The sequence below is a fragment of the Manis pentadactyla genome, unplaced genomic scaffold (genome assembly GCF_030020395.1).
Source record: "Manis pentadactyla isolate mManPen7 unplaced genomic scaffold, mManPen7.hap1 scaffold_34, whole genome shotgun sequence".
NCBI lineage: Eukaryota > Metazoa > Chordata > Mammalia > Pholidota > Manidae > Manis > Manis pentadactyla.
Window position 1 is genome coordinate 676,568 of NW_026644726.1, and position 72,089 is coordinate 748,656.

The window sequence follows — 72,089 nt, forward strand, 5'->3', positions numbered from 1 at the left end:
TCATTCTTCTTTTGTTTGTAGTTTAGCTATGTTATTCACCATTCAACACCTGGTTAAGAACAATAGCTTTGTGTCAATCGATATGTATCTGTATCTATCTATCTAATGGTCTGTCTGACTATGTATGTATGTATGTATGTATCTATGTATCTATCTATCTATCTATCTTCCTATCATCTATCTGTGATGTCTATCATCTATCAATCTATGTACCTATCTATCTATCTTTCATCTGTCATCTGTGTACCTAACTATCTATGAATCAATCATCTTTTTCTCTGCCCATCTATCCTTCTGTACAGAACAGTTAACAATATAGCCTATGTCTCTTCCCTACATTATGCTTCCAGAAATCTTGCAAGGTAACTAAGCCATAAGGAGAGCACTGTGTTCACCGATACACTTTCAGGTAGAGTCAGCCGCGTGTGCTTACAAAACCAGCAAATGGAGGTGAAAGGACTTGAACTCGTATCTTTGTCCTCTGTCCTCTTATACTTCCTGCTCGCTTGTTGACTTTATTTAGCCACATTCAGTGAGTAAGTGATCCCTGAAGACCACAAGTATACTTCGTCTGGTCCGGTTGTCGAAAAAAGTGTACTTGGTTCTTTGCACACCACCATGTTTGAGGGACATCGGCGTGATCACTGATGATAGGTGCAGGGACAAATATAAAGGAACACCTATTTCTGGACAGGAGCAGTTGGGAACAAAGAGTGTGTTGTGGAGTGTAGTGTTTATTTGAGGGTCCAAACTTCCCTCCTTAGGTGGTTATTACTTTTTTACATTCGTGAACATCATAAAAAGCAATGATTTTAAAAGCCCAGAAGCATATTATTACAGTAATTCATTTGTTGAGGTGAGAGGAAATGGAAAAGAACTTGCTGCACCACTAAATCTATGCCTGAGCACTGCTGAAATCAAACAAAAAGAATTCACGGTTGCTAGATAGGGCTATTTTCTACTGACTCTCTCTGGGGACTCAAACAGAATTCATTTGTTTGTTTGTTTCTTATTTTCACTTGTATAGGTAATCAGTCCCCGCCCTTTCAGCTTGTAGTTTGTCTGTGTCCTTGGATCTCAAGTGAGCCTCCAGTAAGGAGCACGTAGGAGGTCTTCAGTTTTCATCAGTTCTTCTAACACTGGGTCTTTTGATTGGAGCACTCAAAGCCTGTAGTTTTATTCTGATATTTGAGAGCTGTGCTCTTACTGCACTTTGAAATTCTTTTTGTTCTCATTAATATACAATCACATGCAGAACATTATGTTTTCCAGTCTACACCCTTCACCAAGTCCCCGGCAAAAGCCAGTTACAGTCGCTGTCCGTCAGCGTGTACTAAGATGCTATAGAATGACTACATGTCTTCTCTGTATTATGCAGCCGTACAAATGACCCCCCAAGTTACACACTATACATGCTAATCCTAATGCCCCCATTCTTTTTCCACGCCATTATTACTCTCTTCCCACAAACCCTACCCAGTCCCTTTCTTTTTGGTAACTGTTAGTCCACTCTCGGGTTCTGTGAGTCTGCTGCTGTCTTTTCCTTCAGTTTTTCTTTGTTATCATACTCCACACATGAGTGAAATCATTTGGTACATGTATTTCTCCTCCTTGAATATTTGACTGAGCATAATACCCTCTAGCTCCATCCACGTTATTGCAAATGATAGGATTTGTTTTCTTCTTATGGCTGCCTACTGCACTTTTTAAACTGGATTTCATTCTTCTTTTTTGTTTGTAGTTTCGCAATGTGCTTTCACCATTTCTCTCCTGGTTATGAGCAGTAGCTTTGTGTTAATCGATATATACCTATGTCTATCTATATGTCTGTCTATCTATTTATCAATCAATCAATCAATCATCTTTTGTCTGCCCATCTGTCCTTGTGTACAGAACAGTTAACCATATATCCTATATCACTTTCCTTCACTAGGCTTCCAAAAATCCTGCAAAGTATCTAGGCTGTAGAGAGAGCACTGGGTTCACCGAGACACTTGCAGGTCGAGTCGGCCGCATGTACCTACAAAACCAGGAATTAGTTTTGCCGGGACTTGAACCCGTGTCTCTATCCTCTGTCTTCTTTCATCTCCTTCTAACTTAATGTCTGTATTTAGCTACATTCTTTTACTAAGTGCTCCCTGAAGACCACAAGTATCATTCCTCTGGGCCTTTTGTCGTGACAAAAGTAAACTTGTTCTTTGCTCACCACCATGTTTGAAGGACATCAGCGTGATCACCACCGATAGGACGGAGGGTCAAATAAAAAGGAACACCAATTTCTAGACAGGAGCAGTTGGGAGCTAAGAGTGTATTGTGGGGTGACGTGTTTATTTGAGTGTCCAAACTTCCCTCTTTAGGTAGTTACTAGATCTTACCATGCGTGAACATCATAAAACCCAATGAATTCAAAGTCCCAGACGCTTATTATTACAGCAACTCAGTTGTTGAGGTGAGAGAAAATGAGAAGTATGTTGCTGCACAACTAAATCAATGGCTGGGAACGGCTGAAACCAAACAAAAAGAATTCACGGAGGCCAGATAGGGCTATTTTCTTCTGACTGTCCCAGGGGACTCACACAGAATCCATTTGTTTGATTGTTTGATTTTCAGTTTCACTCTTGTAGGGTACGTGTCCACACACCTTCGGCTTGTAGTTTGTCTGTGTCCTTGGATCTCAAGTGAGTCTTCTGTAAGTAAGCACGTAGGTGTCTTGAGTTTTCATCCCTTCTTTTAACCCTGTGTCTTTTGTTTGCTGCACTCAGTGCCTGACCTTTTATTCTGATGATTCAGAGCTGTGCACTTATTGCACTAAAAGAATTTTTTTTATCAATAAGCTAAAATCACTTGAAGAACATTATGTTTACTATGCTCCACCCTTCACCAAGTACCCCTGAAAAACCTCTTCAGTCGCTGTCGATCTGCATAGTTGGATGCTGTGGACCCCATCACCATGTCCCTCCCCACAGACCCCGTTACAGTCGCTGTCCATCAGTGAGTAGTAAGTTGCTATATGATCTCTACTAGCCTTCTCTCTGTTGTACAGCACTCCCCATGCCCCCTGGACCCCAAGCATTATACATGCTAAAACTAATGCCCCATTCTTTCTCCTCACACTTATCCCTCCTTTCAGACGCACCCTGCCCAGTCCTTTTCCCTTTGGTAACTTTTAGTCAACAATCGGGTTCTGTGAGTCTGCTGCTGTTTTTTTCCTTCAGTTTTTCTTTGTTGTTATACTCCACACATGAGTGAAAACACTTGGTTCTTGTCTTTCTCCGCATGGCCTATTTCTCTGAACATACTACCGTCTAGCTCCATCCAGGTCATTTAAAATGGTAGGATTTGTTTTCTTCTTAAGGCTGCTTACTGCTCTTTTTAAACTGGATTTCATTCTTCCTTTTTGTTTGTAGTTTAGCTATGTTTTTCACCATTCAACTCCTGGTTATGAACAATAGCTTTGTGTCAATCGACATGTATCTGTATCTATCTATCTAATGGTCTGTCTGTCTATCTATGTTTCTATGTATGTATGTATGTATGTATGTATCTATGTATATATCTAGCTATCTATCTTCCTATCATCTATCTATGATGTCTATCATCTATCAATCTATGTACCTATCTATCTTTCATCTGTCATCTGTGTACCTATCTATCTATGAATCAATCATCTTTTTGTCTGCCCATCTATCCTTCTGTACAGAACAGTTAACAACATAGCCTTTGTCTCTTCCCTACATTATGCTTCCAGAAATCTAGCAAGTTAACTAAGCCATAAGGAGAGCACTCTGTTCACCGATACACTTTCAGGTAGAGTCAGCCGCGTGTGCTTACAAAACCAGTAAATGGAGGTGAAATAACATGAACCTGTATCTCTGTCCTCTGTCCTCTTATACTTCCTGCTCGCTTGGTGACTTTATTTAGCCACATTCAGTGAGTAAGTGATCCCTGAAGACCACAAGTATCCTTCGTCTGGTCCGGTTGTCGAAAGAAAAGTGTACTTTGTTCTTTGCACACCACCATGTTTGAGGGACATCGGCGTGATCACTGCTGATAGGTGCAGGGACAAATATAAAGGAACACCTATTTCTGGACAGGAGCAGTTGGGAACAAAGAGTGTGTTGTGGAGTGAAGTGTTTATTAGAGGGTCCAAACTTCCCTCCTTAGGTGGTTATTACTTCTTTACATTCGTGAACATCATAAAAAGCAATGATTTTAAAAGCCCAGACGCATATTATTACAGCAATGCATTTGTTGAGGTGAGAGGAAATGAGAAGGAACTTGCTGCACCACTAAATCTATGCCTGAGCACTGCTGAAACCAAACAAAAAGAATTCACGGTGGCTAGATAGGGCTATTTCCTACTGACTCTCTCTGGGGTCCAAAACAGAATCCATTTCTTTCTTTGTTTCTCAGTTTCACTTGTGTAGGGTACCTGTCCCCGCCCCTTCAGCTTGTAGTTTGTCTGTGTCCTTGGATCTCAAGTGAGTCTCCAGTAAGGGAGCACGTAGGAGGTCTTGAGTTTTCATCAGTTCTTCTAACACTGGGTCTTTTGATTGGAGCACTCAAAGCCTGTACTTTTATTCTGATATTTGAGAGCTGTGCTCTTACTGCACTTTGAAATTCTTTTTGTTCTCATTAATATACAATCACATGCAGAACATTATGTTTTCCAGTCTACACCCTTCACCAAGTCCCCGGCACAAGCCAGTTACATTCGCTGTCCACCAGCGTGTACTAAGATGCTGTAGAATCACTACATGTCTTCTCTGTGTTATGCAGCCGTACAAATGACCCCCCAAGTTACACACTATACATGCTAATCCTAATGCCCCCATTCTTTTTCCCCTAGGCTGTAGAGAGGGCACTTTGTTCACCGAGACACTTGCAGGTCGAGTCGGCCGCGTGTACCTACAAAACCAGGAAATGGTTGTGCCGGACTTGAACCCGTGTCTCTATCCTCTGTCCTCTTTCATCTCCTTATAACTTACTGTCTGTATTTAGCAACATTCTTTGTCTAAGTGCTCCCTTAAGACCACAAGTATCATTCCTCTGGGCCTGTTGTCGCGAGAAAAGTAAACTTGTTCTTTGCTCACCAATATGTTTGAACGACATCAGCGTGATCACCGCCGATAGAACGGAGGGTCAAATAAAAAGGAACACCAATTTCTAGACAGGAGCATTTGGGAGCTAAGAGTGTATTGTGAGGTGACGTGTTTATTTGAGTGTCCAAACTTCCCACTTAGGTAGTTATTAGATCTTCCCATTCGTGAACATCATAAAACCCACTGATTTCAAAGTCACAGACGCTTATTATTAGAGCAACTCAGTTGTTGAGGTGAGAGAAAAAGGGAAGTATGTTGCTGCACCACTAAATCAATGGCTGGGAACGGCTGAAACCAAACAAAAAGAATTCACTGAGGCCAGATAGGGCTATTTTCTTCTGACTGTCCCAGGGGACTCACACAGAATCCATTTGTTTGATTTTTTGATTTTCAGTTTCACTCGTGTAGGGTACTTGTCCACACACCTTCGGCTTGTAGTTTGTCTGTGTCCTTGGATCTCAAGTGAGACTTCTGTAAGTAAGCACGTAGGTGTCTTGAGTTTTCATCCCTTCTTTTAACCCTGTGTCTTTTGGTTGCTGCACTCAGTGCCTGACCTTTTATTCTGATGATTCAGAGCTCTGAACTTATTGCACTTAAAGATATTTTTTTATCAATAAGCTAAAATCACTTGAAGAACATTATGTTTACTATGCTCCCCCCTTCACCAAGTACCCCTGAAAAACCTCTTCAATCACTGTCAATCTGCGTAGTTGGATGCTGTAGACCCCATCACCATGTCCCTCCCAACAGACCCCGTTACAGTCGCTGTCCATCAGTGAATAGTAAGTTGCTATATGATCTCTACTAGCCTTCTCTATGTTGTACAGCACTCCCCATGCCCCCTCGACCCCAAGCATTATACATGCTAAAACTAATGCCCCATTCTTTCTCCTCACACTTATCCCTCCCTTCAGACCCACGCTGCCCAGTCCTTTTCCCTATGGTAACTTTTAGTCAACTCTCGGGTTCTGTGAGTCTGCTGCTGTTTTTTTTCCTTCAGTTTTTCTTTGTTGTTATACTCCACACATGAGTGAAAACACTTGGTTCTTATCTTTCTCCGCCTGGCCTATTTCTCTGAACATACTACCGTCTAGCTCCATCCAGGTCATTTAAAATGGTAGGATTTGTTTTCTTCTTAAGGCTGCTTACTGCACTTTTAAAACTGGATTTCATTCTTCCTTTTTGTTTGTAGTTTAGCTATGTTATTCACCATTCAACTCCAGGTTATGAACAATATCTTTGAGTCAATCGATATGTATCTGTATCTATCTATCTAATGGTCTGTCTGTCTATCTATGTTTCTATGTATGTATGTATGTATGTATATATGTATCTATCTAGCTATCTATCTTCCTATCATCTATCTATGATGTCTATCATCTATCAATCTATGTACCTATTTATCTTTCATCTGTCATCTGTGTACCTATCTATCTATGAATCATTCATCTTTTTGTCTGCCCATCTATCCTTCTGTACAGAACAGTTAACAACATAGCCTTTGTCTCTTCCCTACATTATGCTTCCAGAAATCTTGCAAGGTAACTAAGCCATAAGGAGAGCACTGTGTTCTCCGATACACTTTCAGGTAGAGTCAACCGCGTGTGCTTACAAAACCAGTAAATGGAGGTGAAAGGACTTGAACCTGTATCTCTGTCCTCTGTCCTCTTATACTTCCTGCTCGCTTGGTGACTTTATTTAGCCACATTCAGTGAGTAAGTGATCCCTGAAAACCACAAGTATCCTTCGTCTGGTCCGGTTGTCGAAAGAAAAGTGTACTTGGTTCTTTGCACACCACCATGTTTGATGGACATCGGCGTGATCACTGATGATAGGTGCAGGGACAAATATAAAGGAACACCTATTTCTGGACAGGAGCAGTTGGGAACAAAGAGTGTGTTGTGGAGTGAAGTGTTTATTTGAGTGTCCAAACTTCCCTCCTTAGGTGGTTATTACTTCTTTACATTCGTGAACATCATAAAAAGCAATGATTTTAAAAGCCCAGACGCATATTATTACAGCAATTCATTTGTTGAGGTGAGAGAAAATGAGAAGAAACTTGCTGCACCACTAAATCTATGCCTGAGCACTGCTGAAATCAAACAAAAAGAATTCACAGTGGCTAGATAGGGCTATTTTCTACTGACTCTCTCTGGGGTCCAAAACAGAATCCATTTCTTTCTTTGTTTCTCAGTTTCACTTGTGTAGGGTACCTGTCCCCGCCCCTTCAGCTTGTAGTTTGTCTGTGTCCTTGGATCTCAAATGAGTCTCCAGTAAGGGAGCACGTAGGAGGTCTTGAGTTTTCATCAGTTCTTCTAACACTATGTCTTTTGATTGGAGCACTCAAAGCCTGTAGTTTTATTCTGATATTTGAGAGCTGTGCTCTTACTGCACTTTGAAATTCTTTTTGTTCTCATTAATATACAATCACATGCAGAACATTATGTTTTCCAGTCTACACCCTTCACCAAGTCCCCGGCAAAAGCCAGTTACAGTCGCTGTCCGTCAGCGTGTACTAAGATGCTGTAGAATCACTACATGTCTTCTCTGTGTTATGCAGCCGTACAAATGACCCCCCAAGTTAAACACTATACATGCTAATCCTAATGCCCCCATTCTTTTTCCCCACCCTGATTACTCCCTTCCCACAAACCCAACCCAGTCCCTTTCTCTTTGGTAACTGTTAGTCCACTCTCGGGTTGTGTGAGTCTGCTGCTGTCTTTTCATTCAGTTTTACTTTGTTGTCGTACTCCACACATGAGTGAAATCATTTGGTACATGTATTTCTCCGCCTGGCCTATTTGACTGAGCATAATACCCTCTAGCTCCATCCACGTTATTGCAAATGATAGGATTTGTTTTCTTCTATTTCTGCCTTCTGCAGTTTTTAAACTGGATTTCATTCTTCTTTTCTGTTTGTAGTTTCGCTATATGCTTTCACCATTGCTCTCCTGGTTATGAGCAGTAGCTTTGTGTTAATCGATAAGTACCTATATCTATCTATCTGTCTGTCTATCTATTTATCAATCAATCAATCAATCAATCATCTTTTTGTCTGCCCATCTGTCCTTGTGTACAGAACAGTTAACCATATATCCTATATCACTTTCGTACACTATGCTTCCAAAAATCCTGCAAAGTATCTAGGCTGTAGAGAGACCACTGGGTTCACCGAGACACTTGCAGGTCGAGTCGGCCGCGTGTACCTACAAAACCAGGAAATGGTTGTGCCGGGACTTGAACCCGTGTCTCTATCCTCTGTCCTCTTCATCTCCTTCTAACTTACTGTCTGTATTTAGCCACATTCTTTGACTAAGTGCTCCCTGAAAACCACAAGTATCATTCCTCTGCGCCTGTTGTCGCGGAAAAGTAAACTTGTTCTTTGCTCACCACCATGTTTGAAGGACATCAGCGTGATCAACGCCGACAGGACGGAGGGTCAAATAAAAAGGAACACCAATTTCTAGACACTAGCAGTTGGGAGCTAAGAGTGTATTGTGGGGTGATGTGTTTATTTGAGTGTCCAAACATCCCTCTTTAGGTAGTTATTAGATCTTCACATTCGTGAACATCATAAAACCCACTGATTTCAAAGGCCCAGATGCTTATTATTACAGCAACTCAGTTGTAGAGGTGAGAGAAAATGAGAAGTATGTTGCTGCACCATTAAATCAATGGCTGGGAACGGCTGAAACCAAACAAAAAGAATTCACGGAGGCCAGATAGGGCTATTTTCTTCTGACTGTCCCAGGGGACTCAAACAGAATCCATTTGTTTGATTGTTTGTTTTTCAGTTTCACTCGTGTAGAGTACTTGTCCACACACCTTCGGCTTGTAGTTTGTCTGTGTCCTTGGATCTCAAGTGAGTCTCCTGTAAGTAAGCACGTAGGTGTCTTGAGTTTTCATCCCTTCTTTTAACCCTGTGTCTTTTGTTTGCTGCACTCAGTGCCTGACCTTTTATTCTGATGATTCAGAGCTGTGCACTTATTGCACTTAAAGAATTTTTTTTATCATTAAGCTAAAATCACTTGAAGAACATTATGTTTACTATGCTCCCCCCTTCACCAAGTACCCCTGAAAAACCTCTTCAGTCGCTGTCGATCTGCGTAGTTGGATGCTGTAGACCCCTTCACCATGTCCCTCCCAACGGACCCCGTTACAGTCGCTGTCCATCAGTGAGTATTAAGATGCTATATGATCTCTACTAGCCTTCTCTGTGTCGTACAGCACTCCCCATGCCCTCTCGACCCCAGGCCTTATACATTCTAAAACTAATGCCCCCATTCTTTCTCCTCAAACTTATCCCTCCCTTCAGAACCACCCTGCCCAGACCTTTTCCCTTTGGTAACTTTTAGAAAACTCTCGGGTTCTGTGAGTCTGCTGCTGTTTTTTTCCTTCAGTTTTTCTTTGTTGTTATACTCCACACATGAGTGAAAACACTTGGTACTTGTCTTTCTCCGCCTGGCCTATTTCTCTGAACATACTACCGTCTAGCTCAATCCAGGACATTGCAAATGGCCGGATTTGTTTTCTTCTTAAGGCTGCTTACTGCACTTTTTAAAATGGATTTCATTCTTCCTTTTTGTTTGTAGTTTAGCTATGTTATTGACCATTCAACTCCTGGTTATGAACAATAGCTTTGTGTCAATCGATATGTATCTGTATCTATCTATCTAATCGTCTGTCTGTCTATATATGTATGTATGTATGTATGTATGTATGTATGTATGTATCTATCTATCTATCTATCTATCTATCTATCTATCTTCCTATCATCTATCTATGATGTCTATCATCTATCAATCTATGTACCTATCTATCTATCTTTCATCTGTCATCTGTGTACCTATCTATCTATGAATCAATCATCTTTTTGTCTTCCCATCTATCCTTCTGTACAGAACACTTAACAACATAGCCTATGTCTCTTCCCTACACTATGCTTCCAGAAATCTTGCATGGTAACTAAGCCATAAGGTGAGCACTGTGTTCAACGATACACTTTCATGTAGAGTCAGCCACGTGTGCTTACAAAACCAGTAAATGGAGGTGAAAGGACTTGAACCTGTTTCTCTGTCCTCTGTCTTCTTATACTTCCTGCTCGTTTGGTGACTTTATTTAGCCACATTCAGTGAGTAAGTGATCCCTGAAGACCACAAGTATCCTTCGTCTGGTCTGGTGGTCAAAAGAAAAGTGTACTTGGTACTTTGCACACCTCCATGTTTGAGGGACATCAGCGGGATCACTGCTGATAGGTGCAGGGACAAATATAAAGGAACACCTATTTCTGGACAGGAGCAGTAGGGAACAAAGAGTGTGTTGTCGAGTGAAGTGTTTATTTGAGTGTCCAAACTTCCCTCCTTAGGTGGTTATTACTTCTTTACATTCGTGAACATCATAAAAAGCAATGATTATAAATGCCCAGACGCATATTATTACAGCAATTCATTTGTTGAGGTGAGAGGAAATGAGAAGGAACTTGCTGCACCACTAAATCTATGCCTGAGCACTGCTGAAATCAAACAAAAGAATTCACGGTGACTAGATAGGGCTATTTTCTACTGACTCTCTCTGGGGACTCAAACAGAATTCATTTGTTTGTTTGTTTCTTATTTTCATTTGTATAGGTAATCTGTCCCCGCCCGTTCAGCTTGTAGTTTGTCTGTGTCCTTGGATCTCAAGTGAGTCTCCAGTAAGGGAGCACGTAGGAGGTCTTGAGTTTTCATCAGTTCTTCTAACACTGGGTCTTTTGATTGGAGCACTCAAAGCCTGTACTTTTATTCTGATATTTGAGAGCTGTGTTCTTACTGCACTTTGAAATACTTTTTGTTCTCATTAATATACAATCACATGCAGAACATTATGTATTCCAGTCTACACCCTTCACCAAGTCCCCGGCAAAAGCCAGTTACAGTCGCTGTCCGTCAGCGTGTTCTAAGATGCTGTAGAATCACTACATATTTTCTCTCTGATATGCAGCCGTACAAATGAACCCCCAAGTTACACACTATACATGCTAATCCTAATGCCCCCATTCTTTTTCCCCGCCCTTATTACTCCCTTCCCACAAACCCTCCCCAGGCGCTTTCTCTTTGATAACTGTTAGTCCACTCTCGGGTTCTGTGAGTCTGCTGCTGTCTTTTCCTTCAGTTTTTCTTTGTTATCATACTCCACACATGAGTGAAATCATTTGGTACATGTATTTCTCCTCCTTGAATATTTGACTGAGCATAATACCCTCTAGCTCCATCCACGTTATTGCAAATGATAGGATTTGTTTTCTTTTATGGCTGCCTGCTGCACTTTTTAAACTGGATTTCATTCTTCTTTTTTGTTTGTAGTTTCGCTATGTGCTTTCACCATTGCTCTCCTGGTTATGAGCAGTAGCTTTGTGTTTATCGATATGTACCTATATCTATCTATCTGTCTGTCTATCTATTTATCAATCAATCAATCAATCAATCATCTTTTTTCTGCCCATCTGTCCTTGTGTACAGAACAGTTAACCATATATCCTATATCACTTTCGTACACTATGCTTCCAAAAATCCTGCAAAGTATCTAGGCTGTAGAGAGACCACTGGGTTCACCGAGACACTTGCAGGTCGAGTCGGCCGCGTGTACCTACAAAACCAGGAAATGGTTGTGCCGGGACTTGAACCCGTGTCTCTATCCTCTGTCCTCTTCATCTCCTTCTAACTTACTGTCTGTATTTAGCCACATTCTTTGACTAAGTGCTCCCTGAAATCCACAAGTATCATTCCTCTGCGCCTGTTGTCGCGGAAAAGTAAACTTGTTCTTTGCTCACCACCATGTTTGAAGGACATCAGCGTGATCAACGCCGACAGGACGGAGGGTCAAATAAAAAGGAACACCAATTTCTAGACACTAGCAGTTGGGAGCTAAGAGTGTATTGTGGGGTGATGTGTTTATTTGAGTGTCCAAACATCCCTCTTTAGGTAGTTATTAGATCTTCACATTCGTGAACATCATAAAACCCACTGATTTCAAAGGCCCAGATGCTTATTATTACAGCAACTCAGTTGTAGAGGTGAGAGAAAATGAGAAGTATGTTGCTGCACCATTAAATCAATGGCTGGGAACGGCTGAAACCAAACAAAAAGAATTCACGGAGGCCAGATAGGGCTATTTTCTTCTGACTGTCCCAGGGGACTCAAACAGAATCCATTTGTTTGATTGTTTGTTTTTCAGTTTCACTCGTGTAGAGTACTTGTCCACACACCTTCGGCTTGTAGTTTGTCTGTGTCCTTGGATCTCAAGTGAGTCTCCTGTAAGTAAGCACGTAGGTGTCTTGAGTTTTCATCCCTTCTTTTAACCCTGTGTCTTTTGTTTGCTGCACTCAGTGCCTGACCTTTTATTCTGATGATTCAGAGCTGTGCACTTATTGCACTTAAAGAATTTTTTTTATCATTAAGCTAAAATCACTTGAAGAACATTATGTTTACTATGCTCCCCCCTTCACCAAGTACCCCTGAAAAACCTCTTCAGTCGCTGTCGATCTGCGTAGTTGGATGCTGTAGACCCCTTCACCATGTCCCTCCCAACAGACCCCGTTACAGTCGCTGTCCATCAGTGAGTATTAAGATGCTATATGATCTCTACTAGCCTTCTCTGTGTCGTACAGCACTCCCCATGCCCTCTCGACCCCAGGCCTTATACATTCTAAAACTAATGCCCCCATTCTTTCTCCTCAAACTTATCCCTCCCTTCAGAACCACCCTGCCCAGACCTTTTCCCTTTGGTAACTTTTAGAAAACTCTCGGGTTCTGTGAGTCTGCTGCTGTTTTTTTCCTTCAGTTTTTCTTTGTTGTTATACTCCACACATGAGTGAAAACACTTGGTACTTGTCTTTCTCCGCCTGGCCTATTTCTCTGAACATACTACCGTCTAGCTTAATCCAGGACATTGCAAATGGCCGGATTTGTTTTCTTCTTAAGGCTGCTTACTGCACTTTTTAAAATGGATTTCATTCTTCCTTTTTGTTTGTAGTTTAGCTATGTTATTGACCATTCAACTCCTGGTTATGAACAATAGCTTTGTGTCAATCGATATGTATCTGTATCTATCTATCTAATCGTCTGTCTGTCTATATATGTATGTATGTATGTATGTATGTATGTATGTATGTATCTATCTATCTATCTATCTATCTATCTATCTATCTTCCTATCATCTATCTATGATGTCTATCATCTATCAATCTATGTACCTATCTATCTATCTTTCATCTGTCATCTGTGTACCTATCTATCTATGAATCAATCATCTTTTTGTCTTCCCATCTATCCTTCTGTACAGAACACTTAACAACATAGCCTATGTCTCTTCCCTACACTATGCTTCCAGAAATCTTGCATGGTAACTAAGCCATAAGGTGAGCACTGTGTTCAACGATACACTTTCATGTAGAGTCAGCCACGTGTGCTTACAAAACCAGTAAATGGAGGTGAAAGGACTTGAACCTGTTTCTCTGTCCTCTGTCTTCTTATACTTCCTGCTCGTTTGGTGACTTTATTTAGCCACATTCAGTGAGTAAGTGATCCCTGAAGACCACAAGTATCCTTCGTCTGGTCTGGTGGTCAAAAGAAAAGTGTACTTGGTACTTTGCACACCTCCATGTTTGAGGGACATCAGCGGGATCACTGCTGATAGGTGCAGGGACAAATATAAAGGAACACCTATTTCTGGACAGGAGCAGTAGGGAACAAAGAGTGTGTTGTCGAGTGAAGTGTTTATTTGAGTGTCCAAACTTCCCTCCTTAGGTGGTTATTACTTCTTTACATTCGTGAACATCATAAAAAGCAATGATTATAAATGCCCAGACGCATATTATTACAGCAATTCATTTGTTGAGGTGAGAGGAAATGAGAAGGAACTTGCTGCACCACTAAATCTATGCCTGAGCACTGCTGAAATCAAACAAAAGAATTCACGGTGACTAGATAGGGCTATTTTCTACTGACTCTCTCTGGGGACTCAAACAGAATTCATTTGTTTGTTTGTTTCTTATTTTCATTTGTATAGGTAATCTGTCCCCGCCCGTTCAGCTTGTAGTTTGTCTGTGTCCTTGGATCTCAAGTGAGTCTCCAGTAAGGGAGCACGTAGGAGGTCTTGAGTTTTCATCAGTTCTTCTAACACTGGGTCTTTTGATTGGAGCACTCAAAGCCTGTACTTTTATTCTGATATTTGAGAGCTGTGTTCTTACTGCACTTTGAAATACTTTTTGTTCTCATTAATATACAATCACATGCAGAACATTATGTATTCCAGTCTACACCCTTCACCAAGTCCCCGGCAAAAGCCAGTTACAGTCGCTGTCCGTCAGCGTGTTCTAAGATGCTGTAGAATCACTACATATTTTCTCTCTGATATGCAGCCGTACAAATGAACCCCCAAGTTACACACTATACATGCTAATCCTAATGCCCCCATTCTTTTTCCCCGCCCTTATTACTCCCTTCCCACAAACCCTCCCCAGGCGCTTTCTCTTTGATAACTGTTAGTCCACTCTCGGGTTCTGTGAGTCTGCTGCTGTCTTTTCCTTCAGTTTTTCTTTGTTATCATACTCCACACATGAGTGAAATCATTTGGTACATGTATTTCTCCTCCTTGAATATTTGACTGAGCATAATACCCTCTAGCTCCATCCACGTTATTGCAAATGATAGGATTTGTTTTCTTTTATGGCTGCCTGCTGCACTTTTTAAACTGGATTTCATTCTTCTTTTTTGTTTGTAGTTTCGCTATGTGCTTTCACCATTGCCCTCCTGGTTATGAGCAGTAGCTTTGTGTTTATCGATATGTACCTATATCTATCTATCTGTCTGTCTATCTATTTATCAATCAATCAATCAATCAATCATCTTTTTTCTGCCCATCTGTCCTTGTGTACAGAACAGTTAACCATATATCCTATATCACTTTCGTACACTATGCTTCCAAAAATCCTGCAAAGTATCTAGGCTGTAGAGAGACCACTGGGTTCACCGAGACACTTGCAGGTCGAGTCGGCCGCGTGTACCTACAAAACCAGGAAATGGTTGTGCCGGGACTTGAACCCGTGTCTCTATCCTCTGTCCTCTTCATCTCCTTCTAACTTACTGTCTGTATTTAGCCACATTCTTTGACTAAGTGCTCCCTGAAAACCACAAGTATCATTCCTCTGCGCCTGTTGTCGCGGAAAAGTAAACTTGTTCTTTGCTCACCACCATGTTTGAAGGACATCAGCGTGATCAACGCTGACAGGACGGAGGGTCAAATAAAAAGGAACACCAATTTCTAGACACTAGCAGTTGGGAGCTAAGAGTGTATTGTGGGGTGATGTGTTTATTTGAGTGTCCAAACTTCCCTCTTTAGGTAGTTATTAGATCTTCTCATTCGTGAACATCATAAAACCCACTGATTTCAAAGGCCCAGATGCTTATTATTACAGCAACTCAGTTGTAGAGGTGAGAGAAAATGAGAAGTATGTTGCTGCACCATTAAATCAATGGCTGGGAACGGCTGAAACTAAACAAAAAGAATTCACGGAGGCCAGATAGGGCTATTTTCTTCTGACTGTCCCAGGGGACTCAAACAGAATCCATTTGTTTGATTGTTTGTTTTTCAGTTTCACTCGTGTAGAGTACTTGTCCACACACCTTCGGCTTGTAGTTTGTCTGTGTCCTTGGATCTCAAGTGAGTCTCCTGTAAGTAAGCACGTAGGTGTCTTGAGTTTTCATCCCTTCTTTAATCCCTGTGTCTTTTGTTTGCAGCACTCAGTGCCTGACCTTTTATTCTGATGATTCAGAGCTGTGCACTTATTGCACTTAAAGAATATTTTTTATCATTAATCTACAATCACGTGAAGAACATTATGTTTACTATGCTCCACCCTTCACCAAGTCCCCCCGAAAACCTCTTCAGTCACTGTCGATCAGCGTAGTTGGATGCTGTAGACCCCTTCACCATGTCCCCCCCAAAAGTCCCCGTTACAGTCACGGTCCATCAGTGAGTGGTAAGATGCTATATGATCTCTACTAGTCTTCTCTGGGTTGTACAGTACTCCCCATGCACACCGGACCCCGCGCCTTATACATGCTAAACTTAATGCCCCCATTCTTTCTCCCCACACTTATCCCTCTCTTCAGACTCACCCTGCCCAGTCCTTTTTCCTTTGGTTACTTTTAGTCAACTGTCGGGTTCTTTGAGTCTGCTGCTGTTTTTTTACTTCAGTTTTTCTTTGTTGTTATACTCCACACATGAGTGAAATCACTTGGTACTTGCCTTTATCCGCCTGCCCTATTTTTCTGAACATCCTACCGTCTTGCTCCATCCACGTCATTGCAAATTGTAGTATTTGCTTTCTTCTTAAGGCTGCTTACTGCACTTTTTAAACTGGATTTCATTCTTCCTTTTTGTTTGTAGTTTAGCTATGTTATTCACCATTCAACTCCTGGTTATGAACAATAGCTTTGTGTCAATCGACATGTATCTGTATCTATCTATCTAAAGGTCTGTCTGTCTATCTATGTATCTATGTATGTATATATCTATGTATCTATGTGTCTATATATGTATCTATCTATCTATCTTCCTATCATCTATCTATGATGTCTATCATCTATCAATCTATGTACCTATCTATCTATCTTTCATCTGTCATCTGTGTACCTATCTATCTATGAATCAATCATCTTTTTGTCTTCCCATCTATCCTTCTGTACAGAACAGTTAACAACATAGCGTATGTCTCTTCCCTACACTATGCTTCCAGAAATCTTGCATGGTAACTAAGCCATAAGGTGAGCACTGTGTTCACCGATACACTTTCATGTAGAGTCAGCCGCGTGTGCTTACAAAACCAGTAAATGGAGGTGAAAGGACTTGAACCTGTATCTCTGTCCTCTGTCCTCTTATACTTCCTGCTCGTTTGGTGACTTTATTTAGCCACATTCAGTGAGTAAGTGATCCCTGAAGACCACAAGTATCCTTCGTCTGGTCCGGTGGTCGAAAGAAAAGTGTACTTGGTACTTTGCACACCGCCATGTTTGAGGGACATCGGCGGGATCACTGCTGATAGGTGCAGGGACAAATATAAAGGAACACCTATTTCTGGACAGGAGCAGTTGGGAACAAAGAGTGTGTTGTCGAGTGAAGTGTTTATTTGAGTGTCCAAACTTCCCTCCTTAGGTGGTTATTACTTCTTTACATTCGTGAACATCATAAAAAGCAATGATTATAAATGCCCAGATGCATATTATTACAGCAATTCATTTGTTGAGGTGAGAGGAAACGAGAAAGAACTTGCTGCACCACTAAATCTATGCCTGAGCACTGCTGAAATCAAACAAAAGAATTCACGGTGGCTAGATAGGGCTATTTTCTACTGACACTCTCTGGGGACTCAAACAGAATTCATTTGTTTGTTTGTTTGTTATTTTCACTTGTATAGGTAATCTGTCCCCGCCCCTTCAGCTTGTAGTTTGTCTGTGTCCTTGGATCTCAAGTGAGTCTCCAGTAAGGGAGCACGTAGTAGGTCTTGAGTTTTCATCAGTACTTCTAACACTGGATCTTTTGATTGGAGCACTCAAAGCCTGTACTTTTATTCTGATATTTGAGAGCTGTGCTCTTACTGCACTTTGAAATTCTTTTTGTTCTCATTAATATACAATCACATGCAGAACATTATGTATTCCAGTCTACACCCTTCACCAAGTCCCCGGCAAAAGCCAGTTACAGTCGCTGTCCGTCAGCGTGTTCTAAGATGCTGTAGAATCACTACATATTTTCTCTGTGATTGCAGACGTACAAATGAACCCCCATGTTACACACTATACATGCTAATCCTAATGCCCCCATTCTTTTTCCCCGCCCTTATTACTCCCTTCCCACAAACCCTCCCCAGGCGCTTTCTCTTTGATAACTGTTAGTCCACTCTCGGGTTCTGTGAGTCTGCTGCTGTCTTTTCCTTCAGTTTTTCTTCGTTATCATACTACACACATGAGTGAAATCATTTGGTACATGTATTTCTCCTCCTTGAATATTTGACTGAGCATAATACCCTCTAGCTCCATCCACGTTATTGCAAATGATAGGATTTGTTTTCTTCTTATAGCTGCCTGCTGCACTTTTTAAACTGGATTTCATTCTTCTTTTTTGTTTGTAGTTTCGCTATGTGCTTTCACCATTGCTCTCCTGGTTATGAGCAGTAGCTTTGTGTTAATCGATATGTACCTATATCTATCTATCTGTCTGTCTATCTATTTATCAATCAATCAATCAATCAATCATCTTTTTGTCTGCCCATCTGCCCTTGTGTACAGAACAGTTAACCATATATCCTATATCACTTTCGTACACTATGCTTCCAAAAATCCTGCAAAGTATCTAGGCTGTAGAGAGACCACTGGGTTCACCGAGACACTTGCAGGTCGAGTCGGCCGCGTGTACCTACAAAACCAGGAAATGGTTGTGCCGGGACTTGAACCCGTGTCTCTATCCTCTGTCCTCTTCATCTCCTTCTAACTTACTGTCTGTATTTAGCCACATTCTTTGACTAAGTGCTCCCTGAAGACCACAAGTATCATTCCTCTGCGCCTGTTGTCGCGGAAAAGTAAACTTGTTCTTTGCTCACCACCATGTTTGAGGGACATCAGCGTGATCAACGCCGACAGGACGGAGGGTCAAATAAAAAGGAACACCAATTTCTAGACACTAGCAGTTGGGAGCTAAGAGTGTATTGTGGGGTGACGTGTTTATTTGAGTGTCCAAACTTCCCTCTTTAGGTAGTTATTAGATCTTCACATTCGTGAACATCATAAAACCCACTGATTTCAAAGGCCCAGATGCTTATTATTACAGCAACTCAGTTGTAGAGGTGAGAGAAAATGAGAAGTATGTTGCTGCACCACTAAATCAATGGCTGGGAACGGCTGAAACCAAACAAAAGAATTCACGGTGGCCAGATAGGGCTATTTTCTTCTGACTGTCCCAGGGGACTCAAACAGAATCCATTTGTTTGATTGTTTGTTTTTCAGTTTCACTCGTGTAGAGTACTTGTCCACACACCTTCGGCTTGTAGTTTGTCTGTGTCCTTGGATCTCAAGTGAGTCTCCTGTAAGTAAGCACGTAGGTGTCTTGAGTTTTCATCCCTTCTTTTAACCCTGTGTCTTTTGTTTGCTGCACTCAGTGCCTGACCTTTTATTCTGATGATTCAGAGCTGTGCACTTATTGCACTTAAAGAATTTTTTTTATCATTAAGCTAAAATCACTTGAAGAACATTATGTTTACTATGCTCCCCCCTTCACCAAGTACCCCTGAAAAACCTCTTCAGTCGCTGTCGATCTGCGTAGTTGGATGCTGTAGACCCCTTCACCATGTCCCTCCCAACAGACCCCGTTACAGTCGCTGTCCATCAGTGAGTATTAAGATGCTATATGATCTCTACTAGCCTTCTCTGTGTCGTACAGCACTCCCCATGCCCCCTCGACCCCAAGCATTATACATTCTAAAACTAATGCCCCCATTCTTTCTCCTCAAACTTATCCCTCCCTTCAGAAACATCCTGCCCAGTCCTTTTCCCTTTGGTAACTTTTAGTCAACTCTCGGGTTCTGTGAGTCTGCTGCTGTTTTTTTCCTTCAGTTTTTCTTTGTTGTTATACTCCACACATGAGTGAAAACACTTGGTACTTGTCTTTCTCCACCTGGCCTATTTCTCTGAACATACTACCGTCTATCTCCATCCAGGACATTGCAAATGGCCGGATTTGTTTTCTTCTTAAGGCTACTTAATGCAATTTTTTAAATGGATTTCATTCTTCCTTTTTGTTTGTAGTTTAGCTATGTTATTCACCATTCAACTCCTGGTTATGAACAATAGCTTTGTGTCAATCGATATGTATCTGTATCTATCTATCTAATCGTCTGTCTGTCTATATATGTATGTATGTATGTATGTATGTATGTATGTATGTATGTATCTATATATCTATCTATCTTCCTATCATCTATCTATGATGTCTATCATCTATCAATCTATGTACCTATCTATCTATCTTTCATCTGTCATCTGTGTACCTATCTATCTATGAATCAATCATCTTTTTGTCTTCCCATCTATCCTTCTGTACAGAACAGTTAACAACATAGCGTATGTCTCTTCCCTACACTATGCTTCCAGAAATCTTGCATGGTAACTAAGCCATAAGGTGAGCACTGTGTTCACCGATACACTTTCATGTAGAGTCAGCCGCGTGTGCTTACAAAACCAGTAAATGGAGGTGAAAGGACTTGAACCTGTATCTCTGTCCTCTGTCCTCTTATACTTCCTGCTCGTTTGGTGACTTTATTTAGCCACATTCAGTGAGTAAGTGATCCCTGAAGACCACAAGTATCCTTCGTCTGGTCCGGTGGTCGAAAGAAAAGTGTACTTGGTACTTTGCACACCGCCATGTTTGAGGGACATCGGCGGGATCACTGCTGATAGGTGCAGGGACAAATAAAAAAGGAACACCTATTTCTGGACAGGAGCAGTTGGGAACAAAGAGTGTGTTGTGGAGTGAAGTGTTTATTTGAGTGTCCAAACTTCCCTCCTTAGGTGGTTATTACTTCTTTACATTCGTGAACATCATAAAAAGCAATGATTATAAATGCCCAGACGCATATTATTACAGCAATTCATTTGTTGAGGTGAGAGGAAATGAGAAGGAACTTGCTGCACCACTAAATCTATGCCTGAGCACTGCTGAAATCAAACAAAAGAATTCACGGTGGCTAGATAGGGCTATTTTCTACTGACTCTCTCTGGGGACTCAAACAGAATTCATTTGTTTGTTTCTTATTTTCACTTGTATAGGTAATCTGTCCCCGCCCCTACAGCTTGTAGTTTGTCTGTGTCCTTGGATCTCAAGTGAATCTCCAGTAAGTGAGCACGTAGGAGGTCTTGAGTTTTCATCAGTACTTCTAACACTGGGTCTTTTGATTGGAGCACTCAAAGCCTGTACTTTTATTCTGATATTTGAGAGCTGTGCTCTTACTGCACTTTGAAATTCTTTTTGTTCTCATTAATATACAATCACATGCAGAACATTATGTATTCCAGTCTACACCCTTCACCAAGTCCCCGGCAAAAGCCAGTTACAGTCGCTGTCCGTCAGCGTGTTCTAAGATGCTGTAGAATCACTACATATTTTCTCTCTGATATGCAGCAGTACAAATGAACCCCCAAGTTACACACTATACATGCTAATCCTAATGCCCCCATTCTTTTTCCCCGCCCTTATTACTCCCTTCCCACAAACCCTCCCCAGGCGCTTTCTCTTTGATAACTGTTAGTCCACTCTCGGGTTCTGTGAGTCTGCTGCTGTCTTTTCCTTCAGTTTTTCTTTGTTATCATACTCCACACATGAGTGAAATCATTTGGTACATGTATTTCTCCTCCTTGAATATTTGACTGAGCATAATACCCTCTAGCTCCATCCACGTTATTGCAAATGATAGGATTTGTTTTCTTTTATGGCTGCCTGCTGCACTTTTTAAACTGGATTTCATTCTTCTTTTTTGTTTGTAGTTTCGCTATGTGCTTTCACCATTGCTCTCCTGGTTATGAGCAGTAGCTTTGTGTTAATCGATATGTACCTATATCTATCTATCTGTCTGTCTATCTATTTATCAATCAATCAATCAATCAATCATCTTTTTGTCTGCCCATCTGTCCTTGTGTACAGAACAGTTAACCATATATCCTATATCACTTTCGTACACTATGCTTCCAAAAATCCTGCAAAGTATCTAGGCTGTAGAGAGACCACTGGGTTCACCGAGACACTTGCAGGTCGAGTCGGCCGCGTGTACCTACAAAACCAGGAAATGGTTGTGCCGGGACTTGAACCCGTGTCTCTATCCTCTGTCCTCTTCATCTCCTTCTAACTTACTGTCTGTATTTAGCCACATTCTTTGACTAAGTGCTCCCTGAAGACCACAAGTATCATTCCTCTGCGCCTGTTGTCGCGGAAAAGTAAACTTGTTCTTTGCTCACCACCATGTTTGAGGGACATCAGCGTGATCAACGCCGACAGGACGGAGGGTCAAATAAAAAGGAACACCAATTTCTAGACACTAGCAGTTGGGAGCTAAGAGTGTATTGTGGGGTGACGTGTTTATTTGAGTGTCCAAACTTCCCTCTTTAGGTAGTTATTAGATCTTCACATTCGTGAACATCATAAAACCCACTGATTTCAAAGGCCCAGATGCTTATTATTACAGCAACTCAGTTGTAGAGGTGAGAGAAAATGAGAAGTATGTTGCTGCACCACTAAATCAATGGCTGGGAACGGCTGAAACCAAACAAAAGAATTCACGGTGGCCAGATAGGGCTATTTTCTTCTGACTGTCCCAGGGGACTCAAACAGAATCCATTTGTTTGATTGTTTGTTTTTCAGTTTCACTCGTGTAGAGTACTTGTCCACACACCTTCGGCTTGTAGTTTGTCTGTGTCCTTGGATCTCAAGTGAGTCTCCTGTAAGTAAGCACGTAGGTGTCTTGAGTTTTCATCCCTTCTTTTAACCCTGTGTCTTTTGTTTGCTGCACTCAGTGCCTGACCTTTTATTCTGATGATTCAGAGCTGTGCACTTATTGCACTTAAAGAATTTTTTTTATCATTAAGCTAAAATCACTTGAAGAACATTATGTTTACTATGCTCCCCCCTTCACCAAGTACCCCTGAAAAACCTCTTCAGTCGCTGTCGATCTGCGTAGTTGGATGCTGTAGACCCCTTCACCATGTCCCTCCCAACAGACCCCGTTACAGTCGCTGTCCATCAGTGAGTATTAAGATGCTATATGATCTCTACTAGCCTTCTCTGTGTCGTACAGCACTCCCCATGCCCCCTCGACCCCAAGCATTATACATTCTAAAACTAATGCCCCCATTCTTTCTCCTCAAACTTATCCCTCCCTTCAGAAACATCCTGCCCAGTCCTTTTCCCTTTGGTAACTTTTAGTCAACTCTCGGGTTCTGTGAGTCTGCTGCTGTTTTTTTCCTTCAGTTTTTCTTTGTTGTTATACTCCACACATGAGTGAAAACACTTGGTACTTGTCTTTCTCCACCTGGCCTATTTCTCTGAACATACTACCGTCTAGCTCCATCCAGGACATTGCAAATGGCAGGATTTGTTTTCTTCTTAAGGCTACTTAATGCAATTTTTTAAATGGATTTCATTCTTCCTTTTTGTTTGTAGTTTAGCTATGTTATTCACCATTCAACTCCTGGTTATGAACAATAGCTTTGTGTCAATCGATATGTATCTGTATCTATCTATCTAATCGTCTGTCTGTCTATATATGTATGTATGTATGTATGTATGTATGTATGTATGTATGTATGTATCTATATATCTATCTATCTTCCTATCATCTATCTATGATGTCTATCATCTATCAATCTATGTACCTATCTATCTATCTTTCATCTGTCATCTGTGTACCTATCTATCTATGAATCAATCATCTTTTTGTCTTCCCATCTATCCTTCTGTACAGAACAGTTAACAACATAGCGTATGTCTCTTCCCTACACTATGCTTCCAGAAATCTTGCATGGTAACTAAGCCATAAGGTGAGCACTGTGTTCACCGATACACTTTCATGTAGAGTCAGCCGCGTGTGCTTACAAAACCAGTAAATGGAGGTGAAAGGACTTGAACCTGTATCTCTGTCCTCTGTCCTCTTATACTTCCTGCTCGTTTGGTGACTTTATTTAGCCACATTCAGTGAGTAAGTGATCCCTGAAGACCACAAGTATCCTTCGTCTGGTCCGGTGGTCGAAAGAAAAGTGTACTTGGTACTTTGCACACCGCCATGTTTGAGGGACATCGGCGGGATCACTGCTGATAGGTGCAGGGACAAATAAAAAAGGAACACCTATTTCTGGACAGGAGCAGTTGGGAACAAAGAGTGTGTTGTGGAGTGAAGTGTTTATTTGAGTGTCCAAACTTCCCTCCTTAGGTGGTTATTACTTCTTTACATTCGTGAACATCATAAAAAGCAATGATTATAAATGCCCAGACGCATATTATTACAGCAATTCATTTGTTGAGGTGAGAGGAAATGAGAAGGAACTTGCTGCACCACTAAATCTATGCCTGAGCACTGCTGAAATCAAACAAAAGAATTCACGGTGGCTAGATAGGGCTATTTTCTACTGACTCTCTCTGGGGACTCAAACAGAATTCATTTGTTTGTTTCTTATTTTCACTTGTATAGGTAATCTGTCCCCGCCCCTACAGCTTGTAGTTTGTCTGTGTCCTTGGATCTCAAGTGAATCTCCAGTAAGTGAGCACGTAGGAGGTCTTGAGTTTTCATCAGTACTTCTAACACTGGGTCTTTTGATTGGAGCACTCAAAGCCTGTACTTTTATTCTGATATTTGAGAGCTGTGCTCTTACTGCACTTTGAAATTCTTTTTGTTCTCATTAATATACAATCACATGCAGAACATTATGTATTCCAGTCTACACCCTTCACCAAGTCCCCGGCAAAAGCCAGTTACAGTCGCTGTCCGTCAGCGTGTTCTAAGATGCTGTAGAATCACTACATATTTTCTCTCTGATATGCAGCAGTACAAATGAACCCCCAAGTTACACACTATACATGCTAATCCTAATGCCCCCATTCTTTTTCCCCGCCCTTATTACTCCCTTCCCACAAACCCTCCCCAGGCGCTTTCTCTTTGATAACTGTTAGTCCACTCTCGGGTTCTGTGAGTCTGCTGCTGTCTTTTCCTTCAGTTTTTCTTTGTTATCATACTCCACACATGAGTGAAATCATTTGGTACATGTATTTCTCCTCCTTGAATATTTGACTGAGCATAATACCCTCTAGCTCCATCCACGTTATTGCAAATGATAGGATTTGTTTTCTTTTATGGCTGCCTGCTGCACTTTTTAAACTGGATTTCATTCTTCTTTTTTGTTTGTAGTTTCGCTATGTGCTTTCACCATTGCTCTCCTGGTTATGAGCAGTAGCTTTGTGTTAATCGATATGTACCTATATCTATCTATCTGTCTGTCTATCTATTTATCAATCAATCAATCAATCAATCATCTTTTTTCTGCCCATCTGTCCTTGTGTACAGAACAGTTAACCATATATCCTATATCACTTTCGTACACTATGCTTCCAAAAATCCTGCAAAGTATCTAGGCTGTAGAGAGACCACTGGGTTCACCGAGACACTTGCAGGTCGAGTCGGCCGCGTGTACCTACAAAACCAGGAAATGGTTGTGCCGGGACTTGAACCCGTGTCTCTATCCTCTGTCCTCTTCATCTCCTTCTAACTTACTGTCTGTATTTAGCCACATTCTTTGACTAAGTGCTCCCTGAAAACCACAAGTATCATTCCTCTGCGCCTGTTGTCGCGGAAAAGTAAACTTGTTCTTTGCTCACCACCATGTTTGAAGGACATCAGCGTGATCAACGCCGACAGGACGGAGGGTCAAATAAAAAGGAACACCAATTTCTAGACACTAGCAGTTGGGAGCTAAGAGTGTATTGTGGGGTGATGTGTTTATTTGAGTGTTCAAACTTCCCTCTTTAGGTAGTTATTAGATCTTCTCATTCGTGAACATCATAAAACCCACTGATTTCAAAGGCCCAGATGCTTATTATTACAGCAACTCAGTTGTAGAGGTGAGAGAAAATGAGAAGTATGTTGCTGCACCATTAAATCAATGGCTGGGAACGGCTGAAACCAAACAAAAAGAATTCACGGTGGCCAGATAGGGCTATTTTCTTCTGACTGTCCCAGGGGACTCAAACAGAATCCATTTGTTTGATTGTTTGTTTTTCAGTTTCACTCGTGTAGAGTACTTGTCCACACACCTTCGGCTTGTAGTTTGTCTGTGTCCTTGGATCTCAAGTGAGTCTCCTGTAAGTAAGCACGTAGGTGTCTTGAGTTTTCATCCCTTCTTTTAACCCAGTGTCTTTTGTTTGCTGCACTCAGTGCCTGACCTTTTATTCTGATGATTCAGAGCTGTGCACTTATTGCACTTAAAGAATTTTTTTTATCATTAAGCTAAAATCACTTGAAGAACCTTATGTTTACTATGCTCCCCCCTTCACCAAGTACCCCTGAAAAACCTCTTCAGTCGCTGTCGATCTGCGTAGTTGGATGCTGTAGACCCCTTCACCATGTCCCTCCCAACAGACCCCGTTACAGTCGCTGTCCATCAGTGAGTATTAAGATGCTATATGATCTCTACTAGCCTTCTCTGTGTCGTACAGCACTCCCCATGCCCCCTCGACCCCAAGCATTATACATTCTAAAACTAATGCCCCCATTCTTTCTCCTCAAACTTATCCCTCCCTTCAGAACCATCCTGCCCAGTCCTTTTCCCTTTGGTAACTTTAAGCCAACTCTCGGGTTCTGTGAGTCTGCTGCTGTTTTTTTCCTTCAGTTTTTCTTTGCTGTTATACTCCACACATGAGTGAAAACACTTGGTACTTGTCTTTCTCCGCCTGGCCTATTTCTCTGAACATACTACCGTCTAGCTCCATCCAGGACATTGCAAATGGCCGGATTTGTTTTCTTCTTAAGGCTGCTTATTGCACTTTTTAAAATGGATTTCATTCTTCCTTTTTGTTTGTAGTTTAGCTATGTTATTCACCATTCAACTCCTGGTTATGAACAATAGCTTTGTGTCAATCGATATGTATCTGTATCTATCTATCTAATCGTCTGTCTGTCTATATATGTATGTATGTATGTATGTATGTATGTATGTATCTATCTATCTATCTATCTATCTATCTTCCTATCATCTATCTATGATGTCTATCATCTATCAATCTATGTACCTATCTATCTATCTTTCATCTGTCATCTGTGTACCTATCTATCTATGAATCAATCATCTTTTTGTCTTCCCATCTATCCTTCTGTACAGAACAGTTAACAACATAGCGTATGTCTCTTCCCTACACTATGCTTCCAGAAATCTTGCATGGTAACTAAGCCATAAGGTGAGCACTGTGTTCACCGATACACTTTCATGTAGAGTCAGCCGCGTGTGCTTACAAAACCAGTAAATGGAGGTGAAAGGACTTGAACCTGTATCTCTGTCCTCTGTCCTCTTATACTTCCTGCTCGTTTGGTGACTTTATTTAGCCACATTCAGTGAGTAAGTGATCCCTGAAGACCACAAGTATCCTTCGTCTGGTCCGGTGGTCGAAAGAAAAGTGTACTTGGTACTTTGCACACCGCCATGTTTGAGGGACATCGGCGGGATCACTGCTGATAGGTGCAGGGACAAATATAAAGGAACACCTATTTCTGGACAGGAGCAGTTGGGAACAAAGAGTGTGTTGTCGAGTGAAGTGTTTATTTGAGTGTCCAAACTTCCCTCCTTAGGTGGTTATTACTTCTTTACATTCGTGAATATCATAAAAAGCAATGATTATAAATGCCCAGATGCATATTATTACAGCAATTCATTTGTTGAGGTGAGAGGAAACGAGAAAGAACTTGCTGCACCACTAAATCTATGCCTGAGCACTGCTGAAATCAAACAAAAGAATTCACGGTGGCTAGATAGGGCTATTTTCTACTGACACTCTCTGGGGACTCAAACAGAATTCATTTGTTTGTTTGTTTGTTATTTTCACTTGTATAGGTAATCTGTCCCCGCCCCTTCAGCTTGTAGTTTGTCTGTGTCCTTGGATCTCAAGTGAGTCTCCAGTAAGGGAGCACGTAGTAGGTCTTGAGTTTTCATCAGTACTTCTAACACTGGATCTTTTGATTGGAGCACTCAAAGCCTGTACTTTTATTCTGATATTTGAGAGCTGTGCTCTTACTGCACTTTGAAATTCTTTTTGTTCTCATTAATATACAATCACATGCAGAACATTAGGTATTCCAGTCTACACCCTTCACCAAGTCCCCGGCAAAAGCCAGTTACAGTCGCTGTCCGTCAGCGTGTTCTAAGATGCTGTAGAATCACTACATATTTTCTCTCTGATATGCAGCAGTACAAATGAACCCCCAAGTTACACACTATACATGCTAATCCTAATGCCCCCATTCTTTTTCCCCGCCCTTATTACTCCCTTCCCACAAACCCTCCCCAGGCGCTTTCTCTTTGATAACTGTTAGTCCACTCTCGGGTTCTGTGAGTCTGCTGCTGTCTTTTCCTTCAGTTTTTCTTTGTTATCATACTCCACACATGAGTGAAATCATTTGGTACATGTATTTCTCCTCCTTGAATATTTGACTGAGCATAATACCCTCTAGCTCCATCCACGTTATTGCAAATGATAGGATTTGTTTTCTTCTTATAGCTGCCTGCTGCACTTTTTAAACTGGATTTCATTCTTCTTTTTTGTTTGTAGTTTCGCTATGTGCTTTCACCATTGCTCTCCTGGTTATGAGCAGTAGCTTTGTGTTAATCGATATGTACCTATATCTATCTATCTGTCTGTCTATCTATTTATCAATCAATCAATCAATCAATCATCTTTTTGTCTGCCCATCTGTCCTTGTGTACAGAACAGTTAACCATATATCCTATATCACTTTCGTACACTATGCTTCCAAAAATCCTGCAAAGTATCTAGGCTGTAGAGAGACCACTGGGTTCACCGAGACACTTGCAGGTCGAGTCGGCCGCGTGTACCTACAAAACCAGGAAATGGTTGTGCCGGGACTTGAACCCGTGTCTCTATCCTCTGTCCTCTTCATCTCCTTCTAACTTACTGTCTGTATTTAGCCACATTCTTTGACTAAGTGCTCCCTGAAGACCACAAGTATCATTCCTCTGCGCCTGTTGTCGCGGAAAAGTAAACTTGTTCTTTGCTCACCACCATGTTTGAGGGACATCAGCGTGATCAACGCCGACAGGACGGAGGGTCAAATAAAAAGGAACACCAATTTCTAGACACTAGCAGTTGGGAGCTAAGAGTGTATTGTGGGGTGACGTGTTTATTTGAGTGTCCAAACTTCCCTCTTTAGGTAGTTATTAGATCTTCACATTCGTGAACATCATAAAACCCACTGATTTCAAAGGCCCAGATGCTTATTATTACAGCAACTCAGTTGTAGAGGTGAGAGAAAATGAGAAGTATGTTGCTGCACCACTAAATCAATGGCTGGGAACGGCTGAAACCAAACAAAAAGAATTCACGGTGGCCAGATAGGGCTATTTTCTTCTGACTGTCCCAGGGGACTCAAACAGAATCCATTTGTTTGATTGTTTGTTTTTCAGTTTCACTCGTGTAGAGTACTTGTCCACACACCTTCGGCTTGTAGTTTGTCTGTGTCCTTGGATCTCAAGTGAGTCTCCTGTAAGTAAGCACGTAGGTGTCTTGAGTTTTCATCCCTTCTTTTAACCCTGTGTCTTTTGTTTGCTGCACTCAGTGCCTGACCTTTTATTCTGATGATTCAGAGCTGTGCACTTATTGCACTTAAAGAATTTTTTTTATCATTAAGCTAAAATCACTTGAAGAACATTATGTTTACTATGCTCCCCCCTTCACCAAGTACCCCTGAAAAACCTCTTCAGTCGCTGTCGATCTGCGTAGTTGGATGCTGTAGACCCCTTCACCATGTCCCTCCCAACAGACCCCGTTACAGTCGCTGTCCATCAGTGAGTATTAAGATGCTATATGATCTCTACTAGCCTTCTCTGTGTCGTACAGCACTCCCCATGCCCCCTCGACCCCAAGCATTATACATTCTAAAACTAATGCCCCCATTCTTTCTCCTCAAACTTATCCCTCCCTTCAGAAACGTCCTGCCCAGTCCTTTTCCCTTTGGTAACTTTTAGTCAACTCTCGGGTTCTGTGAGTCTGCTGCTGTTTTTTTCCTTCAGTTTTTCTTTGTTGTTATACTCCACACATGAGTGAAAACACTTGGTACTTGTCTTTCTCCACCTGGCCTATTTCTCTGAACATACTACCGTCTAGCTCCATCCAGGACATTGCAAATGGCCGGATTTGTTTTCTTCTTAAGGCTACTTACTGCAATTTTTTAAATGGATTTCATTCTTCCTTTTTGTTTGTAGTTTTGCTATGTTATTCACCATTCAACTCCTGGTTATGAACAATAGCTTTGTGTCAATCGATATGTATCTGTATCTATCTATCTAATCGTCTGTCTGTCTATATATGTATGTATGTATGTATGTATGTATGTATGTATCTATCTATCTATCTATCTATCTATCTATCTTCCTATCATCTATCTATGATGTCTATCATCTATCAATCTATGTACCTATCTATCTATCTTTCATCTGTCATCTGTGTACCTATCTATCTATGAATCAATCATCTTTTTGTCTTCCCATCTATCCTTCTGTACAGAACAGTTAACAACATAGCCTATGTCTCTTCCCTACACTATGCTTCCAGAAATCTTGCATGGTAACTAAGCCTTAAGGTGAGCACTGTGTTCACCGATACACTTTCATGTAGAGTCAGCCGCGTGGCTTACAAAACCAGTAAATGGAGGTGAAAGGACTTGAACCTGTATCTCTGTCCTCTGTCCTCTTATACTTCCTGCTCGTTTGGTGACTTTATTTAGCCACATTCAGTGAGTAAGTGATCCCTGAAGACCACAAGTATCCTTCGTCTGGTCCGGTGGTCGAAAGAAAAGTGTACTTGGTACTTTGCACACCGCCATGTTTGAGGGACATCGGCGGGATCACTGCTGATAGGTGCAGGGACAAATAAAAAAGGAACACCTATTTCTGGACAGGAGCAGTTGGGAACAAAGAGTGTGTTGTGGAATGAAGTGTTTATTTGAGTGTCCAAACTTCCCTCCTTAGGTGGTTATTACTTCTTTACATTCGTGAACATCATAAAAAGCAATGATTATAAATGCCCAGACGCATATTATTACAGCAATTCATTTGTTGAGGTGAGAGGAAATGAGAAGGAACTTGCTGCACCACTAAATCTATGCCTGAGCACTGCTGAAATCAAACAAAAGAATTCACGGTGGCTAGATAGGGCTATTTTCTACTGACTCTCTCTGGGGACTCAAACAGAATTCATTTGTTTGTTTGTTTCCTATTTTCACTTGTATAGGTAATCTGTCCCCGCCCCTACAGCTTGTAGTTTGTCTGTGTCCTTGGATCTCAAGTGAATCTCCAGTAAGTGAGCACGTAGGAGGTCTTGAGTTTTCATCAGTACTTCTAACACTGGGTCTTTTGATTGGAGCACTCAAAGCCTGTACTTTTATTCTGATACTTGAGAGCTGTGCTCTTACTGCACTTTGAAATTCTTTTTGTTCTCATTAATATACAATCACATGCAGAACATTATGTATTCCAGTCTACACCCTTCACCAAGTCCCCGGCAAAAGCCAGTTACAGTCGCTGTCCGTCAGCGTGTTCTAAGATGCTGTAGAATCACTACATATTTTCTCTCTGATATGCAGCAGTACAAATGAACCCCCAAGTTACACACTATACATGCTAATCCTAATGCCCCCATTCTTTTTCCCCGCCCTTATTACTCCCTTCCCACAAACCCTCCCCAGGCACTTTCTCTTTGATAACTGTTAGTCCACTCTCGGTTTCTGTGAGTCTGCTGCTGTCTTTTCCTTCAGTTTTTCTTTGTTATCATACTCCACACATGAGTGAAATCATTTGGTACATGTATTTCTCCTCCTTGAATATTTGACTGAGCATAATACCCTCTAGCTCCATCCACGTTTTTGCAAATGATAAGATTTGTTTTCTTCTTATGGCTGCCTGCTGCACTTTTTAAACTGGATTTCATTCTTCTTTTTTGTTTGTAGTTTCGCTGTGTGCTTTCACCATTGCTCTCCTGGTTATGAGCAGTAGCTTTGTGTTAATCGATATGTACCTATATCTATCTATCTGTCTGTGTATCTATTTATCAATCAATCAATCAATCAATCATCTTTTTGTCTGCCCATCTGTCCTTGTGTACAGAACAGTTAACCATATATCCTATATCACTTTCGTACACTATGCTTCCAAAAATCCTGCAAAGTATCTAGGCTGTAGAGAGACCACTGGGTTCACCGAGACACTTGCAGGTCGAGTCGGCCGCGTGTACCTACAAAACCAGGAAATGGTTGTGCCGGGACTTGAACCCGTGTCTCTATCCTCTGTCCTCTTCATCTCCTTCTAACTTACTGTCTGTATTTAGCCACATTCTTTGACTAAGTGCTCCCTGAAGACCACAAGTATCATTCCTCTGCACCTGTTGTCGCGGATAAGTAAACTTGTTCTTTGCTCACCACCATGTTTGAAGGACATCAGCGTGATCAACGCCGACAGGACGGAGGGTCAAATAAAAAGGAACACCAATTTCTAGACACTAGCAGTTGGGAGCTAAGAGTGTATTGTGGGGTGACGTGTTTATTTGAGTGTCCAAACTTCCCTCTTTAGGTAGTTATTAGATCTTCACATTCGTGAACATCATAAAACCCACTGATTTCAAAGGCCCAGATGCTTATTATTACAGCAACTCAGTTGTAGAGGTGAGAGAAAATGAGAAGTATGTTGCTGCACCACTAAATCAATGGCTGGGAACGGCTGAAACCAAACAAAAAGAATTCACGGTGGCCAGATAGGGCTATTTTCTTCTGACTGTCCCAGGGGACTCAAACAGAATCCATTTGTTTGATTGTTTGTTTTTCAGTTTCACTCGTGTAGAGTACTTGTACACACCTTCGGCTTGTAGATTGTCTGTGTCCTTGGATCTCAAGTGAGTCTCCTGTAAGTAAGCACGTAGGTGTCTTGAGTTTTCATCCCTTCTTTTAACCCTGTGTCTTTTGTTTGCTGCACTCAGTGCCTGACCTTTTATTCTGATGATTCAGAGCTGTGCACTTATTGCACTTAAAGAATTTTTTTTATCATTAAGCTAAAATCACTTGAAGAACATTATGTTTACTATGCTCCCCCCTTCACCAAGTACCCCTGAAAAACCTCTTCAGTCGCTGTCGATCTGCGTAGTTGGATGCTGTAGACCCCTTCACCATGTCCCTCCCAACAGACCCCGTTACAGTCGCTGTCCATCAGTGAGTATTAAGATGCTATATGATCTCTACTAGCCTTCTCTGTGTCGTACAGCACTCCCCATGCCCCCTCGAACCCAAGCATTATACATTCTAAAACTAATGCCCCCATTCTTTCTCCTCAAACTCATCCCTCCCTTCAGAACCATCCTGCCCAGTCCTTTTCCCTTTGGTAACTTTTAGTCAACTCTCGGGTTCTGTGAGTCTGCTGCTGTTTTTTTCCTTCAGTTTTTCTTTGTTGTTATACTCCACACATGAGTGAAAACACTTGGTTCTTGTCTTTCTCCGCCTGGCCTATTTCTCTGAACATACTACCGTCTAGCTCCATCCAGGTCATTTAAAATGGTAGGATTTGTTTTCTTCTTAAGGCTGCTTACTGCACTTTTTAAACTGGATTTCATTCTTCCTTTTTATTTGTAGTTTAGCTATGTTATTCACCATCCAACTCCTGGTTATGAACAATAGCTTTGTGTCAATCGATATGTATCTGTATCAATCTATCTAATCGTCTGTCTGTCTATATATGTATGTATGTATGTATGTATGTATTTATGTATGTATGTATGTATGTATGTATCTATCTATCTATCTATCTATCTTCCTATCATCTATCTATGATGTCTATCATCTATCAATCTATGTACCTATCTATCTTTCATCTGTCATCTGTGTACATATCTATCTATGAATCAATCATCTTTTTGTCTTCCTATCTATCCTTCTGTACAGAACAGTTAACAACATAGCCTATGTCTCTTCCCTACATTATGCTTCCAGAAATCTAGCAAGGTAACTAAGCCATAAGGAGAGCACTGTGTTCACCGATACGCTTTCAGGTAGCGTCAGCAGTGTGTGCTTACAAAAGCAGTAAATGGAGTTGAAAGGACTTGATCCCGTATCTTTGTCCTCTGTCCTCTTATACTTCCTGCTCGCTTGTTGACTTTATTTAGCCACATTCAGTGAGTAAGTGATCCCTGAAGACCACAAGTATCCTTCGTCTGGGCCTGTTGTCAACAGAAAAGTGTACTTGGCCCTTTGCACACCACCATGTTTGAGGGATATTGGCGTGATCACTGCTGATAGGTGGATTGACAAATATGAATTAACACCTATTTCTGGACAGTTGCAGTTGGGAACAAAGAGTGTGTTGTGGAGTGAAGTGTTTATTTGAGTGTCCAAACTTCCCTCTTTAGGTGGTTATAACTTCTTTACATTCGTGAACATCATAAAAAGCAATGATTATAAATGCCCAGACGCATATTATTACAGCAATTCATTTGTTGAGGTGAGAGGAAATGAGAAGGAAGTTGCTCCACCACTAAATCTATGCCTGAGCACTGCTGAAACCAAACAAAAAGAATTCACGGTGGCTAGATAGGGCTATTTTCTACTGACTCTCTCTGGGGTCCAAAACAGAATCCATTTCTTTCTTTGTTTCTCAGTTTCACTTGTGTAGGGTACCTGTCCCCGCCACTTCAGCTTGTAGTTTGTCTGTGTCCTTGGATCTCAAGTGAGTCTCCAGTAAGGGAGCACGTAGATGGTCTTGAGTTTTCATCAGTTCTTCTAACCCTGTGTCTTTTGATTGGAGCACTCAAAGGCTGTACTTTTATTCTGATGTTTGAGAGCTGTGCTCTTACTGCACTTTGAAATTCTTTTTGTTCTCATTAATATACAATCACATGCAGAAAATTATGTTATTCTGTCTACCCTCTTCACCAAGTCACCCCAAATCCCAGTTACAGCCGCTCTCCGTCAGCATGTTCTTAGATGCTGTAGAATCACTACATGTCTTCTCTGTGTTGTACAGCCCTACCCATGACCCCCCACCCTACACATTATACATGCTAATCCTAATGCCCCCATTCTTTTTCCCCGCACTTATTACTCCCTTCCCACAAACCCTACCCAGTGCCTTTCTCTTTGGTAACTGTAGGTCCACTCTCGGGTTCTGTGAGTCTGCTGCTGTCTTTTCCTTCAGTTTTTCTTTGTTATCATACTCCACAGGTGAGTGAAATCATTTGGTACATGTATTTCTCCGCCTGGCCTATTTGACTGAGCATAATACCCTCTAGCTTCATCCACGTTATTGCAAATGATAGGATTTGTTTTCTTCTTATGGCTGCTTACTGCACTTTTTAAACTGGATTTCATTCTTCTTTTTTGTTTGTAGTTTTGCAATGTGCTTTCACCATTGCTCTCCTTGTTATGAGCAGTAGCTTTGTGCTAATCGATATGTACCTATATCTATCTATCTCTCTGTCTATCTATTTATCAATCACTCAATCAATCATCCTTTTGTCTGTCCATCTGTCCATGTGTGCAGAACAGTTAACCATATACCCTATATCACTTTCCAACACTATGCTCCCAAAAATCCTGCAAAGTATCTAGGCTGCAGAGGGAGCACTGGGTTCACCGAGACACTTGCAGTTCGAGTCGGCCGCGTGTACCTACAAAACCAGGGAATGGTTGTGCTGGGACTTGAACCCGTGTCTCTATCCTCTGTCCTCTTTCATCTCCTTCTAACTTGCTGTCTGTATTTAGCCACATTCATTGAGTAAGTGCTCCCTGAAGATATCAAGGATCATTCCTCTGGTCCTGTTGTTGAGAGAAAAGTCACCTTTTTGCTTCGCTCACCACCATGTTTGAAGGACATCAGCGTGATCACCGCCGATGGGACGGAGGGTCAAATAAACAGGAACACCAATTTCTAGACAGGAGCAGTTGGGAGCTAACAGTGTATTGTGGAGTGACGTGTTTATTTGAGTGTCCAAACTTCCCTCTTTAGGTGGTTATTAGATTTTCACATTCGTGAACATCATAAAATCCACTGATTTCAAAGGCCCAGATGCTTATTATTATATCAACTCAGTTGTTGAGGTGAGAGAAAATGAGAAGTATGTTGCTGCACCACTAAATCTATGGCTGGGAACTGTTGAAACCAAACAAAAAGAATTCACGGTTGCCAGATAGGGCTATTTTCTGCTGACTGTCTCTGGGGACTCAAACAGAATCCATTTGCTTGATTGTTTGATTTTCCGTTTCACTCGTGTAGGGTACTTGTCCACACACCTTCGGCTTGTAGTTTGTCTGTGTCCTTGGATCTCAAGTGAGTCTCCTGTAAGTAAGCACGTAGGTGTCTTGAGTTTTCATCCCTTCTTTTATCCCTGTGTCTTTTGTTTGCAGCACTCAATGCCTGACCTTTTATTCTGATGATTCAGAGCTGTGCACTTATTGCACTTAAAGAATATTTTTTATCATTAATCTACATTCACGAAAAGAACATTATGTTTACTATGCTCCCCCCTTCACCAAGTCCCCCCGAAAAACCTCTTCAATCACTGTCGATCAGCGTAGTTGGATGCTGTAGACCCCTTCACCATGTCCCCCCCAAAAGTCCCCGTTACAGTCGCTGTCCATCAGTGAGTAGTAAGATGCTATATGATCTCTTCTAGACTTCTCTGTGTCGTACAGTACTCCCCATGCACACCCGACCCCGCGCATTATACATGCTAAACTTAATGCCCCCATTCTTTCTCCCCACACTTATCCCTCCCTTTAGACTCACCCTGCGCAGTCTTTTTCCTTTGGTTACTTTTAGTCAACTCTCGGGTTCTGTGAGTCTGCTGCTGTTTTTTTACTTCAGTTTTTCTTTGTTGCTATACTCCACACATGAGTGAAATCACTTGGTACTTGCCTTTATCCGCCTGCCCTATTTTTCTGAACATACTACCGTCTTGCTCCATCTACGTCATTGCAAATGGTAGTATTTGTTTTATTCTTAAGGCTGCTTACTGCACTTTTTAAACTGGATTTAATTCTTCCTTTTTGTTTGTAGTTTAGCTATGTTATTCACCATTCAACTCCTGGTTATGAACAATAGCTTTGTGTCAATCGACATGTATCTGTATCTATCTATCTAAAGGTCTGTCTGTCTATCTATTTATCTATGTATGTATATATCTATGTATCTATGTATCTATCTATGTATATATCTATCTATCTTCCTATCATCTATCTATGATGTCTATCATCTCTTAATCTATGTACCTATCTATCTATCTTTCTCCTGTCGTTTGTCTAACTATCTATCTATGAAACAATCATCTTTTTGTCTGCCCATCTATCCTTATGTACAGAACAGTTTACATCATAGCCTATGTCTCATCCCTACATTATGCTTCCAGAAATCTTGCAAGGTAACTAAGCCATAAGGAGAGCACTGTGTTCACCGATACGCTTTCAGGTAGCGTCAGCAGAGTGTGCTTACAAATCCAGTAAATGGAGGTGAAAGGACTTGAACCCGTATCTTTGTCCTCTGTCCTCTTATACTTCCTGCTCGCTTGTTGACTTTATTTAGCCACATTCAGTGAGTAAGTGATCCCTGAAGACCACAAGTATCCTTCGTCTGGGCCTGTTGTCGACAGAAAAGTGTACTTGGCCCTTTGGACACCACCATGTTTGAGGAATATTGGCGTGATCACTGCTGATAGGTGGAGGGACAAATATGAATTAACACCTATGTCTGGACAGGAGCAGTTGGGAACAAAGAGTGTGTTGTGGAGTGAAGTGTTTATTTGAGTGTCCAAACTTCCCTCTTTAGGTGGTTATAACTTCTTTACATTCGTGAACATCATAAAAAGCAATGATTATAAATGCCCAGACGCATATTATTACAGCAATTCATTTGTTGAGGTGAGAGGAAATGAGAAGGAAGTTGCTGCAACACTAAATCTATGCCTGAGCACTGCTGAAACCAAACAAAAAGAATTCACGGTTACTAGATAGGGCTATTTTCTACTGACTCTCTCTGGGATCCAAAATAGAATCCATTTCTTTCTTAGTTTCTCAGTTTCACTTGTGTAGGGTACCTGTCCCCGCCCCTTCAGCTTGTAGTTTGTCTGTGTCCTTGGATCTCAAGTGAGTCTCCAGTAAGGGAGCACGTAGGTGGTCTTGAGTTTTCATCAGTTCTTCTAACCCTGTGACTTTTGATTGGAGCACTCAAAGGCTGTACTTTTATTCTGATGTTTGAGAGCTGTGCTCTTACTGCACTTTGAAATTCTTTTTGTTCTCATTAATATACAATCACATGCAGAAAATTATGTTATTCTGTCTACCCTCTTCACCAAGTCACCCCAAATCCCAGTTACAGCCCCTCTCCGTCAGCATGTACTAAGATGCTGTAGAATCACTACATGTCTTCTCTGTGTTGTACAGCCCTACCCATGACACCCCAACCTACACATTATACATGCTAATCGTAATGCCCCCATTCTTTTTCCCCGCACTTATTACTCCCTTCACACAAACCCGACCCAGTCCCTTTCTCTTTAGTAACTGTTAGTCCACTCTCGGGTTCTGTGAGTCTGCTGCTGTCTTTTCCTTCAGTTTTTCTTTGTTATCATACTCCACACATGAGTGAAATCATTTGGTACATGTATTTCTCCGCCTGGCCTATTTGACTGAGCATAATACCCTCTAGCTCCATCCACGTTATTGCAAATGATAGGATTTGTTTTCTTCTTATGGCTGCTTACTGCACTTTTTAAACTGGATTTCATTCTTCTTTTCTGTTTGAAGTTTTGCTATGTGCTTTCACCATTGCTCTCCTAGTTATGAGCAGTAGCTTTGGGTTAATCGATATGTACCTATATCTATCTATCTGTCTGTCTATCTATTTATCAATCACTCAATCAATCATCTTTTTGTCTGTCCATCTGTTCATGTGTTCAGTATATTTAACCATATACACTACATCACTTTCCTGCACTATGCTCCCCAAAATCCTGCAAAGTATCTAGGCTGCAGAGGGAGCACTGGGTTCACCGAGACACTTGCAGTTCGAGTCGGCCGCGTGTACCTACAAAACCAGGAAATGGTTGTGCTGGGACTTGAACCCGTGTCTCTATCCTCTGTCCTCTTTCATCTCCTTCTAACTTGCTGTCTGTATTTAGCCACATTCATTGACTAAGGGCTCCCTGAAGATCTCAAGTATAATTCCTCAGGGCCTGTTGTCGACAGAAAAGTCAACTTGTTGCTTCGCTCACCACCATGTTTGAAGGACATCAGCGTGATCACCGCCGATAGGACGGAGGGTCAAATGAAAAGAACACCAATTTCTAGATAGGAGCAGTTGGGAGCTAACAGTGTATTGTGGAGAGACGTGTTTATTTGAGTGTCCAAACTTCCCTCTTTAGGTGGTTATTAGATTTTCACATTCGTGAACATCATAAAATCCACTGATTTCTAAGGCACAGATGCTTATTATTACCGCAACTCAGTTGTTGAGGTGAGAGAAAATGAGAAGAATGCTGCTGCACCACTAAATCTATAGCTGGTAACTGTTGAAACCAAACAAAAAGAATTCACGGTGGCCAGATAGGGCTATTTTCTGCTGACTGTCTCTGGGGACTCAAACAGAATCCATTTGCTTCATTGTTTGATTTTCCGTTTCACTCGTGTAGGGTACTTGTCCACACACCTTCGGCTTGTATTTTGTCTGTGTCCTGGGATCTCAAGTGAGTCTCCTGTAAGTAAGCACATAGGTGTCTTGAGTTTTCATCCCTTCTTTTATCCCTGTGTCTTTTGTTTGCAGCACTCAGTGCCTGACCTTTTATTCTGATGATTCAGAGCTGTGCACTTATTGCACTTAAAGAATATTTTTTATCATTAATCTACAATCACGTGAAAACATTATGTTTACTATGCTCCCCAATCACCAAGTCCCCCCGAAAAACCTCTTCAGTCACTGTCGATCAGCGTAGTTGGATGCTGTAGAACCCTTCACCATGTCCCCCCCAAAAGTCCCCGTTACAGTCACTGTCCATCAGTGAGTAGTAAGATGCTATATGATCTCTACTAGTCTTCTCTGTGTTGTACAGTACTCCCCATGCACACCCGACCCCGCGCATTATACATGCTAAACTTAATGCCCCCATTCTTTCTCCCCACACTTATCCCTCCCTTCAGACTCACCCTGCCCAGTCCTTTTTCCTTTGGTTACTTTTAGTCAACTCTCGGGTTCTGTGAGTCTGCTGCTGTTTTTTTACTTCAGTTTTTCTTTGTTGCTATACTCCACACATGAGTGAAATCACTTGGTACTTGCCTTTATCCGCCTGCCCTATTTTTCTGAACATACTACCGTCTTGCTCCATCCACATCATTGCAAATGGTAGTATTTGTTTTCTTCTTAAGGTTGCTTACGGCACTTTTTAACCTGGATTTAATTCTCCCTTTTTGTTTCTAGTTTAGCTATGTTATTCACCATTCAACTCCTGGTTATGAACAATAGCTTTGTGTCAATCGACATGTATCTGTATCTATCTATCTAAATGTCTGTCTGTCTATCTATGTATCTATGTATGTATATATATATGTATCTATGTATCTACCTATGTATCTATCTATCTATCTTCCTATCATCTATCTATGATGTCTATCATCTATTAATCTATGTACCTATCTATCTATCTTTCACCTGTCGTCTGTCTACCTATCTATCTATGAAACAATCATCTTTTTGTCTGCCCATCTATCCTTATGTACAGAACAGTTAACAACATAGCCTATGTCTCTTCCCTACATTATGCTTCCAGAAATCTTGCAAGGTAACTAAGCCATAAGGAGAGCACTGTGTTCACCAATACGCTTTCAGGTAGCGTCAGCAGAGTGTGCTTACAAAAGCAGTAAATGGAGGTGAAAGGACTTGAACCCGTATCTTGGACCTCTGTCCTCTTATACTTCCTGCTCGCTTGTTGACTTTATTTAGCCACATTCAGTGAGTAAGTGATCCCTGAAGACTACAAGTATCCTTCGTCTGGGCCTGTTGTCGACAGAAAAGTGTACTTGGCCCGTTGCACACCACCATGTTTGAGGGATATTGGCGTGATCACTGCTGATAGGTGGAGGGACAAATATGAATTAACACCTATTTCTGGACAGGAGCAGTTGGGAACAAAGAGTGTGTTGTGGAGTGAAGTGTTTATTTGAGTGTCCAAACTTCCCTCTTTAGGTGGTTATAACTTCTTTACATTCGTGAACATCATAAAAAGCAATGATTATAAATGCCCAGATGCATATTATTACAGCAATTCATTTGTTGAGGTGAGAGGAAATGAGAAGGAAGTTGCTGCACCACTAAATCTATGCCTGGGCAATGCTGAAACCAAACAAAAAGAATTCACGGTGGCTAGATAGGGCTATTTTCTACTGACTCTCTCTGGGGTCCAAAACAGAATCCATTTCTTTCTTTGTTTCTCAGTTTCACTTGTGTAGGGTACCTGTCCCTGCCCCTTCAGCTTGTAGTTTGTCTGTGTCCTTGGATCTCAAGTGAGTCTCCAGTAAGGGAGCACGTAGGTGGTCTTGAGTTTTCATCAGTTCTTCTAACCCTTTGTCTTTTGATTGGAGCACTCAAAGGCTGTACTTTTATTCTGATATTTGAGAGCTGTGCTCTTACTGCACTTTGAAATTCTTTTTGTTCTCATTAATATACAATCACATGCAGAAAATTATGTTATTCTGTCTACCCTCTTCACCAAGTCACCCCAAATCCCAGTTACAGCCGCTCTCCGTCAGCATGTACTTAGATGCTGTAGAATCACTACATGTCTTCTCTGTGTTGTACAGCCCTACCCATGACACCCCACCCTACACATTATACATGCTAATCCTAATGCCCCCATTCTTTTTCCCCGCACTTATTACTCCCTTCCCACAAACCCTACCCAGGGCTTTTCTCTTTTTTTAACTGTAGGTCCACTCTCGGGTTCTGTGAGTCTGCTGCTGTCTTTTCCTTCAGTTTCTCTTTGTTATCATACTCCACACATGAGTGAAATCATTTGGTACATGTATTTCTCCGCCTGGCCTATTTGACTGAGCATAATACCCTCTAGCTCCATCCACGTTATTGCAAATGATAGGATTTGTTTTCTTCTTATGGCTGCTTACTGCACTTTTTAAACTGGATTTCATTCTTCTTTTTTGTTTGTAGTTTTGCAATGTGCTTTCACCATTGCTCTCCTTGTTTTGAGCAGTAGCTTTGTGCTAATCGATATGTACCTATATCTATCTATCTCTCTGTCTATCTATTTATCAATCACTCAATCAATCATCCTTTTGTCTGTCCATCTGTCCATGTGTGCAGAACAGTTAACCATATACCCTATATCACTTTCTTACACTATGCTCCCAAAAATCCTGCAAAGTATCTAGGCTGCAGAGGGAGCACTGGGTTCACCGAGACACTTGCAGTTCAAGTCGGCCGCGTGTACCTACAAAACCAGGTAATGGTTGTGCTGGGACTTGAACACGTGTCTCTATCCTCTGTCCTCTTTCATCTCCTTCTAACTTGCTGTCTGTATTTAGCCACATTCATTGACTAAGGGCTCCCTGAAGATCTCAAGTATCATTCCTCTGGGCCTGTTGTCGACAGAAAAGTCAACTTGTTGCTTCGCTCACCACCATGTTTGAAGGACATCCACGTGATCACCGCCGATAGGACGGAGGGTCAAATAAAAAGGAACACCAATTTCTAGACAGGAGCAGTTGGGAGCTAACAGTGTATTGTGGAGTGACGTGTTTATTTGAGTGTCCAAACTTCCCTCTTTAGGTGGTTATTAGATTTTTACATTCGTGAACATCATAAAATCCACTGATTTCAAAGGCCCAGATGCTTATTATTACAGCAACTCAGTTGTTGAGGTGAGAGAAAATGAGAGGTATGCTGCTGCACCACTAAATCTATGGCTGGGAACTGTTGAAACCAAACAAAAAGAATTCACGGTGGCCAGATAGGGCTATTTTCTGCTGACTGTCTCTGGGGACTCAAACAGAATCCATTTGCTTGATTGTTTGATTTTCCGTTTCACTCGTGTAGGGTACTTGTCCACACACCTTCGGCTTGTAGTTTGTCTGTGTCCTGGGATCTCAAGTGAGTCTCCTGTAAGTAAGCACGTAGGTGTCTTGAGTTTTCATCCCTTCTATTATCCCTGTGTCTTTTGTTTGCAGCACTCAGTGCCTGACCTTTTATTCTGATGATTGAGAGCTGTGCACTTATTGCACTTAAAGAATATTTTTTATCATTAATCTACAATCACGTGAAGAACATTATGTTTACTATGCTCCCCCCTTCACCAAGTCCCACAGAAAAACCTCTTCAGTCACTGTCGATTAGCGTAGTTGGATGCTGTAGACCCCTTCACCATGTCCCCCCGAAAAGTCCCCATTACAGTCACTGTCCATCAGTGAGTAGTAAGATGCTATATGATCTCTACTTGTCTTCTCTGTGTTGTACAGTACTCCCCATGCACACCCGACCCCGCGCATTATACATGCTAATCTTAATGCCCCCATTCTTTCTCCCCACACTTATCCCTCCCTTTAGACTCACCCTGCGCAGTCTTTTTCCTTTGGTTACTTTTAGTCAACTCTCGGGTTCTGTGAGTCTGCTGCTGTTTTTTTACTTCAGTTTTTCTTTGTTGTTATACTCCACACATGAGTGAAATCACTTGGTACTTGCCTTTATCCGCCTGCCCTATTTTTCTGAACATACTACCGTCTTGCTCCATCCACGTCATTGAAAATGGTAGTATTTGTTTTCTTCTTAAGGCTGCTTACTGCACTTTTTAAACTGGATTTCATTCTTCCTTTTTGTTTGTAGTTTAGCTATGTTATTCACTATTCAACTCCTGGTTATGAGCAATAGCTTTGTGTCAATCGACATGTATCTGTATCTATCGATCTAAAGGTCTGTCTGTCTACCTATATATCTATGTATGTATATATCTATGTATCTATGTATCTATCTATGTATCTATCTATCTATCTATCTTCCTATCATCTATCTATGATGTCTATCATCTATTAATCTATGTACCTATCTATCTATCTTTCACCTGTCGTCTGTCTACCTATCTATCTATGAAACAATCATCTTTTTGTCTGCCCATCTATCCTTATGTACAGAACAGTTAACAACATAGCCTATGTCTCTTCCCTACATTATGCTTCCTGAAATCTTGCAAGGTAACTAAGCTATAAGGAGAGCACTGTGATCACCGATACGCTTTCAGGTAGAGTCAGCAGAGTGTGCTTACAAAACCAGTAAATGGAGGTGAAAGGACTTGAACAAGTATCTTCGTCCTCTGTCCTCTTATACTTCCTGCTAGCTTGGTGATTTTGTTTAGCCACATTCAGTGAGTAAGTGATCCCTGAAGACCACAAGTATCCTTCGTCTGGGCCTGTTGTCGACAGAAAAGTGTACTTGGCCCTTTGCACACCACCATGTTTGAGGGATATTGGCGTGATCACTGCTGATAGGTGGAGGGACAAATATGAATTAACACCTATTTCTGGACAGGAGCAGTTGGGAACAAAGAGTGTGTTGTGGAGTGAAGTGTTTATTTGAGTGTCCAAACTTCCCTCTTTAGGTGGTTATTACTTCTTTCCATTCGTGAACATCATAAAAAACAATGATTATAAATGCCCAGACGCATATTATTACAGCAATTCATTTGTTGAGGTGAGAGGAAATGAGAAGGAAGTTGCTGCACCAGTAAATCTATGCTTGAGCACTGCTGAAACCAAACAAAAAGAATTTACGGTGGCTATATAGGGCTATTTTCTACTGTATATTCTACTGACTCTCTCTGGGGTCCAAAACAGAATCCATTTCTTTCTTTGTTTCTCAGTTTCACTTGTGTAGGGTACCTGTCCCCGCCCCTTCAGCTTGTAGTTTGTCTGTGTCCTTGGATCTCAAATGAGTCTCCAGTAAGGGAGCACGTAGGAGGTCTTGAGTTTTCATCAGTTCTTCTAACACTATGTCTTTTGATTGGAGCACTCAAAGCCTGTAGTTTTATTCTGATATTTGAGAGCTGTGCTCTTACTGCACTTTGAAATTCTTTTTGTTCTCATTAATATACAATCACATGCAGAACATTATGTTTTCCAGTCTACACCCTTCACCAAGTCCCCGGCAAAAGCCAGTTACAGTCGCTGTCCGTCAGCGTGTACTAAGATGCTGTAGAATCACTACATGTCTTCTCTGTGTTATGCAGCCGTACAAATGACCCCCCAAGTTAAACACTATACATGCTAATCCTAATGCCCCCATTCTTTTTCCCCACCCTGATTACTCCCTTCCCACAAACCCAACCCAGTCCCTTTCTCTTTGGTAACTGTTAGTCCACTCTCGGGTTGTGTGAGTCTGCTGCTGTCTTTTCCTTCAGTTTTACTTTGTTATCGTACTCCACACATGAGTGAAATCATTTGGTACATGTATTTCTCCGCCTGGAATATTTGACTGAGCATAATACCCTCTAGCTCCATCCACGTTATTGCAAATGATAGGATTTGTTTTCTTCTATTTCTGCCTTCTGCAGTTTTTAAACTGGATTTCATTCTTCTTTTCTGTTTGTAGTTTCGCTATATGCTTTCACCATTGCTCTCCTGGTTATGAGCAGTAGCTTTGTGTTAATCGATATGTACCTATATCTATCTATCTGTCTGTCTATCTATTTATCAATCAATCAATCAATCAATCATCTTTTTGTCTGCCCATCTGTCCTTGTGTACAGAACAGTTAACCATATATCCTATATCACTTTCGTACACTATGCTTCCAAAAATCCTGCAAAGTATCTAGGCTGTAGAGAGACCACTGGGTTCACCGAGACACTTGCAGGTCGAGTCGGCCGCGTGTACCTACAAAACCAGGAAATGGTTGTGCCGGGACTTGAACCCGTGTCTCTATCCTCTGTCCTCTTCATCTCCTTCTAACTTACTGTCTGTATTTAGCCACATTCTTTGACTAAGTGCTCCCTGAAAACCACAAGTATCATTCCTCTGCGCCTGTTGTCGCGGAAAAGTAAACTTGTTCTTTGCTCACCACCATGTTTGAAGGACATCAGCGTGATCAACGCCGACAGGACGGAGGGTCAAATAAAAAGGAACACCAATTTCTAGACACTAGCAGTTGGGAGCTAAGAGTGTATTGTGGGGTGATGTGTTTATTTGAGTGTCCAAACATCCCTCTTTAGGTAGTTATTAGATCTTCACATTCGTGAACATCATAAAACCCACTGATTTCAAAGGCCCAGATGCTTATTATTACAGCAACTCAGTTGTAGAGGTGAGAGAAAATGAGAAGTATGTTGCTGCACCATTAAATCAATGGCTGGGAACGGCTGAAACCAAACAAAAAGAATTCACGGAGGCCAGATAGGGCTATTTTCTTCTGACTGTCCCAGGGGACTCAAACAGAACCCATTTGTTTGATTGTTTGTTTTTCAGTTTCACTCGTGTAGAGTACTTGTCCACACACCTTCGGCTTGTAGTTTGTCTGTGTCCTTGGATCTCAAGTGAGTCTCCTGTAAGTAAGCACGTAGGTGTCTTGAGTTTTCATCCCTTCTTTTAACCCTGTGTCTTTTGTTTGCTGCACTCAGTGCCTGACCTTTTATTCTGATGATTCAGAGCTGTGCACTTATTGCACTTAAAGAATTTTTTTTATCATTAAGCTAAAATCACTTGAAGAACATTATGTTTACTATGCTCCCCCCTTCACCAAGTACCCCTGAAAAACCTCTTCAGTCGCTGTCGATCTGCATAGTTGGATGCTGTAGACCCCTTCACCATGTCCCTCCCAACAGACCCCGTTACAGTCGCTGTCCATCAGTGAGTATTAAGATGCTATATGATCTCTACTAGCCTTCTCTGTGTCGTACAGCACTCCCCATGCCCTCTCGACACCAGGCCTTATAAATTCTAAAACTAATGCCCCCATTCTTTCTCCTCAAACTTATCCCTCCCTTCAGAACCACCCTGCCCAGACCTTTTCCCTTTGGTAACTTTTAGAAAACTCTCGGGTTCTGTGAGTCTGCTGCTGTTTTTTTCCTTCAGTTTTTCTTTGTTGTTATACTCCACACATGAGTGAAAACACTTGGTACTTGTCTTTCTCCGCCTGGCCTATTTCTCTGAACATACTACCGTCTAGCTCAATCCAGGACATTGCAAATGGCCGGATTTGTTTTCTTCTTAAGGCTGCTTACTGCACTTTTTAAAATGGATTTCATTCTTCCTTTTTGTTTGTAGTTTAGCTATGTTATTCACCATTCAACTCCTGGTTATGAACAATAGCTTTGTGTCAATCGACATGTATCTGTATCTATCTATCTAAAGGTCTGTCTGTCTATCTATGTATCTATGTATGTATATATCTATGTATCTATGTGTCTATATATGTATCTATCTATCTATCTTCCTATCATCTATCTATGATGTCTATCATCTATCAATCTATGTACCTATCTATCTATCTTTCATCTGTCATCTGTGTACCTATCTATCTATGAATCAATCATCTTTTTGTCTTCCCATCTATCCTTCTGTACAGAACAGTTAACAACATAGCGTATGTCTCTTCCCTACACTATGCTTCCAGAAATCTTGCATGGTAACTAAGCCATAAGGTGAGCACTGTGTTCACCGATACACTTTCATGTAGAGTCAGCCGCGTGTGCTTACAAAACCAGTAAATGGAGGTGAAAGGACTTGAACCTGTATTTCTGTCCTCTGTCCTCTTATACTTCCTGCTCGTTTGGTGACTTTATTTAGCCACATTCAGTGAGTAAGTGATCCCTGAAGACCACAAGTATCCTTCGTCTGGTCTGGTGGTCAAAAGAAAAGTGTACTTGGTACTTTGCACACCGCCATGTTTGAGGGACATCAGCGGGATCACTGCTGATAGGTGCAGGGACAAATATAAAGGAACACCTATTTCTGGACAGGAGCAGTCTGGAACAAAGAGTGTGTTGTCGAGTGAAGTGTTTATTTGAGTGTCCAAACTTCCCTCCTTAGGTGGTTATTACTTCTTTACATTCGTGAACATCATAAAAAGCAATGATTATAAATGCCCAGACGCATATTATTACAGCAATTCATTTGTTGAGGTGAGAGGAAATGAGAAGGAACTTGCTGCACCACTAAATCTATGCCTGAGCACTGCTGAAATCAAACAAAAGAATTCACGGTGGCTAGATAGGGCTATTTTCTACTGACTCTCTCTGGGGACTCAAACAGAATTCATTTGTTTGTTTGTTTCTTATTTTCACTTGTATAGGTAATCTGTCCCCGCCCGTTCAGCTTGTAGTTTGTCTGTGTCCTTGGATCTCAAGTGAGTCTCCAGTAAGGGAGCACGTAGGAGGTCTTGAGTTTTCATCAGTTCTTCTAACACTGGGTCTTTTGATTGGAGCACTCAAAGCCTGTACTTTTATTCTGATATTTGAGAGCTGTGTTCTTACTGCACTTTGAAATTCTTTTTGTTCTCATTAATATACAATCACATGCAGAACATTATGTATTCCAGTCTACACCCTTCACCAAGTCCCCGGCAAAAGCCAGTTACAGTCGCTGTCCGTCAGCGTGTTCTAAGATGCTGTAGAATCACTACATATTTTCTCTGTGATATGCAGCCGTACAAATGAACCCCCAAGTTACACACTATACATGCTAATCCTAATGCCCCCATTCTTTTTCCCCGCCCTTATTACTCCCTTCCCACAAACCCTCCCCAGGCGCTTTCTCTTTGATAACTGTTAGTCCACTCTCGGGTTCTGTGAGTCTGCTGCTGTCTTTTCCTTCAGTTTTTCTTTGTTATCATACTCCACACATGAGTGAAATCATTTGGTACATGTATTTCTCCTCCTTGAATATTTGACTGAGCATAATACCCTCTAGCTCCATCCACGTTATTGCAAATGATAGGATTTGTTTTCTTTTATGGCTGCCTGCTGCACTTTTTAAACTGGATTTCATTCTTCTTTTTTGTTTGTAGTTTCGCTATGTGCTTTCACCATTGCTCTCCTGGTTATGAGCAGTAGCTTTGTGTTAATCGATATGTACCTATATCTATCTATCTGTCTGTCTATCTATTTATCAATCAATCAATCAATCAATCATCTTTTTTCTGCCCATCTGTCCTTGTGTACAGAACAGTTAACCATATATCCTATATCACTTTCGTACACTATGCTTCCAAAAATCCTGCAAAGTATCTAGGCTGTAGAGAGACCACTGGGTTCACCGAGACACTTGCAGGTCGAGTCGGCCGCGTGTACCTACAAAACCAGGAAATGGTTGTGCCGGGACTTGAAACCGTGTCTCTATCCTCTGTCCTCTTCATCTCCTTCTAACTTACTGTCTGTATTTAGCCACATTCTTTGACTAAGTGCTCCCTGAAAACCACAAGTATCATTCCTCTGCGCCTGTTGTCACGGAAAAGTAAACTTGTTCTTTGCTCACCACCATGTTTGAAGGACATCAGCGTGATCAACGCCGACAGGACGGAGGGTCAAATAAAAAGGAACACCAATTTCTAGACACTAGCAGTTGGGAGCTAAGAGTGTATTGTGGGGTGATGTGTTTATTTGAGTGTCCAAACTTCCCTCTTTAGGTAGTTATTAGATCTTCACATTCGTGAACATCTTAAAACCCACTGATTTCAAAGGCCCAGATGCTTATTATTACAGCAACTCAGTTGTAGAGGTGAGAGAAAATGAGAAGTATGTTGCCGCACCATTAAATCAATGGCTGGGAACGGCTGAAACCAAACAAAAAGAATTCACGGAGGCCAGATAGGGCTATTTTCTTCTGACTGTCCCAGGGGACTCAAACAGAATCCATTTGTTTGATTGTTTGTTTTTCAGTTTCACTCGTGTAGAGTACTTGTCCATACACCTTCGGCTTGTAGTTTGTCTGTGTCCTTGGATCTCAAGTGAGTCTCCTGTAAGTAAGCACGTAGGTGTCTTGAGTTTTCATCCCTTCTTTTAACCCTGTGTCTTTTGTTTGCTGCACTCAGTGCCTGACCTTTTATTCTGATGATTCAGAGCTGTGCACTTATTGCACTTAAAGAATTTTTTTTATCATTAAGCTAAAATCACTTGAAGAACATTATGTTTACTATGCTCCCCCCTTCACCAAGTACCCCTGAAAAACCTCTTCAGTCGCTGTCGATCTGCGTAGTTGGATGCTGTAGACCCCTTCACCATGTCCCTCCCAACAGACCCCGTTACAGTCGCTGTCCATCAGTGAGTATTAAGATGCTATATGATCTCTACTAGCCTTCTCTGTGTCGTACAGCACTCCCCATGCCCCCTCGACCCCAAGCATTATACATTCTAAAACTAATGCCCCCATTCTTTCTCCTCAAACTTATCCCTCCCTTCAGAACCATCCTGCCCAGTCCTTTTCCCTTTGGTAACTTTAAGCCAACTCTCGGGTTCTGTGAGTCTGCTGCTGTTTTTTTCCTTCAGTTTTTCTTTGTTGTTATACTCCACACATGAGTGAAAACACTTGGTACTTGTCTTTCTCCGCCTGGCCTATTTCTCTGAACATACTACCGTCTAGCTCCATAAAGGACATTGCAAATGGCCGGATTTGTTTTCTTCTTAAGGCTGCTTACTGCACTTTTTAAAATGGATTTCATTCTTCCTTTTTGTTTGTAGTTTAGCTATGTTATTCACCATTCAACTCCTGGTTATGAACAATAGCTTTGTGTCAATCGATATGTATCTGTATCTATCTATCTAATCGTCTGTCTGTCTATATATGTATGTATGTATGTATGTATGTATGTATCTATCTATCTATCTATCTATCTATCTATCTATCTTCCTATCATCTTTCTATGATGTCTATCATCTATCAATCTATGTACCTATCTATCTATCTTTCATCTGTCATCTGTGTACCTATCTATCTATGAATCAATCATCTTTTTGTCTTCCCATCTATCCTTCTGTACAGAACAGTTAACAACATAGCGTATGTCTCTTCCCTACACTATGCTTCCAGAAATCTTGCATGGTAACTAAGCCATAAGGTGAGCACTGTGTTCACCGATACACTTTCATGTAGAGACAGCCGCGTGTGCTTACAAAACCAGTAAATGGAGGTGAAAGGACTTGAACCTGTATCTCTGTCCTCTGTCCTCTTATACTTCCTGCTCGTTTGGTGACTTTATTTAGCCACATTCAGTGAGTAAGTGATCCCTGAAGACCACAAGTATCCTTCGTCTGGTCCGGTGGTCGAAAGAAAAGTGTACTTGGTACTTTGCACACCGCCATGTTTGAGGGACATCGGCGGGATCACTGCTGATAGGTGCAGGGACAAATATAAAGGAACACCTATTTCTGGACAGGAGCAGTTGGGAACAAAGAGTGTGTTGTCGAGTGAAGTCTTTATTTGAGTGTCCAAACTTCCCTCCTTAGGTGGTTATTACTTCTTTACATTCGTGAACATCATAAAAAGCAATGATTATAAATGCCCAGATGCATATTATTACAGCAATTCATTTGTTGAGGTGAGAGGAAATGAGAAAGAACTTGCTGCACCACTAAATCTATGCCTGAGCACTGCTGAAATCAAACAAAAGAATTCACGGTGGCTAGATAGGGCTATTTTCTACTGACACTCTCTGGGGACTCAAACAGAATTAATTTGTTTGTTTGTTTGTTATTTTCACTTGTATAGGTAATCTGTCCCCGCCCCTTCAGCTTGTAGTTTGTCTGTGTCCTTGGATCTCAAGTGAGTCTCCAGTAAGGGAGCACGTAGTAGGTCTTGAGTTTTCATCAGTACTTCTAACACTGGATCTTTTGATTGGAGCACTCAAAGCCTGTACTTTTATTCTGATATTTGAGAGCTGTGCTCTTACTGCACTTTGAAATTCTTTTTGTTCTCATTAATATACAATCACATGCAGAACATTATGTATTCCAGTCTACACCCTTCACCAAGTCCCCGGCAAAAGCCAGTTACAGTCGCTGTCCGTCAGCGTGTTCTAAGATGCTGTAGAATCACTACATATTTTCTCTGTGATATGCAGCCGTACAAATGAACCCCCAAGTTACACACTATACATGCTAATCCTAATGCCCCCATTCTTTTTCCCCGCCCTTATTACTCCCTTCCCACAAACCCTCCCCAGGCGCTTTCTCTTTGATAACTGTTAGTCCACTCTCGGTTTCTGTGAGTCTGCTGCTGTCTTTTCCTTCAGTTTTTCTTTGTTATCATACTACACACATGAGTGAAATCATTTGGTACATGTATTTCTCCTCCTTGAATATTTGACTGAGCATAATACCCTCTAGCTCCATCCACGTTATTGCAAATGATAGGATTTGTTTTCTTCTTATAGCTGCCTGCTGCACTTTTTAAACTGGATTTCATTCTTCTTTTTTGTTTGTAGTTTCGCTATGTGCTTTCACCATTGCTCTCCTGGTTATGAGCAGTAGCTTTGTGTTAATCGATATGTACCTATATCTATCTATCTGTCTGTCTATCTATTTATCAATCAATCAATCAATCAATCATCTTTTTGTCTGCCCATCTGTCCTTGTGTACAGAACAGTTAACCATATATCCTATATCACTTTCGTACACTATGCTTCCAAAAATCCTGCAAAGTATCTAGGCTGTAGAGAGACCACTGGGTTCACCGAGACACTTGCAGGTCGAGTCGGCCGCGTGTACCTACAAAACCAGGAAATGGTTGTGCCGGGACTTGAACCCGTGTCTCTATCCTCTGTCCTCTTCATCTCCTTCTAACTTACTGTCTGTATTTAGCCACATTCTTTGACTAAGTGCTCCCTGAAGACCACAAGTATCATTCCTCTGCGCCTGTTGTCGCGGAAAAGTAAACTTGTTCTTTGCTCACCACCATGTTTGAAGGACATCAGCGTGATCAACGCCGACAGGACGGAGGGTCAAATAAAAAGGAACACCAATTTCTAGACACTAGCAGTTGGGAGCTAAGAGTGTATTGTGGGGTGACGTGTTTATTTGAGTGTCCAAACTTCCCTCTTTAGGTAGTTATTAGATCTTCACATTCGTGAACATCATAAAACCCACTGATTTCAAAGGCCCAGATGCTTATTATTACAGCAACTCAGTTGTAGAGGTGAGAGAAAATGAGAAGTATGTTGCTGCACCACTAAATCAATGGCTGGGAACGGCTGAAACCCAACAAAAAGAATTCACGGTGGCCAGATAGGGCTATTTTCTTCAGACTGTCCCAGGGGACTCAAACAGAATCCATTTGTTTGATTGTTTGTTTTTCAGTTTCACTCGTGTAGAGTACTTGTCCACACACCTTCGGCTTGTAGTTTGTCTGTGTTCTTGGATCTCAAGTGAGTCTCCTGTAAGTAAGCACGTAGGTGTCTTGAGTTTTCATCCCTTCTTTTAACCCTGTGTCTTTTGTTTGCTGCACTCAGTGCCTGACCTTTTATTCTGATGATTCAGAGCTGTGCACTTATTGCACTTAAAGAATTTTTTTTATCATTAAGCTAAAATCACTTGAAGAACCTTATGTTTACTATGCTCCCCCCTTCACCAAGTACCCCTGAAAAACCTCTTCAGTCGCTGTCGATCTGCGTAGTTGGATGCTGTAGACCCCTTCACCATGTCCCTCCCAACAGACCCCGTTACAGTCGCTATCCATCAGTGAGTATTAAGATGCTATATGATCTCTACTAGCCTTCTCTGTGTCGTACAGCACTCCCCATGCCCCCTCGACCCCAAGCATTATACATTCTAAAACTAATGCCCCCATTCTTTCTCCTCAAACTTATCCCTCCCTTCAGACTCACCCTGCCCAGTCCTTTTTCCTTTGGTTACTTTTAGTCAACTCTCGGGTTCTGTGAGTCTGCTGCTGTTTTTTTCCTTCAGTTTTTCTTTGTTGTTATACTCCACACATGAGTGAAAACACTTGGTACTTGTCTTTCTCCACCTGGCCTATTTCTCTGAACATACTACCGTCTAGCTCCATCCAGGACATTGCAAATGGCCGGATTTGTTTTCTTCTTAAGGCTACTTACTGCAATTTTTTAAATGGATTTCATTCTTCCTTTTTGTTTGTAGTTTTGCTATGTTATTCACCATTCAACTCCTGGTTATGAACAATAGCTTTATGTCAATCGATATGTATCTGTATCTATCTATCTAATCGTCTGTCTGTCTATATATGTATGTATGTATGTATGTATGTATGTATGTATGTATGTATCTATCTATCTATCTATCTATCTTCCTATCATCTATCTATGATGTCTATCATCTATCAATCTATGTACCTATCTATCTATCTTTCATCTGTCATCTGTGTACCTATCTATCTATGAATCAATCATCTTTTTGTCTTCCCATCTATCCTTCTGTACAGAACAGTTAACAACATAGCCTATGTCTCTTCCCTACACTATGCTTCCAGAAATCTTGCATGGTAACTAAGCCATAAGGTGAGCACTGTGTTCACCGATACACTTTCATGTAGAGTCAGCCGCGTGTGCTTACAAAACCAGTAAATGGAGGTGAAAGGACTTGAACCTGTATCTCTGTCCTCTGTCCTCTTATACTTCCTGCTCGTTTGGTGACTTTATTTAGCCACATTCAGTGAGTAAGTGATCCCTGAAGACCACAAGTATCCTTCGTCTGGTCCGGTGGTCGAAAGAAAAGTGTACTTGGTACTTTGCACACCGCCATGTTTGAGGGACATCGGCGGGATCACTGCTGATAGGTGCAGGGACAAATAAAAAAGGAACACCTATTTCTGGACAGGAGCAGTTGGGAACAAAGAGTGTGTTGTGGAGTGAAGTGTTTATTTGAGTGTCCAAACTTCCCTCCTTAGGTGGTTATTACTTCTTTACATTCGTGAACATCATAAAAAGCAATGATTATAAATGCCCAGACGCATATTATTACAGCAATTCATTTGTTGAGGTGAGAGGAAATGAGAAGGAACTTGCTGCACCACTAAATCTATGCCTGAGCACTGCTGAAATCAAACAAAAGAATTCACGGTGGCTAGATAGGGCTATTTTCTACTGACTCTCTCTGGGGACTCAAACAGAATTCATTTGTTTGTTTCTTATTTTCACTTGTATAGGTAATCTGTCCACGCCCCTACAGCTTGTAGTTTGTCTGTGTCCTTGGATCTCAAGTGAATCTCCAGTAAGTGAGCACGTAGGAGGTCTTGAGTTTTCATCAGTACTTCTAACACTGGGTCTTTTGATTGGAGCACTCAAAGCCTGTACTTTTATTCTGATATTTGAGAGCTGTGCTCTTACTGCACTTTGAAATTCTTTTTGTTCTCATTAATATACAATCACATGCAGAACATTATGTATTCCAGTCTACACCCTTCACCAAGTCCCCGGCAAAAGCCAGTTACAGTCGCTGTCCGTCAGCGTGTTCTAAGATGCTGTAGAATCACTACATATTTTCTCTCTGATATGCAGCAGTACAAATGAACCCCCAAGTTACACACTATACATGATAATCCTAATGCCCCCATTCTTTTTCCCCGCCCTTATTACTCCCTTCCCACAAACCCTCCCCAGGCGCTTTCTCTTTGATAACTGTTAGTCCACTCTCGGTTTCTGTGAGTCTGCTGCTGTCTTTTCCTTCAGTTTTTCTTTGTTATCATACTCCACACATGAGTGAAATCATTTGGTACATGTATTTCTCCTCCTTGAATATTTGACTGAGCATAATACCCTCTAGCTCCATCCACGTTATTGCAAATGATAAGATTTGTTTTCTTCTTATGGCTGCCTGCTGCACTTTTTAAACTGGATTTCATTCTTCTTTTTTGTTTGTAGTTTCGCTATGTGCTTTCACCATTGCTCTCCTGGTTATGAGCAGTAGCTTTGTGTTAATCGATATGTACCTATATCTATCTATCTGTCTGTGTATCTATTTATCAATCAATCAATCAATCAATCATCTTTTTGTCTGCCCATCTGTCCTTGTGTACAGAACAGTTAACCATATATCCTATATCACTTTCGTACACTATGCTTCCAAAAATCCTGCAAAGTATCTAGGCTGTAGAGAGACCACTGGGTTCACCGAGACACTTGCAGGTCGAGTCGGCCGCGTGTACCTACAAAACCAGGAAATGGTTGTGCCGGGACTTGAACCCGTGTCTCTATCCTCTGTCCTCTTCATCTCCTTCTAACTTACTGTCTGTATTTAGCCACATTCTTTGACTAAGTGCTCCCTGAAGACCACAAGTATCATTCCTCTGCACCTGTTGTCGCGGAAAAGTAAACTTGTTCTTTGCTCACCACCATGTTTGAAGGACATCAGCGTGATCAACGCCGACAGGACGGAGGGTCAAATAAAAAGGAACACCAATTTCTAGACACTAGCAGTTGGGAGCTAAGAGTGTATTGTGGGGTGACGTGTTTATTTGAGTGTCCAAACTTCCCTCTTTAGGTAGTTATTAGATCTTCACATTCGTGAACATCATAAAACCCACTGATTTCAAAGGCCCAGATGCTTATTATTACAGCAACTCAGTTGTAGAGGTGAGAGAAAATGAGAAGTATGTTGCTGCACCACTAAATCAATGGCTGGGAACGGCTGAAACCAAACAAAAAGAATTCACGGTGGCCAGATAGGGCTATTTTCTTCTGACTGTCCCAGGGGACTCAAACAGAATCCATTTGTTTGATTGTTTGTTTTTCAGTTTCACTCGTGTAGAGTACTTGTCCACACACCTTCGGCTTGTAGTTTGTCTGTGTCCTTGGATCTCAAGTGAGTCTCCTGTAAGTAAGCATGTAGGTGTCTTGAGTTTTCATCCCTTCTTTTAACCCTGTGTCTTTTGTTTGCTGCACTCAGTGCCTGACCTTTTATTCTGATGATTCAGAGCTGTGCACTTATTGCACTTAAAGAATTTTTTTTATCATTAAGCTAAAATCACTTGAAGAACATTATGTTTACTATGCTCCCCCCTTCACCAAGTACCCCTGAAAAACCTCTTCAGTCGCTGTCGATCTGCGTAGTTGGATGCTGTAGACCCCTTCACCATGTCCCTCCCAACAGACCCCGTTACAGTCGCTGTCCATCAGTGAGTATTAAGATGCTATATGATCTCTACTAGCCTTCTCTGTGTCGTACAGCACTCCCCATGCCCCCTCGAACCCAAGCATTATACATTCTAAAACTAATGCCCCCATTCTTTCTCCTCAAACTCATCCCTCCCTTCAGAACCATCCTGCCCAGTCCTTTTCCCTTTGGTAACTTTTAGTCAACTCTCGGGTTCTGTGAGTCTGCTGCTGTTTTTTTCCTTCAGTTTTTCTTTGTTGTTATACTCCACACATGAGTGAAAACACTTGGTTCTTGTCTTTCTCCGCCTGGCCTATTTCTCTGAACATACTACCGACTAGCTCCATCCAGGTCATTTAAAATGGTAGGATTTGTTTTCTTCTTAAGGCTGCTTACTGCACTTTTTAAACTGGATTTCATTCTTCCTTTTTGTTTGTAGTTTAGCTATGTTATTCACCATTCAACTCCTGGTTATGAACAATAGCTTTGTGTCAATCGATATGTATCTGTATCAATCTATCTAATCGTCTGTCTGTCTATATATGTATGTATGTATGTATGTATGTATTTATGTATGTATGTATGTATGTATGTATGTATCTATCTATCTATCTATCTTCCTATCATCTATCTATGATGTCTATCATCTATCAATCTATGTACCTATCTATCTTTCATCTGTCATCTGTGTACATATCTATCTATGAATCAATCATCTTTTTGTCTTCCCATCTATCCTTCTGTACAGAACAGTTAACAACATAGCCTATGTCTCTTCCCTACATTATGCTTCCAGAAATCTAGCAAGGTAACTAAGCCATAAGGAGAGCACTGTGTTCACCGATACGCTTTCAGGTAGCGTCAGCAGTGTGTGCTTACAAAAGCAGTAAATGGAGTTGAAAGGACTTGAACCCGTATCTTTGTCCTCTGTCCTCTTATACTTCCTGCTCGCTTGTTGACTTTATTTAGCCACATTCAGTGAGTAAGTGATCCCTGAAGACCACAAGTATCCTTCGTCTGGGCCTGTTGTCAACAGAAAAGTGTACTTGGCCCATTGCACACCACCATGTTTGAGGGATATTGGCGTGATCACTGCTGATAGGTGGATTGACAAATATTAATTAACACCTATTTCTGGACAGTTGCAGTTGGGAACAAAGAGTGTGTTGTGGAGTGAAGTGTTTATTTGAGTGTCCAAACTTCCCTCTTTAGGTGGTTATAACTTCTTTACATTCGTGAACATCATAAAAAGCAATGATTATAAATGCCCAGATGCATATTATTACAGCAATTCATTTGTTGAGGTGAGAGGAAATGAGAAGGAAGTTGCTCCACCACTAAATCTATGCCTGAGCACTGCAGAAAACCAAACAAAAAGAATTCACGGTGGCTAGATAGGGCTATTTTCTACTGACTCTCTCTGGGGTCCAAAACAGAATCCATTTCTTTCTTTGTTTCTCAGTTTCACTTGTGTAGGGTACCTGTCCCCGTCACTTCAGCTTGTAGTTTGTCTGTGTCCTTGGATCTCAAGTGAGTCTCCAGTAAGGGAGCACGTAGGTGGTCTTGAGTTTTCATCAGTTCTTCTAACCCTGTGTCTTTTGATTGGAGCACTCAAAGGCTGTACTTTTATTTTGATGTTTGAGAGCTGTGCTCTTACTGCACTTTGAAATTCTTTTTGTTCTCATTAATATACAATCACATGCAGAAAATTATGTTATTCTGTCTACCCTCTTCACCAAGTCACCCCAAATCCCAGTTACAGCCGCTCTCCTTCAGCATGTACTTAGATGCTGTAGAATCACTACATGTCTTCTCTGTGTTGTACAGCCCTACCCATGACCCCCCACCCTACACATTATACATGCTAATCCTAATGCACCCATTCTTTTTCCCCGCACTTATTACTCCCTTCCCACAAACCCTACCCAGTGCCTTTCTCTTTGGTAACTGTAGGTCCACTCTCGGGTTCTGTGAGTCTGCTGCTGTCTTTTCCTTCAGTTTTTCTTTGTTATCATACTCCACAGGTGAGTGAAATCATTTGGTACATGTATTTCTCCGCCTGGCCTATTTGACTGAGCATAATACCCTCTAGCTTCATCCACGTTATTGCAAATGATAGGATTTGTTTTCTTCTTATGGCTGCTTACTGCACTTTTTAAACTGGATTTCATTCTTCTTTTTTGTTTGTAGTTTTGCAATGTGCTTTCACCATTGCTCTCCTTGTTATGAGCAGTAGCTTTGTGTTAATCGATATGTACCTATATCTATCTATCTCTCTGTCTATCTATTTATCAATCACTCAATCAATCATCCTTTTGTCTGTCCATCTGTCCATGTGTGCAGAACAGTTAACCATATACCCTATATCACTTTCCTACACTATGCTCCCAAAAATCCTGCAAAGTATCTAGGCTGCAGAGGGAGCACTGGGTTCACCGAGACACTTGCAGTTCGAGTCGGCCGCGTGTACCTACAAAATCAGGGAATGGTTGTGCTGGGACTTGAACCCGTGTCTCTATCCTCTGTCCTCTTTCATCTCCTTCTAACTTGCTGTCTGTATTTAGCCACATTCATTGACTAAGTGCTCCCTGAAGATATCAAGGATCATTCCTCTGGTCTTGTTGTCGACAGAAAAGTCACATTTTTGCTTCGCTCACCACCATGTTTGAAGGACATCAGCGTGATCACCGCCGATAGGACGGAGGGTCAAATAAACAGGAACACCAATTTCTAGACAGGAGCAGTTGGGAGCTAACAGTGTATTGTGGAGTGACGTGTTTATTTGAGTGTCCAAACTTCCCTCTTTAGGTGGTTATTAGATTTTCACATTCGTGAACATCATAAAATCCACTGATTTCAAAGGCCCAGATGCTTATTATTATATCAACTCAGTTGTTGAGGTGAGAGAAAATGAGAAGTATGTTGCTGCACCACTAAATCTATGGCTGGGAACTGTTGAAACCAAACAAAAAGAATTCACGGTGGCCAGATAGTTCTATTTTCTGCTGACTGTCTCTGGGGACTCAAACAGAATCCATTTGCTTGATTGTTTGATTTTCCGTTTCACTCGTGTAGGGTACTTGTCCACACACCTTCGGCTTGTAGTTTGTCTGTGTCCTTGGATCTCAAGTGAGTCTCCTGTAAGTAAGCACGTAGGTGTCTTGAGTTTTCATCCCTTCTTTTATCCCTGTGTCTTTTGTTTGCAGCACTCAGTGCCTGACCTTTTATTCTGATGATTCAGAGCTGTGCACTTATTGCACTTAAAGAATACTTTTTATCATTAATCTACATTCACGAAAAGAACATTATGTTTACTATGCTCCCCCCTTCACCAAGTCCCCCCGAAAAACCTCTTCAGTCACTGTCGATCAGCGTAGTTGGATGCTGTAGACCCCTTCACCATGTCCCCCCCAAAAGTCCCCGTTACAGTCGCTGTCCATCAGTGAGTAGTAAGATGCTATAAGATCTCTTCTAGTTTTCTCTGTGTCGTACAGTACTCCCCATGCACACCCGACCCCGCGCATTATACATGCTAAACTTAATGCCCCCATTCTTTCTCCCCACACTTATCCCTCCCTTTAGACTCACCCTGCGCAGTCTTTTTCCTTTGGTTACTTTTAGTCAACTCTCGGGTTCTGTGAGTCTGCTGCTGTTTTTTTACTTCAGTTTTTCTTTGTTGTAATACTCCACACATGAGTGAAATCACTTGGTACTTGCCTTTATCCGCCTGCCCTATTTTTCTGAACATACTACCGTCTTGCTCCATCTACGTCATTGCAAATGGTAGTATTTGTTTTATTCTTAAGGCTGCTTACTGCCCTTTTTAAACTGGATTTAATTCTTCCTTTTTGTTTGTAGTTTAGCTATGTTATTCACCATTCAACTCCTGGTTATGAACAATAGCTTTGTGTCAATCGACATGTATCTGTATCTATCTATCTAAAGGTCTGTCTGTCTATCTATTTATCTATGTATGTATATATCTATGTATCTATGTATCTATCTATGTATATATCTATCTATCTTCCTATCATCTATCTATGATGTCTATCATCTCTTAATCTATGTACCTATCTATCTATCTTTCTCCTGTCGTTTGTCTAAATATCTATCTATGAAACAATCATCTTTTTGTCTGCCCATCTATCCTTATGTACAGAACAGTTTACATCATAGCCTATGTCTCATCCCTACATTATGCTTCCAGAAATCTTGCAAGGTAACTAAGCCATAAGGAGAGCACTGTGTTCACCGATACGCTTTCAGGTAGCGTCAGCAGAGTGTGCTTACAAATCCAGTAAATGGAGGTGAAAGGACTTGAACCCGTATCTTTGTCCTCTGTCCTCTTATACTTCCTGCTCGCTTGTTGACTTTATTTAGCCACATTCAGTGAGTAAGTGATCCCTGAAGACCACAAGTATCCTTCGTCTGGGCCTGTTGTCGACAGAAAAGTGTACTTGGCCCTTTGGACACCACCATGTTTGAGGGATATTGGCGTGATCACTGCTGATAGGTGGAGGGACAAATATGAATTAACACCTATTTCTGGACAGGAGCAGTTGGGAACAAAGAGTGTGTTGTGGAGTGAAGTGTTTATTTGAGTGTCCAAACTTCCCTCTTTAGGTGGTTATAACTTCTTTACATTCGTGAACATCATAAAAAGCAATGATTATAAATGACCAGACGCATATTATTACAGCAATTCATTTGTTGAGGTGAGAGGAAATGAGAAGGAAGTTGCTGCAACACTAAATCTATGCCTGAGCACTGCTGAAACCAAACAAAAAGAATTCACGGTTACTAGATAGGGCTATTTCCTACTGACTCTCTCTGGGATCCAAAATAGTATCCATTTCTTTCTTTGTTTCTCAGTTTCACTTGTGTAGGGTACCTGTCCCCGCCCCTTCAGCTTGTAGTTTGTCTGTGTCCTTGGATCTCAAGTGAGTCTCCAGTAAGGGAGCACGTAGGTGGTCTTGAGTTTTCATCAGTTCTTCTAACCCTGTGACTTTTGATTGGAGCACTCAAAGGCTGTACTTTTATTCTGATGTTTGAGAGCTGTGCTCTTACTGCACTTTGAAATTCTTTTTGTTCTCATTAATATACAATAACATGCAGAAAATTATGTTATTCTGTCTACCCTCTTCACCAAGTCACCCCAAATCCCAGTTACAGCCCCTCTCCGTCAGCATGTACTAAGATGCTGTAGAATCACTACATGTCTTCTCTGTGTTGTACAGCCCTACCCATGACACCCCAACCTACACATTATACATGCTAATCCTAATGCCCCCATTCTTTTTCCCCGCACTTATTACTCCCTTCACACAAACCCGACCCAGTCCCTTTCTCTTTGGTAACTGTTAGTCCACTCTCGGGTTCTGTGAGTCTGCTGCTGTCTTTTCCTTCAGTTTTTCTTTGTTATCATACTCCACACATGAGTGAAATCATTTGGTACATGTATTTCTCCGCCTGGCCTATTTGACTGAGCATAATACCCTCTAGCTCCATCCACGTTATTGCAAATGATAGGATTTGTTTTCTTCTTATGGCTGCTTACTGCACTTTTTAAACTGGATTTCATTCTTCTTTTTTGTTTGAAGTTTTGCTATGTGCTTTCACCATTGCTCTCCTAGTTATGAGCAGTAGCTTTGGGTTAATCGATATGTACCTATATCTATCTATCTGTCTGTCTATCTATTTATCAATCACTCAATCAATCATCTTTTTGTCTGTCCATCTGTTCATGTGTTCAGTATAGTTAACCATATACACTACATCACTTTCCTGCACTATGCTCCCCAAAATCCTGCAAAGTATCAAGGCTGCAGAGGGAGCACTGGGTTCACCGAGACACTTGCAGTTCGAGTCGGCCGCGTGTACCTACAAAACCAGGAAATGGTTGTGCTGGGACTTGAACCCGTGTCTCTATTCTTTGTCCTCTTTCATCTCCTTCTAACTTGCTGTCTGTATTTAGCCACATTCATTGACTAAGGGCTCCCTGAAGATCTCAAGTATAATTCCTCAGGGCCTGTTGTCGACAGAAAAGTCAACTTGTTGCTTCGCTCACCACCATGTTTGAAGGACATCAGCGTGATCACCGCCGATAGGACGGAGGGTCAAATGAAAAGAACACCAATTTCTAGATAGGAGCAGTTGGGAGCTAACAGTGTATTGTGGAGAGACGTGTTTATTTGAGTGTCCAAACTTCCCTCTTTAGGTGGTTATTAGATTTTCACGTTCGTTAACATCATAAAATCCACTGATTTCAAAGGCCCAGATGCTTATTATTACAGCAACTCAGTTGTTGAGGTGAGAGAAAATGAGAAGAATGCTGCTGCACCACTAAATCTATAGCTGGTAACTGTTGAAACCAAACAAAAAGAATTCACGGTGGCCAGATAGGGCTATTTTCTGCTGACTCTCTCTGGGGACTCAAACAGAATCCATTTGCTTCATTGTTTGATTTTCCGTTTCACTCGTGTAGGGTACTTGTCCACACACCTTCGGCTTATATTTTGTCTGTGTCCTGGGATCTCAAGTGAGTCTCCTGTAAGTAAGCACGTAGGTGTCTTGAGTTTTCATCCCTTCTTTTATCCCTGTGTCTTTTGTTTGCAGCACTCAGTGCCTGACCTTTTATTCTGATGATTCAGAGCTGTGCACTTATTGCACTTAAAGAATATTTTTTATCATTAATCTACAATCACGTGAAAACATTATGTTTACTATGCTCCCCCTTCACCAAGTCCCCCCGAAAAACCTCTTCAGTCACTGTCGATCAGCGTAGTTGGATGCTGTAGAACCCTTCACCATGTCCCCCCCAAAAGTCCCCGTTACAGTCACTGTCCATCAGTGAGTAGTAAGATGCTATATGATCTCTACTAGTCTTCTCTGTGTTGTACAGTACTCCCCATGCACACCCGACCCCGCGCATTATACATGCTAAACTTAATGCCCCCATTCTTTCTCCCCACACTTATCCCTCCCTTCTGACTCACCCTGCCCAGTCCTTTTTCCTTTGGTTACTTTTAGTCAACTCTCGGGTTCTGTGAGTCTGCTGCTGTTTTTTTACTTCAGTTTTTCTTTGTTGCTATACTCCACACATGAGTGAAATCACTTGGTAATTGCCTTTATCTGCCTGCCCTATTTTTCTGAACATACTACCGTCTTGCTCCATCCACATCATTGCAAATGGTAGTATTTGTTTTCTTCTTAAGGTTGCTTACTGCACTTTTTAACCTGGATTTAATTCTCCCTTTTTGTTTCTAGTTTAGCTATGTTATTCACCATTCAACTCCTGGTTATGAACAATAGCTTTGTGTCAATCGACATGTATCTGTATCTATCTATCTAAATGTCTGTCTGTCTATCTATGTATCTATGTATGTATATATCTATGTATCTATGTATCTACCTATGTATCTATCTATCTATCTTCCTATCATCTATCTTTGATGTCTATCATCTATTAATCTATGTACCTATCTATCTATCTTTCACCTGTCATCTGTCTACCTATCTATCTATGAAACAATCATCTTTTTGTCTGCCCATCTATCCTTATGTACAGAACAGTTAACAACATAGCCTATGTCTCTTCCCTACATTATGCTTCCAGAAATCTTGCAAGGTAACTAAGCCATAAGGAGAGCACTGTGTTCACCGATACGCTTTCAGGTAGCATCAGCAGAGTGTGCTTACAAAAGCAGTAAATGGAGGTGAAAGGACTTGAACCCGTATCTTTGTCCTCTGTCCTCTTATACTTCCTGCTCGCTTGTTGACTTTATTTAGCCACATTCAGTGAGTAAGTGATCCCTGAAGACCACAAGTATCATTCGTCTGGGCCTGTTGTCGACAGAAAAGTGTACTTGGCCCTTTGCACACCACCATGTTTGAGGGATATTGGCGTGATCACTGCTGATAGGTGGAGGGACAAATATGAATTAACACCTATTTCTGGACAGGAGCAGTTGGGAACAAAGAGTGTGTTGTGGAGTGAAGTGTTTATTTGAGTGTCCAAACTTCCCTCTTTAGGTGGTTATAACTTCTTTACATTCGTGAACATCATAAAAAGCAATGATTATAAATGCCCAGATGCATATTATTACAGCAATTCATTTGTTGAGGTGGGAGGAAATGAGAAGGAAGTTGCTGCACCACTAAATCTATGCCTGGGCAATGCTGAAACCAAACAAAAAGAATTCACGGTGGCTAGATAGGGCTATTTTCTACTGACTCTCTCTGGGATCCAAAACAGAATCCATTTCTTTCTTTGTTTCTCAGTTTCACTTGTGTAGGGTACCTGTCCCCGTCACTTCAGCTTGTAGTTTGTCTGTGTCCTTGGATCTCAAGTGAGTCTCCAGTAAGGGAGCACGTAGGTGGTCTTGAGTTTTCATCAGTTCTTCTAACCCTGTGTCTTTTGATTGGAGCACTCAAAGGCTGTACTTTTATTCTGATATTTGAGAGCTGTGCTCTTACTGCACTTTGAAATTCTTTTTGTTCTCATTAATATACAATCACATGCAGAAAATTATGTTATTCTGTCTACCCTCTTCACCAAGTCACCCCAAATCCCAGTTACAGCCGCTCTCCGTCAGCATGTACTTAGATGCTGTAGAATCACTACATGTCTTCTCTGTGTTGTACAGCCCTACCCATGACACCCCACCCTACACATTATACATGCTAATCCTAATGCCCCCATTCTTTTTCCCCGCACTTATTACTCCCTTCCCACAAAACCTACCCAGGGCCTTTCTCTTTTTTTAACTGTAGGTCCACTCTCGGGTTCTGTGAGTCTGCTGCTGTCTTTTCCTTCAGTTTTTCTTTGTTATCATACTCCACACATGAGTGAAATCATTTGGTACATGTATTTCTCCGCCTGGCCTATTTGACTGAGCCTAATACCCTCTAGCTCCATCCACGTTATTGCAAATGATAGGATTTGTTTTCTTCTTATGGCTGCTTACTGCACTTTTTAAACTGGATTTCATTCTTCTTTTTTGTTTGTAGTTTTGCAATGTGCTTTCACCATTGCTCTCCTTGTTTTGAGCAGTAGCTTTGTGCTAATAGATATGTACCTATATCTATCTATCTCTCTGTCTATCTATTTATCAATCACTCAATCAATCATCCTTTTGTCTGTCCATCTGTCCATGTGTGCAGAACAGTTAACCATATACCCTATATCACTTTCTTACACTATGCTCCCAAAAATCCTGCAAAGTATCTAGGCTGCAGAGGGAGCACTGGGTTCACCGAGACACTTGCAGTTCAAGACGGCCGCGTGTACCTACAAAACCAGGTAATGGTTGTGCTGGGACTTGAACACGTGTCTCTATCCTCTGTCCTCTTTCATCTCCTTCTAACTTGCTGTCTGTATTTAGCCACATTCTTTGACTAAGGGCTCCCTGAAGATCTCAAGTATCATTCCTCTGGGCCTGTTGTCGACAGAAAAGTCAACTTGTTGCTTCGCTCACCACCATGTTTGAAGGACATCCGCGTGATCACCGCCGATAGGACGGAGGGTCAAATAAAAAGGAACACCAATTTCTAGACAGGAGCAGTTGGGAGCTAACAGTGTATTGTGGAGTGACGTGTTTATTTGAGTGTCCAAACTTCCCTCTTTAGGTGGTTATTAGATTTTTACATTCGGGAACATCATAAAATCCACTGATTTCAAAGGCCCAGATGCTTATTATTACAGCAACTCAGTTGTTGAGGTGAGAGAAAATGAGAAGTATGCTGCTGCACCACTAAATCTATGGCTGGGAACTGTTGAAACCAAACAAAAAGAATTCACGGTGGCCAGATAGGGCTATTTTCTGCTGACTGTCTCTGGGGACTCAAAGAGAATCCATTTGCTTGATTGTTTGATTTTCCGTTTCACTCGTGTTGGGTACTTGTTCACACACCTTCGGCTTGTAGTTTGTCTGTGTCCTGGGATCTCAAGTGAGTCTCCTGTAAGTAAGCACGTAGGTGTCTTGAGTTTTCATCCCTTCTATTATCCCTGTGTCTTTTGTTTGCAGCACTCAGTGTCTGACCTCTTATTCTGATGATTCAGAGCTGTGCACTTATTGCACTTAAAGAATATTTTTTATCATTAATCTACAATCACGTGAAGAACTTTATGTTTACTATGCTCCCCCCTTCACCAAGTCCCACAGAAAAACCTCTTCAGTCACTGTCGATTAGCGTAGTTGGATGCTGTAGACCCCTTCACCATATCCCCCCCAAAAGTCCCCGTTACAGTCACTGTCCATCAGTGAGTAGTAAGATGCTATATGATCTCTACTTGTCTTCTCTGTGTTGTACAGTACTCCCCATGCACACCCGACCCCGCGCATTATACATGCTAAACTTAATGCCCCCATTCTTTCTCCCCACACTTATCCCTCCCTTTAGACTCACCCTGCGCAGTCTTTTTCCTTTGGTTACTTTGAGTCAACTCTCGGGTTCTGTGAGTCTGCTGCTGTTTTTTTACTTCAGTTTTTCTTTGTTGTTATACTCCACACATGAGTGAAATCACTTGGTACTTGCCTTTATCCGCCTGCCCTATTTTTCTGAACATCCTACCGTCTTGCTCCATCCACGTCATTGCAAATTGTAGTATTTGTTTTCTTCTTAAGGCTGCTTACTGCACTTTTTAAACTGGATTTCATTCTTCCTTTTTGTTTGTAGTTTAGCTATGTTATTCACCATTCAACTCCTGGTTATGAACAATAGCTTTGTGTCAATCGACATGTATCTGTATCTATCGATCTAAAGGTCTGTCTGTCTATCTATATATCTATGTATGTATATATCTATGTATCTATGTATCTATCTATCTATCTATCTATCTATCTATCTATCTATCTTCCTATCATCTATCTATGATGTCTATCATCTATTAATCTATGTACCTATCTATCTTTCACCTGTCGTCTGTCTACCTATCTATCTATGAAACAATCATCTTTTTGTCTGCCCATCTATACTTATGTACAGAACAGTTAACAACATAGCCTATGTCTCTTCCCTACATTATGCTTCCAGAAACCTTTCAAGGTAACTAAGCTATAAGGAGAGCACTGTGTTCACCGATACGCTTTCAGGTAGAGTCAGCAGAGTGTGCTTACAAAACCAGTAAATGGAGGTGAAAGGACTTGAACCCGTATCTTCGTCCTCTGTCCTCTTATACTTCCTGCTAGCTTGGTGATTTTATTTAGCCACATTCAGTGAGTAAGTGATCCCTGAAGACCACAAGTATCCTTCGTCTGGGCCTGTTGTCGACAGAAAAGTGTACTTGGCCCTTTGCACACCACCATGTTTGAGGGATATTGGCGTGATCACTGCTGATAGGTGGAGGGACAAATATGAATTAACACCTATTTCTGGACAGGAGCAGTTGGGAACAAAGAGTGTGTTGTGGAGTGAAGTGTTTATTTGAGTGTCCAAAGTTCCATCTTTAGGTGGTTATTACTTCTTTCCATTCGTGAACATCATAAAAAACAATGATTATAAATGCCCAGACGCATATTATTACAGCAATTCATTTGTTGAGGTGAGAGGAAATGAGAAGGAAGTTGCTGCACCAGTAAATCTATGCTTGAGCACTGCTGAAACCAAACAAAAAGAATTTACGGTGGCTATATAGGGCTATTTTCTACTGTATATTCTACTGACTCTCTCTGGGGTCCAAAACAGAATCCATTTCTTTCTTTTTTTCTCAGTTTCACTTGTGTAGGGTACCTGTCCCCGCCCCTTCAGCTTGTAGTTTGTCTGTATCCTTGGATCTCAAGTGAGTCTTCAGTAAGTGAGCACGTAGGTGGTCTTGAGTTTTCATCCGTTTTTCTAACCCTGTGTCTTTTGATTGGAGCACTCAAAGGCTGTACTTTTATTCTGATATTTGAGAGCTGTGCTCTTACTGCACTTTGAAATTCTTTTTGTTCTCATTAATATACAATCACATGCAGAAAATTATGTTATTCTGTGTACCCTCTTCACCAAGTCACCAAAAAATACCAGTTACAGCCGCTCTCCGTCAGCATGTACTTAGATGCTGTAGAATCACTACATGTCTTCTCTGTGTTGTACAGCCCTACCCATGACACCCCACCCTACACATTATACATGCTAATCCTAATGCCCCCATTCTTTTTCCCCGCACTTATTACTCCCTTCCCACAAACCCTACCCAGTCCCTTTCTCTTTGGTAACTGTAGGTCCACTCTCGGGTTCTGTGAGTCTGCTGCTGTCTTTTCCTTCAGTTTTTCTTTGTTATCATACTCCACACATGAGTGAAATCATTTGGTACATGTATTTCTCCGCCTGGCCGATTTGACTGAGCATAATACCCTCTAGCTCCATCCACGTTATTGCAAATGATAGGATTTGTTTTCTTCTTATGGCTGCTTACTGCACTTTTTAAATTGGATTTCATTCTTCTTTTTGTTTGTAGTTTTGCAATGTGCTTTCACCATTGCTCTCCTTGTTATGAGCAGTAGCTTTGTGCTAATCGATATGTACCTATATCTATCTATCTCTCTGTCTATCTATTTATCAGTCACTCAATCAATCATCCTTTTGTCTGTCCATCTGTCCATGTGTGCAGAACAGTTAACCATATACCCTATATCACTTTCCTACACTATGCTCCCAAAATTCCTGCAAAGTATCTAGGCTGCAGAGGGAGCACTGGGTTCACCGAGACACTTGCAGTTCGAGTCGGCCGCGTGTACCTACAAAACCAGGGAATGGTTGTGCTGGGACTTGAACCCGTGTCTCTATCCTCTGTCCTCTTTCATCTCCTTCTAACTTGCTGTCTGTATTTAGCCACATTCATTGACTAAGGGCTCCCTGAAGATCTCAAGTATCATTCCTCTGGGCCTGTTGTCGACAGAAAAGTCAACTTGTTGCTTCGCTCACCACCATGTTTGAAGGACATCAGCGTGATCACCGCCGATAGGACGGAGGGTCAAATAAAAAGGAACACCCATTTCTAGACAGGAGCAGTTGGGAGCTAACAGTGTATTGTGGGGTGACGTGTTTAATTGAGTGTCCAAACTTCCCTCTTTAGGTAGATATTAGATCTTCACATTCGTGAACATCATAAAACCCACTGATTTCAAAGGCCCAGATGCTTATTATTACATCAACTCAGTTGTTGAGGTGAGAGAAAATGAGAAGTATGCTGCCGCACCACTAAATCTATGGCTGGGAACTGTTGAAACCAAACAAATAGAATTCACGGTGGCCAGATAGGGCTATTTTCTGCTGACTCTCTCTGGGGTCTCAAACAGAATCCATTTGCTTGATTGTTTGATTTTCCGTTTCACTCGTGTAGGGTACTTGTCCACACACCTTCGGCTTGTATTTTGTCTGTGTCCTGGGATCTCAAGTGAGTCTCCTGTAAGTAAGCACGTAGGTGTCTTGAGTTTTCATCCCTTCTTTTATCCCTGTGTCTTTTGTTTGCAGCACTCAGTGCCTGACCTTTTATTCTGATGATTCAGAGCTGTGCACTTATTGCACTTCAAGAATATTTTTTATCATTAATCTACAATCACGTGAAAACATTATGTTTACTATGCTTCCCCTTCACCAAGTCCCCCCGAAAAACCTCTTCAGTCACTGTCGATCATCGTAGTTGGATGCTGTAGAACCCTTCACCATGTCCCCCCCAAATGTCCCCGTTACAGTCACTGTCCATCAGTGAGTAGTAAGATGCTATATGATCTCTACTAGTCTTCTCTGTGTTGTACAGTACTCCCCATGCACACCCGACCCCGTGCATTATACATGCTAAACTTAATGCCCCCATTCTTTCTCCCCACACTTATCCCTCCCTTCAGACACCCTGCCCAGTCCTTTTTCCTTTGATTACTTTTAGTCAACTCTCGGGTTCTGTGAGTCTGCTGCTGTTTTTTTACTTCAGTTTTTCTTTGTTGTTATACTCCACACATGAGTGAAATCACTTGGTACTTGCCTTTATCCGCCTGCCCTATTTTTCTGAACATACTACCGTCTTGCTCCATCCAAGTCATTGCAAATGGTAGTATTTGTTTTCTTCTTAAGGCTGCTTACTGCACTTTTTAAACTGGATTTCATTCTTCCTTTTTGTTTGTAGTATAGCTATGTTATTCACCATTCAACTCCTGGTTATGAACAATAGCTTTGTGTCAATCGACATGTATCTGTATCTATCGATCTAAAGGTCTGTCTGTCTATCTATGTATCTATGTATGTATATATCTATGTTTCTATGTATCTATCTATGTATCTATCTATCTATCTTCCTATCATCTATCTATGATGTCTATCATCTATTAATCTATGTACCTATCTATCTATCTTTCACCTGTCGTCTGTCTACCTATCTATCTATGAAACAATCATCTTTTTGTCTGCCCATCTATCCTTATGTACAGAACAGTTAACAACATAGCATATGTCTTTTCCCTACATTATGCTTCCAGAAATCTTGCAAGGTAACTAAGCCATAAGAAGAGCACTGTGTTCACCGATACGCTTTCAGGTAGCGTCAGCAGAGTGTGCTTTCAAAACCAGTAAATGGAGGTGAAAGGACTTGAACCCGTATCTTTGTCCTCTGTCCTCTTATACTTCCTGCTCGCTTGTTGACTTTATTTAGCCACATTCAGTGAGTAAGTGATCCCTGAAGACCAAAAGTATCCTTCGTCTGGGCCTGTTGTCGACAGAAAAGGGTACTTAGCCCTTTGCACACCACCATGTTTGAGGGACATTGGCGTGATCGCTGCTGATAGGTGGAGGGACAAATATGAATTAACACATATTTCTGGACAGGAGCAGATGGGAACAAAGAGTGTGTTGTCGAGTGAAGTGTTTATTTGAGTGTCCAAACTTCCCTCTTTAGGTGGTTATTACTTCTTTACATTCGTGAACATCATAAAAAGCAATGACTATAAATGCCCAGACGCATATTATTACAGCAATTCATTTGTTGAGGTGAGAGGAAATGAGAAGGAAGTTGCTGCACCTCGAAATCTATGCCTGAGCACTGCTGAAACCAAACAAAAAGAATTCACGGAGGCTAGATAGATCTATTTTCT